Here is a 72,089-nt window from a genome sequence, read left to right as displayed (position 1 = left end):
GACCAATTGGTCTTAACAAAAATCCTCTGGTGTGGACGCGCCGGCTGTCAGTGAGACCAGCCAGGGAAGCTTCAGCGTCCCGACCAGCCTATGGAGAGGTGGTCTGACGTCATTGGAGGCCCGAACCTGTGACACACCCCCGGAAGCGCGGCGCACCAGCTATGGGGAACGGAGCACACATGCTTTTCAACTTCTGGCATAAAAGGTATGCATGTAACTGTATTCTGCTTCTTTTTGCACAATCACTCTTGCACTTTAGATGTCCGTCCTGATGAAAAGGCTGACAAAGCCTTGAAACGTTGATGTAATGTGACAACGATTTGATTTTTTGCACTACTAAAATCTTTGTTTACAACTCCGGAGATTGCCGCTCCTTATTCCCAGGGCAACCTGGGCCTACATATCAAAAATCGGTGGAGGCACCCCGGCAATTGATCATTTATCCAAGAGTCCCAAAAAACAAACCTGGATATATATATATATATATATATATATATATATATATATATATATATATATATATATATATGGAGAAGAGGTAGGTGGACCCTCGGCGCAAGAGAGGGGAATTCACTCCAGCAATAAGACGATCAGCAAAAACCAGCTGATCCCACTAAATCCATAAATAGGATGCAGCCTCCTCCAGAACTCCCAGGACTCACAGGAGAAAGTATGGATGATCTGTTAAAATAAAGTACAGGAGGGGCACTCCATAGTGTATCACACAAAGTTTTAATGAGACAGGTATAAAACATCCAGGTGCGGCAAACAATGTACCCGTACCAAATATAAATCTGCTGTGGGCTGGGTATCACAAGGTTCAATATTGAAATAGCCAGGCAACCTCCTACCGCTGGTCCGGGGTGCTGCTGGAAACCACAACCTCCCGCTGGGCATGCAGCAAACAGCGTGTCGGGAACCACGCAGGAACAGACGCGGTGGGGGAGCTCAGGAAGGAGAGAGATGCCGTCACAAGCCCCGCCCTAACGCGTTTCGTAATGCAACTTCGTCAGACAAAGACAGTGTATTGCCAGCATTGTGCCTGTATTGCCAGCATTGTCCCCGTATTGCCAGCATTGTCCCCGTATTGCCAGCATTATCCCCGTATTGCCAGTATTGTGCCCGTATTGCCAGCATTGTCCCAGTATTGCCAGCATTGTGCCCGCATTGTGCCCACATTTTTTGGACCTCGACCAAAATCATTTCAAACTTCCGGACTCCATCACAAATTACTTGCCACTCCTCCAATGTTTTTTGGATTTCTTTATAAGTTTTGTATTCGACAAACACTAGCCCAGTGGTTCACAGCACCCCTAAGCATCAGAACATGTTTCATGGCACCTCTAGCCCAAACGTTTCTAATTGAGAAAATAAGAAATTAATATTGAAGTAAGGAAATTGTGTTTATATCTATTCATTAGTGTCAATTGTGTGATGGGACAGAATTCACTTCTGTTTGTATACAATTTGCCTATTACATTGGTCATAAAATAATTTTAGTGGGTCATGGACCACCAATCCATGGCACCCCTGCAAGTCCTCCAAGGCACCCCAGGGTACCACGGCACACAGTTTGGGAACCACTGCACTACCACTAATTGGAAGGCTATTGGATTGTTCTATTTTTCTTTGTCTCATTTTTTTGCTTTCTTTTAGGTCTATTTTTCGCCCCCTTCTAAAGTCTGTACACTTTATCGATGTACCATGTAAGCTTTTGCATTATAAATCTTGTTAAATTTTACTCATTGAATGTCCGTGACTTAAACCCACCCCACCTGTTTTCTATAATGCTTGCTATCCCATATTTTTGCAAATTGCCCTAAAAAAAAAAAGTAGCTGTGGTGTAGCTATCTTATGCAACAACTCAGTACACTTTGATTTAGTTGGTACTTGTTTAGTTTCACGGCGGCCAATCCGATGCAATTTTTTACCAGTTCATAACCCCACTATCCATAGAGTTGACTTTATATATTGTGTCGAGCGCAGTGAGCCCTGTGGATTACTGCGCTCGCCACACTATATAACTCCATGCGTAGTAAATTGTATAAGCCCCCTATACGATTTTAAATTGTATAAGCACCCTAATGGGGGCTTACAATGTTAAATGCACCCCCACTATGAATGTCAACCCGAAGCGTGGCGAGCGCAGCAGTATGCGTCCTCCGACCTTTTCATACCCCCACTATCCACGTCGGGGTGGAGTTTATTTTATATAGTGTGGCAAGCCCCGCGAGGGGGCGCGTATTACTTCACATGTGTTACGCACGCGCTCGCCACGCTTCGGGCTCGGTGGCTCGCCACACTATATAAAATCAACTCCACGCTGACGTGGATAGTGGGGGTAATGAAAAAGTCGGCAGACGCGTTCCACCACCCCTCGCGGGCTCGCTACGCTTCGGGTTGGCGTTGATAGTGGGGGTGCTTTTAACATACTAAGCACCCATCACCGTTAATTATGTTATAGGGGGCACTTTTAACATTGAAAAACCCATTAGGGTGCTTATACAATTTTAAATCGCATACCATTGTATATGCGATACAATGGCATACACTGCGATGGTATACCATTTAAAATTGCATACCATCGTATGCCTTATGGTCTGCGATGCGATGGGCGCCGTGCTAGTACACAAGTACCAAAAATTGCATCGGATCGCATTTGCCGATATCACATCCGATATATCAGCCGCCGTGAAACAGGGCATTTGATATTGGTGGGTAAATTGGAAGTCAGACGTCACAATCTTTCTTTATATGCTACTAACACCAATCAAATTGCTTTCTTGAAAAGGCTAAACCTGTCCAGAAATGTCATGTAGTCATTATTGGGAATTTCAATACAGTCCCATATGAGAGATTAGCAGAGTTATCTAAAGTTAGTTTCTTCCAAATGCCCACACTCCCAAGCCCTTTTGAATCACCTGATTGAATTTCACCTTATGTCTGGCGTATAAAATACCCAACTGTTAAAGAATATACCTTTTTCTCCCATGTTAACAACTTACTCATTTATAGATTTGCTTCTAGTAAACATTACAACATACGTGGAACCTACTCCTTGCTTACACCCCACCTCGTCCATGGAGATTGCTGGAGTATAAACTGACCTCATCTGAGGCTCACACTGCTGTTTGAGGCTCTATCCGACTACTTTGCTACAAACTAAATTCTTGACACGTCTATACACCTGTTCATTGGTGCAGATTAAAAGCTGTACTGCGTGGCTTTATTATACAAACAGGGGTGAGGTTAAAAGAACAATTTCAGAAACATCAGGAAGACCTTGAAACTTGCCTACTTCAAGTGGAATCTCTAGAGCACAGCCATCTCATCATTTTCCATTTGAAACCAACATGCATACATTAAATTACAATAGAAATTTTAGACATTGTGGAATAGGTCCGATTTCTTCCGTGCCTATAAACGGAGACAGCACCAGGTGTGCAATAGACTTAAACACATCCACTCACCAGATGGGAAGAAATGGCTTAATCCAGTGGTAGCCAACTCCATGGGTGCCAGATGATGCTCCGACAGGGGAGATCCCAACTCACAGGGGCTATTCTCCCTTGTGGGGGTCCACGACCCCCATAGAGGGAAACAGAACCTGTGGCAAGTGTAGCGAGTTACCGAGTCCGCAAGGGTCTTCTTTGCACCCGCCCCCCCCTGTCAGAGCACCGGCACTCAGGATACTGACTGCCGTGATCCCCACCCCTTGAGCAACCAACATTTCATTTTCCAGACAACCTAGCTACTGCAAAGATGTACTCATTACTCTGACATTTTAAATGATCAACAGGTGGAGCTAAATTACTTTACTTGTGATTCTGTGAAGATATATGGAAAACATTAACTGCTGGTACCTCTTGAGTACTGGAGTTGGCTACCCCAGGCTTAATTCATCTGACATTGCAGAAGCCTTTGCCGATTATAAAATAAAATTTTTTAATCTTTAACGTGACCCTGAAATAATACAACCGATCCCCTCCTTAATTCAATGTTTCCCAGATAACCTCTCATAATTACCATCAGATGCACTACAGTCCCTCAACTCATGTTGGTCGGCGGAAGAAATTGCAAGTATGATTCAATTCTTGCCATTGGAAAGGTCGCTGAGCCTGATGGGTTTACCAGTTCCACTTATTAAAAAAAATTTGCCCCTACTGTAACGGTCCTTACTTTTTTATACCAATATGCCTCAGATAGTTGGTCCCTGCCTGAAGTGTTGCAGGATACAATTATCATTATAAATAAGACAAAGACCCTTCCTTAACTATAAACCAATATACTCAACAAGGACCAAGCTTGTTGCCAATAGTTTCAACCCTTTTTATTCCTAGTACTATTCACCCCGATCAGGTGGGATTAGTCAAAACTAGACAATAACCGACATGTCTTTGATCTTGCTTAATATAAAGCAAACACTGGAAAGGATGCTATATTTATCTCTCAACACTGAAAAGGCGGACAGATTACAATAGGGATTCTTGCAGGAAGAATTGTTAAAAATTGGTTCTAGAGGGGCAATTCTGCCCTCCTCATTGGCATTATACTCCTCTGCGACAGCTTTCAGTAATGGTTTCTAGTCTAGTTCTATTTGAACTTGTAATTAGAGTAGAAAAGTCTTCCCCCTTATGTGCATCTTGGCAATAGAACCCCTAGCGATAGCTTTACGCCAATCAGATAGTTTCTGGGTATATTGGTTGGATAGACTACTCAGTTTATTTGCAGATGACAGATTTCACGTTACGCAACATTATTGCACGTTATGGTGCCATTTCTTTTTACAAACTTAATATGACAAAGATGGAAGCATAACCTTTTAATTGAAACTCCCATAAGGTGTCTTTAGTGAAAGAACTATCACTACAATTGGAAGCCAGACTATTGTATCCCTATGATGTTCCCATCTCCAGTACTCAGAATTTAAATTATAAAACTTAATGGTTAAATTAATACAGCCAAAATGGAATGAAGGTATTAATTTCCCAGACATACTGACTTACAGCCAAGCAGCGGTATTTAGTTACCTCAAAGACTGGTTACTCACAAACCAGACTTAAGCTAATACCACCATAGAACAAAATTTTTTACCCCATATCTCTTTAGTTTCCTTCTTACACCTAGAAGACAGATATTCCCTCAGAAATACAATTCGCCACACTTTCCATTTGGATCCACATCAGACAATACACCTACCCTTCACACAAAATCCACACTTTCAAGATGGCAATGCCCCACCCCTTTTCACAGACTGGAAAAATGAAGGCCTGTAACAAACTTGGGGTACACTACCACTCGGGGATTGGCTAGACCTGACACAGGGGCGCGGAGTCTAACCGTGCCGGGGGTTTTCTGCCAGTGACCCCTCCAAGCGGGATATGGGCTTCTGCGGCACCCGACACGTCGGTCGCGGCCCCCTGGTCAGGTTCCCCGTATGAGTGGTGGTAGCTTGTGGAATATGGAGCGTGGTCGTCAAGCCGGGTCAGTAACAGGTGGACAGAAACGGTACCAATGGATGCAGCAATGATTAGTCAGAGTCAGGCCGGGTCATACACAGGAAGGCACAGGATGCGGTACACAGGGAGCAGGCAGGAGGATGGTCACATCGTACGGCCTGGGGGCTTAGCCCTATATCTGCAGATATATGCAACCAAGATCTCTGTATTATCTGATTATTATATGCATATTTCTCATTCAGTGTGCAATTGGGATACAAACTGTTTTTTTTCCTAACCAGATTTACCCCTCCCTGTTGGCACCTGAATGACAATACCTCTGATTAAGCAGCTTGCCAATAAAAGTGTTTTGCAGTTGAGAGAGGCATAGATGGGTCAGCATTAGGAGGGATTGCTGACACCTGAGTGCCATTAGAGAAGCCAGGGGTATCTCCAGGTAAGCTGGCTCTCAGATGTTGTAAGCCATTATCATGTGGCCTTACACTTGGCTATTAGGCCCAAAAATGTGTTATTGTGCATGGGATGGGTTTGGGAGCGTGATTCCCTCTTTGTTGGTATGGCTGGTCTGCTCCAGGGTAGCACACCCTAACACTTTATTAACATTTATGTTTTTCCCTATCACATTGTATGTATTATTTTAACCACACCTTCACCTCCTTACATAGCACTTATGTGCTTCTTATTTAACACCTACTAATTTTCATTTGTGTGCTGCCCTGGAGTAGTCAGCCTGTGCCGGCATATTGGGGGCCCACACCCCAGACCCATACCCAGTGTTAGGGACCCCCAGTGACAGAGATGCCTTGACGTACGGCCTGGGGGCTTAGCCCTATATCTGCCGATATATGCCACCAAGATCTCTGTATTATCTGATTATTATATGCATATTTCTCATTCAGTGTGCAATTGGGATACAAACTGTTTTTTTTCCTAACCAGATTTACCCCTCCCTGTTGGCACCTGAATGACAATACCTCTGATTGAGCAGCTTGCCAATAAAAGTGTTTTGCAGTTGAGAGAGGCATAGATGGGTCAGCATTAGGAGGGATTGCTGACACCTGAGTGCCATTGGAGAAGCCAGGGGTATCTCCAGGTAAGCTGGCTCTCAGATGTTGTAAGCCATTATCATGTGGCCTTACACTGGGCTATTAGGCCCAAAAATTTGTTATTGTGCATGGGATGGGTTTGGGAGTGTGATTCCCTCTTTGTTGGTATGGCTGGTCTGCTCCAGGGTAGCACACCCTAACACTTTATTAACATTTATGTTTTTCCCTATCACATTGTATGTATTATTTTAACCACACCTTCACCTCCTTACATAGCACTTATGTGCTTCTTATTTAACACCTACTAATTTTCATTTGTGTGCTACCCTGGAGTAGTCAGCCTGTGCCGGCATATTGGGGGCCCACACCCCAGACCCATACCCAGTGTTAGGGACCCCCAGTGACAGAGATGACTTGACGTACGGCCTGGGGGCTTAGCCCTATATCTGCAGATATATGCAACCAAGATCTCTGTATTATCTGATTATTATATGCATATTTCTCATTCAGTGTGCAATTGGGATACAAACTGTTTTTTTTTCTAACCAGATTTACCCCTCCCTGTTGGCACCTGAATGACAATACCTCTGATTGAGCAGCTTGCCAATAAAAGTGTTTTGCAGTTGAGAGAGGCATAGATGGGTCAGCATTAGGAGGGATTGCTGACACCTGAGTGCCATTGGAGAAGCCAGGGGTATCTCCAGGTAAGCTGGCTCTCAGATGTTGTAAGCCATTATCATGTGGCCTTACACTGGGCTATTAGGCCCAAAAATGTGTTATTGTGCATGGAATGGGTTTGGGAGTGTGATTCCCTCTTTGTTGGTATGGCTGGTCTGCTCCAGGGTAGCACACCCTAACACTTTATTAACATTTATGTTTTTCCCTATCACATTGTATGTATTATTTTAACCACACCTTCACCTCCTTACATAGCACTTATGTGCTTCTTATTTAACACCTACTAATTTTCATTTGTGTGCTGCCCTGGAGTAGTCAGCCTGTGCCGGCATATTGGGGGCCCACACCCCAGACCCATACGCAGTGTTAGGGACCCCCAGTGACAGAGATGCCTTGACGTACGGCCTGGGGGCTTAGCCCTATATCTGCAGATATATGCAACCAAGATATCTGTATTATCTGATTATTATATGCATATTTGTCATTCAGTGTGCAATTGGGATACAAACTGTTTTTTTTCCTAACCAGATTTACCCCTCCCTGTTGGCACCTGAATGACAATACCTCTGATTGAGCAGCTTGCCAATAAAAGTGTTTTGCAGTTGAGAGAGGCATAGATGGGTCAGCATTAGGAGGGATTGCTGACACCTGAGTGCCATTGGAGAAGCCAGGGGTATCTCCAGGTAAGCTGGCTCTCAGATGTTGTAAGCCATTATCATGTGGCCTTACACTGGGCTATTAGGCCCAAAAATTTGTTATTGTGCATGGGATGGGTTTGGGAGTGTGATTCCCTCTTTGTTGGTATGGCTGGTCTGCTCCAGGGTAGCACACCCTAACACTTTATTAACATTTATGTTTTTCCCTATCACATTGTATGTATTATTTTAACCACACCTTCACCTCCTTACATAGCACTTATGTGCTTCTTATTTAACACCTACTAATTTTCATTTGTGTTCTGCCCTGGAGTAGTCAGCCTGTGCCGGCATATTGGGGGCCCACACCCCAGACCCATACCCAGTGTTAGGGACCCCCAGTGACAGAGATGCCTTGACGTACGGCCTGGGGGCTTAGCCCTGTATCTGCAGATATATGCAACCAAGATCTCTGTATTATCTGATTATTATATGCATATTTCTCATTCAGTGTGCAATTGGGATACAAACTGTTTTTTTTTCCTAACCAGATTTACCCCTCCCTGTTGGCACCTGAATGACAATACCTCTGATTGAGCAGCTTGCCAATAAAAGTGTTTTGCAGTTGAGAGAGGCATAGATGGGTCAGCATTAGGAGGGATTGCTGACACCTGAGTGCCATTGGAGAAGCCAGGGGTATCTCCAGGTAAGCTGGCTCTCAGATGTTGTAAGCCATTATCATGTGGCCTTACACTGGGCTATTAGGCCCAAAAAATTGTTATTGTGCATGGGATGGGTTTGGGAGTGTGATTCCCTCTTTGTTGGTATGGCTGGTCTGCTCCAGGGTAGCACACCCTAACACTTTATTAACATTTATGTTTTTCCCTATCACATTGTGTGTATTATTTTAACCACACCTTCACCTCCTTACATAGCACTTATGTGCTTCTTATTTAACACCTACTAATTTTCATTTGTGTGCTACCCTGGAGTAGTCAGCCTGTGCCGGCATATTGGGGGCCCACACCCCAGACCCATACCCAGTGTTAGGGACCCCCAGTGACAGAGATGCCTTGACGTACGGCCTGGGGGCTTAGCCCTATATCTGCAGATATATGCAACCAAGATCTCTGTATTATCTCATTATTATATGCATATTTCTCATTCAGTGTGCAATTGGGATACAAACTGTTTTTTTTCCTAACCAGATTTACCCCTCCCTGTTGGCACCTGAATGACAATACCTCTGATTGAGCAGCTTGCCAATAAAAGTGTTTTGCAGTTGAGAGAGGCATAGATGGGTCAGCATTAGGAGGGATTGCTGACACCTGAGTGCCATTGGAGAAGCCAGGGGTATCTCCAGGTAAGCTGGCTCTCAGATGTTGTAAGCCATTATCATGTGGCCTTACACTGGGCTATTAGGCCCAAAAATTTGTTATTGTGCATGGGATGGGTTTGGGAGTTTGATTCCCTCTTTGTTGGTATGGCTGGTCTGCTCCAGGGTAGCACACCCTAACACTTTATTAACATTTATGTTTTTCCCTATCACATTGTATGTATTATTTTAACCACACCTTCACCTCCTTACATAGCACTTATGTGCTTCTTATTTAACACCTACTAATTTTCATTTGTGTGCTGCCCTGGAGTAGTCAGCCTGTGCCGGCATATTGGGGGCCCACACCCCAGACCCATACCCAGTGTTAGGGACCCCCCAGTGACAGAGATGCCTTGACGTACGGCCTGGGGGCTTAGCCCTATATCTGCAGATATATGCAACCAAGATCTCTGTATTATCTGATTATTATATGCATATTTCTCATTCAGTGTGCAATTGGGATACAAACTGTTTTTTTTCCTAACCAGATTTACCCCTCCCTGTTGGCACCTGAATGACAATACCTCTGATTGAGCAGCTTGCCAATAAAAGTGTTTTGCAGTTGAGAGAGGCATAGATGGGTCAGCATTAGGAGGGATTGCTGACACCTGAGTGCCATTGGAGAAGCCAGGGGTATCTCCAGGTAAGCTGGCTCTCAGATGTTGTAAGCCATTATCATGTGGCCTTACACTGGGCTATTAGGCCCAAAAATTTGTTATTGTGCATGGGATGGGTTTGGGAGTGTGATTCCCTCTTTGTTGGTATGGCTGGTCTGCTCCAGGGTAGCACACCCTAACACTTTATTAACATTTATGTTTTTCCCTATCACATTGTATGTATTATTTTAACCACACCTTCACCTCCTTACATAGCACTTATGTGCTTCTTATTTAACACCTACTAATTTTCATTTGTGTGCTGCCCTGGAGTAGTCAGCCTGTGCCGGCATATTGGGGGCCCACACCCCAGACCCATACCCAGTGTTAGGGACCCCCAGTGACAGAGATGCCTTGACGTACGGCCTGGGGGCTTAGCCCTATATCTGCAGATATATGCAACCAAGATCTCTGTATTATCTGATTATTATATGCATATTTCTCATTCAGTGTGCAATTGGGATACAAACTGTTTTTTTTCCTAACCAGATTTACCCCTCCCTGTTGGCACCTGAATGACAATACCTCTGATTGAGCAGCTTGCCAATAAAAGTGTTTTGCAGTTGAGAGAGGCATAGATGGGTCAGCATTAGGAGGGATTGCTGACACCTGAGTGCCATTGGAGAAGCAAGGGGTATCTCCAGGTAAGCTGGCTCTCAGATGTTGTAAGCCATTATCATGTGGCCTTACACTGGGCTATTAGGCCCAAAAATTTGTTATTGTGCATGGGATGGGTTTGGGAGTGTGATTCCCTCTTTGTTGGTATGGCTGGTCTGCTCCAGGGTAGCACACCCTAACACTTTATTAACATTTATGTTTTTCCCTATCACATTGTATGTATTATTTTAACCACACCTTCACCTCCTTACATAGCACTTATGTGCTTCTTATTTAACACCTACTAATTTTCATTTGTGTGCTGCCCTGGAGTAGTCAGCCTGTGCCGGCATATTGGGGGCCCACACCCCAGACCCATACCCAGTGTTAGGGACCCCCCAGTGACAGAGATGCCTTGACGTACGGCCTGGGGGCTTAGCCCTATATCTGCAGATATATGCAACCAAGATCTCTGTATTATCTGATTATTATATGCATATTTCTCATTCAGTGTGCAATTGGGATACAAACTGTTTTTTTTCCTAACCAGATTTACCCCTCCCTGTTGGCACCTGAATGACAATACCTCTGATTGAGCAGCTTGCCAATAAAAGTGTTTTGCAGTTGAGAGAGGCATAGATGGGTCAGCATTAGGAGGGATTTCTGACACCTGAGTGCCATTGGAGAAGCCAGGGGTATCTCCAGGTAAGCTGGCTCTCAGATGATGTAAGCCATTATCATGTGGCCTTACACTGGGCTATTAGGCCCAAAAATTTGTTATTGTGCATGGGATGGGTTTGGGAGTGTGATTCCCTCTTTGTTGGTATGGCTGGTCTGCTCCAGGGTAGCACACCCTAACACTTTATTAACATTTATGTTTTTCCCTATCACATTGTATGTATTATTTTAACCACACCTTCACCTCCTTACATAGCACTTTTGTGCTTCTTATTTAACACCTACTAATTTTCATTTGTGTTCTGCCCTGGAGTAGTCAGCCTGTGCCGGCATATTGGGGGCCCACACCCCAGACCCATACCCAGTGTTAGGGACCCCCAGTGACAGAGATGCCTTGACGTACGGCCTGGGGGCTTAGCCCTGTATCTGCAGATATATGCAACCAAGATCTCTGTATTATCTGATTATTATATGCATATTTCTCATTCAGTGTGCAATTGGGATACAAACTGTTTTTTTTCCTAACCAGATTTACCCCTCCCTGTTGGCACCTGAATGACAATACCTCTGATTGAGCAGCTTGCCAATAAAAGTGTTTTGCAGTTGAGAGAGGCATAGATGGGTCAGCATTAGGAGGGATTGCTGACACCTGAGTGCCATTGGAGAAGCCAGGGGTATCTCCAGGTAAGCTGGCTCTCAGATGTTGTAAGCCATTATCATGTGGCCTTACACTGGGCTATTAGGCCCAAAAATTTGTTATTGTGCATGGGATGGGTTTGGGAGTTTGATTCCCTCTTTGTTGGTATGGCTGGTCTGCTCCAGGGTAGCACACCCTAACACTTTATTAACATTTATGTTTTTCCCTATCACATTGTATGTATTATTTTAACCACACCTTCACCTCCTTACATAGCACTTATGTGCTTCTTATTTAACACCTACTAATTTTCATTTGTGTGCTGCCCTGGAGTAGTCAGCCTGTGCCGGCATATTGGGGGCCCACACCCCAGACCCATACCCAGTGTTAGGGACCCCCCAGTGACAGAGATGCCTTGACGTACGGCCTGGGGGCTTAGCCCTATATCTGCAGATATATGCAACCAAGATCTCTGTATTATCTGATTATTATATGCATATTTCTCATTCAGTGTGCAATTGGGATACAAACTGTTTTTTTTCCTAACCAGATTTACCCCTCCCTGTTGGCACCTGAATGACAATACCTCTGATTGAGCAGCTTGCCAATAAAAGTGTTTTGCAGTTGAGAGAGGCATAGATGGGTCAGCATTAGGAGGGATTGCTGACACCTGAGTGCCATTGGAGAAGCCAGGGGTATCTCCAGGTAAGCTGGCTCTCAGATGTTGTAAGCCATTATCATGTGGCCTTACACTGGGCTATTAGGCCCAAAAATTTGTTATTGTGCATGGGATGGGTTTGGGAGTGTGATTCCCTCTTTGTTGGTATGGCTGGTCTGCTCCAGGGTAGCACACCCTAACACTTTATTAACATTTATGTTTTTCCCTATCACATTGTATGTATTATTTTAACCACACCTTCACCTCCTTACATAGCACTTATGTGCTTCTTATTTAACACCTACTAATTTTCATTTGTGTGCTGCCCTGGAGTAGTCAGCCTGTGCCGGCATATTGGGGGCCCACACCCCAGACCCATACCCAGTGTTAGGGACCCCCAGTGACAGAGATGCCTTGACGTACGGCCTGGGGGCTTAGCCCTATATCTGCAGATATATGCAACCAAGATCTCTGTATTATCTGATTATTATATGCATATTTCTCATTCAGTGTGCAATTGGGATACAAACTGTTTTTTTTTCCTAACCAGATTTACCCCTCCCTGTTGGCACCTGAATGACAATACCTCTGATTGAGCAGCTTGCCAATAAAAGTGTTTTGCAGTTGAGAGAGGCATAGATGGGTCAGCATTAGGAGGGATTGCTGACACCTGAGTGCCATTGGAGAAGCAAGGGGTATCTCCAGGTAAGCTGGCTCTCAGATGTTGTAAGCCATTATCATGTGGCCTTACACTGGGCTATTAGGCCCAAAAATTTGTTATTGTGCATGGGATGGGTTTGGGAGTGTGATTCCCTCTTTGTTGGTATGGCTGGTCTGCTCCAGGGTAGCACACCCTAACACTTTATTAACATTTATGTTTTTCCCTATCACATTGTATGTATTATTTTAACCACACCTTCACCTCCTTACATAGCACTTATGTGCTTCTTATTTAACACCTACTAATTTTCATTTGTGTGCTGCCCTGGAGTAGTCAGCCTGTGCCGGCATATTGGGGGCCCACACCCCAGACCCATACCCAGTGTTAGGGACCCCCCAGTGACAGAGATGCCTTGACGTACGGCCTGGGGGCTTAGCCCTATATCTGCAGATATATGCAACCAAGATCTCTGTATTATCTGATTATTATATGCATATTTCTCATTCAGTGTGCAATTGGGATACAAACTGTTTTTTTTCCTAACCAGATTTACCCCTCCCTGTTGGCACCTGAATGACAATACCTCTGATTGAGCAGCTTGCCAATAAAAGTGTTTTGCAGTTGAGAGAGGCATAGATGGGTCAGCATTAGGAGGGATTTCTGACACCTGAGTGCCATTGGAGAAGCCAGGGGTATCTCCAGGTAAGCTGGCTCTCAGATGATGTAAGCCATTATCATGTGGCCTTACACTGGGCTATTAGGCCCAAAAATTTGTTATTGTGCATGGGATGGGTTTGGGAGTGTGATTCCCTCTTTGTTGGTATGGCTGGTCTGCTCCAGGGTAGCACACCCTAACACTTTATTAACATTTATGTTTTTCCCTATCACATTGTATGTATTATTTTAACCACACCTTCACCTCCTTACATAGCACTTATGTGCTTCTTATTTAACACCTACTAATTTTCATTTGTGTGCTACCCTGGAGTAGTCAGCCTGTGCCGGCATATTGGGGGCCCACACCCCAGACCCATACCCAGTGTTAGGGACCCCCAGTGACAGAGATGCCTTGACGTACGGCCTGGGGGCTTAGCCCTATATCTGCAGATATATGTAACCAAGATCTCTGTATTATCTGATTATTATATGCATATTTCTCATTCAGTGTGCAATTGGGATACAAACTGTTTTTTTTTCCTAACCAGATTTACCCCTCCCTGTTGGCACCTGAATGACAATACCTCTGATTGAGCAGCTTGCCAATAAAAGTGTTTTGCAGTTGAGAGAGGCATAGATGGGTCAGCATTAGGAGGGATTGCTGACACCTGAGTGCCATTGGAGAAGCAAGGGGTATCTCCAGGTAAGCTGGCTCTCAGATGTTGTAAGCCATTATCATGTGGCCTTACACTGGGCTATTAGGCCCAAAAATTTGTTATTGTGCATGGGATGGGTTTGGGAGTGTGATTCCCTCTTTGTTGGTATGGCTGGTCTGCTCCAGGGTAGCACACCCTAACACTTTATTAACATTTATGTTTTTCCCTATCACATTGTATGTATTATTTTAACCACACCTTCACCTCCTTACATAGCACTTATGTGCTTCTTATTTAACACCTACTAATTTTCATTTGTGTGCTGCCCTGGAGTAGTCAGCCTGTGCCGGCATATTGGGGGCCCACACCCCAGACCCATACCCAGTGTTAGGGACCCCCCAGTGACAGAGATGCCTTGACGTACGGCCTGGGGGCTTAGCCCTATATCTGCAGATATATGCAACCAAGATCTCTGTATTATCTGATTATTATATGCATATTTCTCATTCAGTGTGCAATTGGGATACAAACTGTTTTTTTTCCTAACCAGATTTACCCCTCCCTGTTGGCACCTGAATGACAATACCTCTGATTGAGCAGCTTGCCAATAAAAGTGTTTTGCAGTTGAGAGAGGCATAGATGGGTCAGCATTAGGAGGGATTTCTGACACCTGAGTGCCATTGGAGAAGCCAGGGGTATCTCCAGGTAAGCTGGCTCTCAGATGATGTAAGCCATTATCATGTGGCCTTACACTGGGCTATTAGGCCCAAAAATTTGTTATTGTGCATGGGATGGGTTTGGGAGTGTGATTCCCTCTTTGTTGGTATGGCTGGTCTGCTCCAGGGTAGCACACCCTAACACTTTATTAACATTTATGTTTTTCCCTATCACATTGTATGTATTATTTTAACCACACCTTCACCTCCTTACATAGCACTTATGTGCTTCTTATTTAACACCTACTAATTTTCATTTGTGTGCTACCCTGGAGTAGTCAGCCTGTGCCGGCATATTGGGGGCCCACACCCCAGACCCATACCCAGTGTTAGGGACCCCCAGTGACAGAGATGCCTTGACGTACGGCCTGGGGGCTTAGCCCTATATCTGCAGATATATGCAACCAAGATCTCTGTATTATCTGATTATTATATGCATATTTCTCATTCAGTGTGCAATTGGGATACAAACTGTTTTTTTTCCTAACCAGATTTACCCCTCCCTGTTGGCACCTGAATGACAATACCTCTGATTGAGCAGCTTGCCAATAAAAGTGTTTTGCAGTTGAGAGAGGCATAGATGGGTCAGCATTAGGAGGGATTGCTGACACCTGAGTGCCATTGGAGAAGCCAGGGGTATCTCCAGGTAAGCTGGCTCTCAGATGTTGTAAGCCATTATCATGTGGCCTTACACTGGGCTATTAGGCCCAAAAATTTGTTATTGTGCATGGGATGGGTTTGGGAGTGTGATTCCCTCTTTGTTGGTATGGCTGGTCTGCTCCAGGGTAGCACACCCTAACACTTTATTAACATTTATGTTTTTCCCTATCACATTGTATGTATTATTTTAACCACACCTTCACCTCCTTACATAGCACTTATGTGCTTCTTATTTAACACCTACTAATTTTCATTTGTGTTCTGCCCTGGAGTAGTCAGCCTGTGCCGGCATATTGGGGGCCCACACCCCAGACCCATACCCAGTGTTAGGGACCCCCAGTGACAGAGATGCCTTGACGTACGGCCTGGGGGCTTAGCCCTATATCTGCAGATATATGCAACCAAGATCTCTGTATTATCTGATTATTATATGCATATTTCTCATTCAGTGTGCAATTGGGATACAAACTGTTTTTTTTCCTAACCAGATTTACCCCTCCCTGTTGGCACCTGAATGACAATACCTCTGATTGAGCAGCTTGCCAATAAAAGTGTTTTGCAGTTGAGAGAGGCATAGATGGGTCAGCATTAGGAGGGATTGCTGACACCTGAGTGCCATTGGAGAAGCAAGGGGTATCTCCAGGTAAGCTGGCTCTCAGATGTTGTAAGCCATTATCATGTGGCCTTACACTGGGCTATTAGGCCCAAAAATTTGTTATTGTGCATGGGATGGGTTTGGGAGTGTGATTCCCTCTTTGTTGGTATGGCTGGTCTGCTCCAGGGTAGCACACCCTAACACTTTATTAACATTTATGTTTTTCCCTATCACATTGTATGTATTATTTTAACCACACCTTCACCTCCTTACATAGCACTTATGTGCTTCTTATTTAACACCTACTAATTTTCATTTGTGTGCTGCCCTGGAGTAGTCAGCCTGTGCCGGCATATTGGGGGCCCACACCCCAGACCCATACCCAGTGTTAGGGACCCCCCAGTGACAGAGATGCCTTGACGTACGGCCTGGGGGCTTAGCCCTATATCTGCAGATATATGCAACCAAGATCTTTGTATTATCTGATTATTATATGCATATTTCTCATTCAGTGTGCAATTGGGATACAAACTGTTTTTTTTCCTAACCAGATTTACCCCTCCCTGTTGGCACCTGAATGACAATACCTCTGATTGAGCAGCTTGCCAATAAAAGTGTTTTGCAGTTGAGAGAGGCATAGATGGGTCAGCATTAGGAGGGATTGCTGACACCTGAGTGCCATTGGAGAAGCCAGGGGTATCTCCAGGTAAGCTGGCTCTCAGATGATGTAAGCCATTATCATGTGGCCTTACACTGGGCTATTAGGCCCAAAAATTTGTTATTGTGCATGGGATGGGTTTGGGAGTGTGATTCCCTCTTTGTTGGTATGGCTGGTCTGCTCCAGGGTAGCACACCCTAACACTTTATTAACATTTATGTTTTTCCCTATCACATTGTATGTATTATTTTAACCACACCTTCACCTCCTTACATAGCACTTATGTGCTTCTTATTTAACACCTACTAATTTTCATTTGTGTGCTACCCTGGAGTAGTCAGCCTGTGCCGGCATATTGGGGGCCCACACCCCAGACCCATACCCAGTGTTAGGGACCCCCAGTGACAGAGATGCCTTGACGTACGGCCTGGGGGCTTAGCCCTATATCTGCAGATATATGCAACCAAGATCTCTGTATTATCTGATTATTATATGCATATTTCTCATTCAGTGTGCAATTGGGATACAAACTGTTTTTTTCCTAACCAGATTTACCCCTCCCTGTTGGCACCTGAATGACAATACCTCTCATTGAGCAGCTTGCCAATAAAAGTGTTTTGCAGTTGAGAGAGGCATAGATGGGTCAGCATTAGGAGGGATTGCTGACACCTGAGTGCCATTGGAGAAGCCAGGGGTATCTCCAGGTAAGCTGGCTCTCAGATGTTGTAAGCCATTATCATGTGGCCTTACACTGGGCTATTAGGCCCAAAAATTTGTTATTGTGCATGGGATGGGTTTGGGAGTGTGATTCCCTCTTTGTTGGTATGGCTGGTCTGCTCCAGGGTAGCACACCCTAACACTTTATTAACATTTATGTTTTTCCCTATCACATTGTATGTATTATTTTAACCACACCTTCACCTCCTTACATAGCACTTATGTGCTTCTTATTTAACACCTACTAATTTTCATTTGTGTGCTGCCCTGGAGTAGTCAGCCTGTGCCGGCATATTGGGGGCCCACACCCCAGACCCATACCCAGTGTTAGGGACCCCCAGTGACAGAGATGCCTTGACGTACGGCCTGGGGGCTTAGCCCTATATCTGCAGATATATGCAACCAAGATCTCTGTATTATCTGATTATTATATGCATATTTCTCATTCAGTGTGCAATTGGGATAAAAACTGTTTTTTTTTCCTAACCAGATTTACCCCTCCCTGTTGGCACCTGAATGACAATACCTCTGATTGAGCAGCTTGCCAATAAAAGTGTTTTGCTGGTCACAGAACAAGCCAAGGTCATACACAGGAATCACTGGACATGGTACCGGAGGATCAGGCAAGAGAATGGTCAGGAACAAGCCGAGGACAGATGCTATAATCAGAAGTCTGGAATAGAACAAGGCACGGGAACGCTGGAGCTGGTGTGAACCTATACTCTGGCAGCTTCTTTCTGCCAGAGCCTGCCTTTTATAGGAAGCACAGGGAACTCACAGGTGAACTAATCAACGGGCTGAGCATGCTCAGTTTACACTGAACTCTCCTGCAGGAGAGAGTTACCAGGTGTTACTAATTAGCTGAGCTCAGATCTCACAGCACAGTTCAACTATACAGAGCTTGTCAGCAGCATGAGACAAAGCCAGTAGGATTTGACCAGCAGGTAACTGAAATACATGCATATTGTGACATTACCTCCCCCTCTAGGGGTGGGCTCTGAACAACCCACAAGGATTTTTTTTTTAGGGTCGTCTGCGGTGCTTCGTCTTTTTGGAAGATTGTTTGGATTTGGTTGATTGAGATGTGGCCTTTGGCTCTACAAAACGGGCAGTAGAGAATATTGGACGTCCCAACAAAGCAGTGACATCATGATCTGAGCCACACTCTGAACTTGAATCCTTGTCCATGATCAGTGTAGGGGGTTCTTGAGGATCCACCACCAACTTGGAAGAACCTACACATATAACTCCACCTCTTAAATCCAAGGAGTCGGGTCTCAAAAATTTTTTTTGAGATGCTCTGGGAGGCTTAGAATGTAGTCTAGCTGACTCACCACTCTGACTGACCTCAGGTGCAGAAAGGATAGACCTCTCACCAGGAGTCTTTGGTCCAAATCTTTCAACCACAGCCCTGGAAAAAGAAATGAGATCCTTTAGCCTGGGATCATGAGTCTCAATGAGTGGACTAACCCACTCCATGGCTTCTCCCTTGAATGACAACACTAAGTACTTGACAATGTTTGCCAAATTAACCCCAGAGGATGGATCAGAGTTCATAGCATCTAAATAATAGTCTGCTAGGGCTTGGAAATGGGTGAGATCTCCATCAAATTGGACGAACCGAGGCTCTTTAGATGGATCTAATTGAACTGGATTCCCCTGAAGAATGGACTGGGAGGACAGTTTGGGTAGGGTAGGGACTTCCAGCAAGGCAGGTAAATCTTCCTGAATGGCAGGCATTGGAACCTTAGAGACCCTGATGGTACTGGAGACAGGTGCGGAGGCTACGGAGGAAGACCTGGAGTGTTGGAGGCAGGCCCGTAGGCCGTGGAGACTGGCCCGGAGGCTGTGGAGACAGGCCCGGAGGCTGTGGAGACTGGCCCGGGGGCTGTGGAGACTGGCCCGGAGGCCACGGAGACAGGCCCAGAGGCCACAGAGACAGGCCCAGAGGCCACGGAGACAGGCCCGGAGGCCGTGGCATGTAGGTCCTCATGCCCGGAGGCAAGGGCAGATGGGTCCTCATGCCCAAAGGCAAGGGCAGATGGATCTCTACTGGGAGTGAAGGACTCGGAACCCCCATCTGGGGTGATTGGCTCAGAACCCCTACTTGGGGTGCTGGACTTGGAACCTCCTTCTGGGGTGACTGATTCAGAATCCCCTTCTGAGGTGATTAACTCGGAACCCCCATCTGGGGTAATTAACTTGGAACCCCCATCTGGGGCGATTGACTCGGAACCCCCTTCTGGGGCGATTGACTCGGAACCCCCTTCTGGGGCGATATATAGAGCCCCTTCTTGAGGCAAAGTGCTCAGTGGCCTAACCTGGGAAGCCACACTCAGAGACCCTTCCTGGGGTGTGGCGACCAAAGGATCCTTTTGAGGTGCAACTCTCGGAGATTCCTTTTGGTGTAGTGTACTCAGAGGCCCTTTTTGGGGTACCACTTTCAGAGACCCCTCTTGGGGTGCAGTGCTCGGGAAACCCTCCTGGGGCGCAATGCTCAGAGACCCTGTTTGGGGTGTGGTACTCTGAGACCCTGCTTGGAGTCTGACAGTCTGAGACCCCTCCTGGTGCACGACACTCTGAACCCCGTTCTGCGGCTTGAGAATTTGAGAACCCTCCTGGGAAATTACCCTCCGAGACCCCTTCTGAGGAAAAAGACTCTGTACCCCTTCTTGGGGCTCGCCATTCTGAGACCCCTCTCGGAACTCAACACTGTGAGAGTCCACTTGGGGTGAAACACTTTGATCCCCCTCTTTGGGCAAGACACTCGGAAGCTCCTCCTGGAGCACAATACTCGGAAGCCCCTCCTTGGGCTGAACTGACAGGACCACCATCTGGGGCTGGCTAGAAAGAATCCCATCTTTGGGTTTGATACTTGGACTTTCATCTCGGGTCTTGATACTCGGATTCCCCTCCTGGGGCTTGTGACATTCTGAGACGCCCCCTCCTGGGGCTGGAAATGAAGACTGTGGACCCTTACTCGGGGCCTGGATCAAAATTGTACTTGTTTTAGGTAAAAAGATCTTGGTTCTTGGACCCCAGTGATAGCCATGAAACTCTTCCTGAGTGGGCACAGAAGCAATAACCTTATTCCTGGCCTCTCGGAGGGAGCAATCCCCAATCAAATGGTCCTGGCCTTCACAATAAAAACATAAATTTAAGGACCTGCGTCGCTGGCGTTCCTCATCTGACAACTGGGGACGAGGCCGACTCACGTACTTGTCCTTAAAGGGCACAGATGTATTTGCCAATGGGGTACCCGGAGTGGAATCTGAGTGTCTTGCAGGCACCAAGCCCACAGCAGACTCGCCGAGCAGTTTGGTGACAAGGGTGAGGACGTTAGACAGCAGCTCCTGTAACTGCTGTATTAGCAGGCGAGGCACCCTAATGGACTCCGGATCAGAAATTACTGGTGTTGGAGAGGGTGGAGCGAGGTCCAATTGCTGCTGCAGAGTTTGCAAGCTTTGCATAATCAGAGTTTGGTACTGTCCTTGCTTGTCAACCCGGACCAGCAGGTGTTCCAGGAGTTCTTTATGAGACATGCCACTAACAGCATCCATATTCCCGTTGGGCCAGAGTATTCTGTCACAAACTTGGGGTGCACTACCACTCGGGGATTGGTTAGACCTGACACAGGGGCGCGGAGTCTAACCGTGCTGGGGGTTTTCTGCCAGTGACCCCTCCAAGTGGGATATGGGCTTCTGCGGCACCCGACACGTCGGTCGCGGCCCCCTGGTCAGGTTCCCCGTATGAGTGGTGGTAGCTTGTGGAATATGGAGCGTGGTCGTCAAGCCGGGTCAGTAACAGGTGGACAGAAACGGTACCAATGGATGCAGCAATGATTAGTCAGAGTCAGGCCGGGTCATACACAGGAAGGCACAGGATGCGGTACACAGGGAGCAGGCAGGAGGATGGTCACAGAACAAGCCAAGGTCATACACAGGAATCACTGGACACGGTACCAGAGGATCAGGCAAGAGAATGGTCAGGAATAAGCCGAGGACAGATGCTATAATCAGAAGTCTGGAATAGAACAAGGCACTGGAACGCTGGAGCTGGTGTGAACCTATACTCTGGCAGCTTCTTTCTGCCAGAGGCTGCCTTTTATAGGAAGCACAGGGAACTCACAGGTGAACTAATCAACGGGCTGAGCATGCTCAGTTTACACTGAACTCTCCTGCTGGAGAGAGTTACCAGGTGTTACTAATTAGCTGAGCTCAGACCTCACAGCACAGTTCAACTATACAGAGCTTGTCAGCAGCATGAGACAAAGCCAGCAGGATTTGACCAGCAGGTAACTGAAATACATGCATATTGTGACAAGGCCTATGTAGGGTTGGACAGCTGATACTCATACCCGTAAACCACTTACTTTTTTAGAGGCCTCTAAAAGTTTTTCATAACAACCCATAATTAAAATTTTCTCCAAGCCCAATCATACACGGACAAAATCTCCAAACTCATCCTGGAAGCAGACTGGAATAACGACCGACAACGTACTTAAAGGCCCACCTCTGCCTAAAAAAAGCGATCAACCTATTATAATTTTCTTAGAAAAACTAGACTATTCAACACAAAAAACAGGCCTAAACCAATAGTTAGAACATTTTCCATCCTTAACCACAGATATACTATTAAAAACATTACTTTTTCCAATGGTTAAATTTACAGAAATGTATCTAAACATTTTTCATCGGTCATATATATCTCCCTCACGGGGCTTCCAAATGCAAATCTTAGACTCTCCCAAGTGCCCCAAATGTAACCACCCTCAGGCAGACCTATACCACTGTTTTTGGGCTTGTCCATTGGTTAAAAGATTCTGGGTACAAGTTCGAGACTTTGCCATTGAAAACTTGGTAAACTTCACCCTAGAATGGGCCATATACGGCATTCTCTCGGAACTAGAGCCCCCAAGCCTATATAAAGAAAAAAAAAAACACAGATGCTGGCAATATCATCAGCTGCCCGCAAAACAATTCTCCAAGTGTGGATCCAGAACTCCCCTCCAGCCTTGGCAATGTTTAAGGATAAATTGTTTTTTTATTTTCCATATGGATTGGTTGGAGGCATCCCTCCAAAAGGACTCACGTACTAAACAATTCTTTGCTACTTGGAACAGCTACATGGAAACATTACCTTTGTCAACTATTATTATTATTATTATTTATTAACAGTTTCTTATATAGCGCATACATATTCCGCAGCGCTTTACAGAGCATATGTTGAGAATCTGGATTTATTATTCAGTCTGCTTTGGTTTTGTGAAAGAAGGTGTGCCAGCGCTGGCTGCAATCAAATATACCAGTACACGGTTCTCAAAAAGGTATACAATTTATTATTAGCAATAAAACAATATTAAAAAACAACAATTAAAATACTGCAATGAGTCGCTCTAGAACCTAAAAGTCCATAGTGCACAATTAGAAGAATTATCCCAGGGGATATTTAGATAGATTTTTGATAGCTGTTAAGCTGATGTAATAATATGAGTATAGCTGTATATTACCATCCCAAATCTGCCTGGTCGATTGGAAGCCAGGGTCTGTGACTCTGTGTCCTTAGGTTGTCCTATAATTTCAAGGACTCAGGATATCCCAAAAACGAATGTCCTCTTATTATTTGCTGGATAATTAGGGAGCAGGCTGTATCCCAGATATTCTTAGGTCCAGACGATTTTTAGAGGGTCATCGATGGGAGAATGGACTCGTCACTTGGTAGATGGAAGGTGATGGTTTAAAACAGCATTTTTCTCAAAGGCTCAACGCGTTTCCCCGGAATCTCCGGCTTCATCAGGAGCAGATACCCCTTTTTGCTTTGGTTTTGTGTTTGGCATTTGACTCACTGGTGGCATCCAGTGGTAGGTATGTGCCATATCGGCTCAGTATTCTGGCAGCTAATTATTCACTAGGCTGTGAGGTAATTAGCTCATTAAGCACTAGCCTGGGAGCTCCCTGAATCTTCAGGTGTAATTAATCACCTGAGCCCTTTATAGGGCAGGCTCACCTGCAGTACTTTGCCAGTGATAGCTTCCTGTTAACCTATGTTTAGTTCCTGCTTCCTGTGCAGGGAACTCTCTGTCAGCTCTCAGCTTCGCTACCTGGTTCCCTGTTCCGTCTGCTGTTTGGATCTCAGGATATATCATCTGCAGCTCATTGCTCTCTGTGGCATCAGCCTGTATACCCGGTCCCCGGAGCTTTCTAGTTCCTGCTGTTCTCCTGTGGATATTCCAGTGCACTCCTGTCTCCCAGCTTCCGAGTCTGCTTGGTGTGTCATCCAGTCCTGAACCTGAGCCTGCGCTTGATCCACATCCCTCTTCTGCCTGTGGGTCACGTAAGTGCTCCTTTGGAGCCCGGTGGTTCTATATTTTACAATTCATTTGCCAACCGTGGCTGTTCCCCGCTGTGGGCCCGTCATTATTCCTTTGTGTCATTTTTTCAGCTGTTCCTCCTGTTTTGTTATTGTCTGTCGCCCTAGCTTCTGTCAGGCAGGGGTGTTTCCCTTTCCATCTGCACCCGGCTTTGGGGAATCACTAACCTTGGTGTGCCCCTGTTCCGAGATTCCCTATTGTATCTCTTGTGTCTGCGACTGGGTCGCAACCCCCGTCCTTGGCCTGGTGCCGGTAGTCAGGGGTCTTTTTCCAGCTATGTCCTTTAGCCAGACCATCCTTTTGAGCTACCCCCTGGCGATTGCTCACCCCTTGTCATTACCTAACACCTGGCTGCATCGGGGTCAGAGCCGGCCTAACTGGCTCTGTCGAACGCGGCGGCTACAGGCGAAGCCTAGCACTTGCAGGGGTATTCCATCTGCCCGGGGGACTCAACAGAGTCAGTGTAGGTTTCGCTGTGGCCGTCTTAACCGGCGGTCCCGGCTACGGGCTCACGCCTGATCTCCAGCTTCCAGCCTCTGGTAGTTACATCCAGCGCCCAGGCGGCATCCGTAACATTATCACTGGCCATACCGATATATGCATGTGTTCACAGTAGTCATAGGGATACATGCATATATACAATTTTGTTTCATGATATTTTGGATGTTGTGCTTGATTACTGGACCTATAGATTTACCCATATTAAGATTTTTTTTTTTCCCCTTACGTTCCAGTAATTGTCCGGTTCAGGTTTTTCAGCTTGCCCAGCTGGTCTGTCTGTTTTGTGTGGTTGCTTATTTCTGCACGGAGTTAAAGATGCAGGCCTTGCAAGCCTCCTTGATTGCCTTAAATACGGCATTTACTGCCTTAAGACCTGAGCGAGTTAAGGGTTTGCAGCAGTCATTCCTGCAATTGCAAGACCTTTTAACTCAAATTTTCCTGGACCTGTCTGAGGTTCTAGGGACTCAATCAGCTCCTAAGGAAACCCTGACTAAAGAGGGGTTAGTCAGTAACACTTCAGTTCAGGAGGTTCAGAGGGGACATGGAAGTTTTTCACGACCAAGGCTCTCACCTGAGGAGCGGTTAAGGCGTAGAAACTTCAAATTATGTCTCTACTGTGGGGGTTCAGGCCACTTCCTGCTTAATTGGGAATTACGCAGCCCTGGTGGTGGTGCTGGGAAGTATTTTCCTCAACCCAAGTGGAATCAGGAGGTTACATCTGTGCCTGTCTCCACAAAGTCTGAGGTACCTGACCTCACATCCCCTGCACTTAGCACTCCGGCTTACAACTGGGGTCCTAAGACTAGGGCACCCCTGGTTATGTCACGGAATCTGAAAGGGACGGGGAATCCTCCCGCTAGGATTCTGGAAAGAAAGACGTTGGTTGCTAGTATCCCAGTCAGGGAAATCAATGTTCTTTCAATGCTGGACTTGCTAGACCCAGTAGGGGAATCTCAGGTGGTTCCCTCGGAGGGGGTCTCAAGTGGCATAACCCCAGAGGGGGTCTTAGAAGCCATGATCTCTGAGAGGGTCTCAAGGGGCACAATCCCACAGGAAGTCGTGGAGGCCATTGCTCCCAATAGGGTCCGGAGGGACACAACTCAAAAGGAAGTCTCAGGCAATAGTCTGTAGTGACATCCTCCCCGAAGTTGAGATTCCCGGGGTTGCTTCCGAGACTGTGGGTCTAGGAGTAATACGTAATGTCCCAATTCCTATGGGTGAATCCGATGCCGTGAGTCCGTCAAGTGAGAGTGGGGCTTGGGGCTTGTTGGACAACTCTGTAGCTCAAGGTCAGCTGAGCAAGTTTGATGCCCAAGGCCCGTCGGATGGGTCTGATAATACTCCTGACGCTCCATAGTTCGACGGAGATTTGACCCAGCTGCGCTCTATTGCTCGTAAATTCCTCTCCCAGATGGATTCCACACCAAATATGAAGATAACCCCTACTTCTGCTGTCCATTATCTTCTGTCATGCTTTAGAGGTAGAGATTTAGAGTGGGTTAAACTTCTCATGGAGGCTAATGATCCCATTCTAAGGGATCTTCCGGTTTTTCTAAAAACCATACGAAAAGTGTTTGGCCCAAAGGCCGTAGCCCCGAGTGGGGGCCCAAAAGTCTGTTTCGCCCCAGAAGGTGGGCAAGTCTGTTTCGCCCCAGAAGGTGGGCAAGTCTGTTTCGCCCCAGAAGGTGGGCAAGTTTGTTTCGCCCCAGAAGGTGGGCAAGTCTGTTTCGCCCCAGAAGGTGGGCAAGTCTGTTTCGCCCCAGAAGGTGGGCAAGTCTGTTTCGCCCCAGAAGGTGGGCAAGTCTGTCCGGTCCCGGAAAGGGACTCTGTCTGTCCGGTCCCTGAGGGGGGCTCAGTCCATCTAGCCTCAAGTGGTATCATAGAAGCTGTGTCCCCGGAAGGGGTGGCCATATCCTTGTCTGAGGTCCCAAAGACCACCGCCTCAGCAAGGGACTTGAGGGCCACAAATCCAGTGAGCGTTTCTGTCTTGCCAGCTTCTCGGCAGGCTTCAGAAATCTTAGCCCCCAAGGTTATTGTTCCCGTAAAGAATTCCAGTTCTGAGGTCCCAGAGCTGGATGTCTCCACGTCCATAGTATTTGATGGAGATCTTGCCCATTTTATTGCCCTGGTTAAACACTATACTTCCCTTTTTGAATCAGGACCATCTTCAGGGGTCACTTGGGCTAATAATGTAGACCTCATCATTTCTGCCTTTAGGGGTAGACCTCAGACATGGGCTTTCGAGCTGACCAGGTCTGGTAACCCGTGCCTTCAAGATCTCCCTTCTTTCTGTGAGGCAGTTATTAAGAAGTTCAGTCCCAAAAAGAAGGTTGGGGTTCCATCAGCTCCTGGAGACATGGTGTCTGACATAGGCCATAAGTGTGAGGACCTGGCATTGGGAAATCCACAGTTTATTCATTGCTCTTTCGCCTCCCCATGTAGGCCCATATGTAAGACTCTTGTGGCTCGTCCTGCCGTAATGATGGCAGATAAAAGAGTGCTGGCCGAGTTGTTAAGTCACAATTCTGGAATTGAACATTTTGATAAAAGTTCCATCTACGGCCAAGCAATTCATTCCTCCTCATTCCACATCCCGTCTGTGAAAAAGACTTTCATGGTCCCCACAAACCAGACCTCTAGCCCAGACCCTGGCTTGACAGAAAGCACCGTCAAGCCTGATAAATTGTGGGGCCCCAAGCCATTGATTTCTTCAAGATCCAATAGTAGAAAAAAGAAAAAGAAGAAGCATTAATCTTTTTCTGCTTTCCTGGATCATCTTGTTTGTCTTTTTGGTTGTGCCCTGTGGTCACCCTCTAGGGGGGGCACTGAGACAAGCCGTGGTTTCGGCTTGTGTTTGGTTGTGGTTCATCCCTTCTCCAAAATCCAGATTCTCATTATTTTTGGATGTCTGGAATTTTGGGGTCTGTTGACCCCTCCTCAACGGGGGGGGGGGGGGTACTGTTGGGAATCTGGATTTATTATTCAGTCTGCTTTGGTTTTGTGTTTGGCATTTGACTCACTGGTGGCCTCCAGTGGTAGGTATGTGCCATATCGGCTCAGTATTCTGGCAGCTAATTATTCACTAGGCTGTGAGGTAATTAGCTCGTTAAGCACTAGCCTGGGAGCTCCCTGAATCTTCAGGTGTAATTAATCACCTGAGCCCTTTATAGGGCAGGCTTACCTGCAGTACTTTGCCAGTGATAGCTTCCTGTTAACCTATGTTTAGTTCCTGCTTCCTGTGCAGGGAACTCTCTGTCAGCTCTCAGCTTCGCTACCTGGTTCCCTGTTCCGTCTGCTGTTTGGATCTCAGGATATATCCTCTGCAGCTCATTGCTCTCTGTGGCATCAGCCTGTATACCCGGTCCCCGGAGCTTTCTAGTTCCTGCTGTTCTCCTGTGGATATTCCAGTGCACTCCTGTCTCCCAGCTTCTGAGTCTGCTTGGTGTGTCGTCCAGTCCTGACCCTAAGCCTGCGCTTGATCCACATCCCTCTTCTGCCTGTGGGTCACATAAGTGCTCCTTTGGAGCCCGGTGGTTCTATATTTTACTATTCATTTGCCCGCCGTGGCTGTTCCCCGCTGTGGGCCTGTCATTATTCCTTTGTGTCATTTTTTCAGCTGTTCCTCCTGTTTTGTTATTTTCTGTCGCCCTAGCTTCTGTCAGGCAGGGGTGTTTCCCTTTCCATCTGCACCCGGCTATGGGGAATCACTAACCTTGGTGTGCCCCTGTTCCGAGATTCCCTATCGTATCTCTTGTGTCTGCGACTGGGTCGCAACCCCCGTCCTTGGCCTGGCGCTGGTAGTCAGGGGTCTTTTTCCAGCTAGGTCCTTTAGCCAGACCATCCTTTTGAGCTACCCCCTGGCGATTGCTCACCCCTTGTCATTACCTAACACCTGGCTGCATCGGGGTCAGAGCCGGCCTAACTGGCTCTGTCGAACGCGGCGGCTACAGGCGAAGCCTAGCACTTGCAGGGGTATTCCATCTGCCCGGGGGACTCAACAGAGTCAGTGTAGGTTTCGCTGTGGCCGTCCTAACCGGCGGTCCCGGCTACGGGCTCACGCCTGATCTCCAGCTTCCAGCCTCTGGTAGTTACATCCAGCGCCCAGGCGGCATCCGTAACAGCATAGTTATGAGCAAAAACACATAACGAATTACAGCACAAGACAGTTTAGGACAAGTACATGCTTAATACGGATAGTTGCATCAGTGGACAGGACACTGAAGCAATTATCAGGGTGGCAGAGGTTTATATATTCTAAGAAAGGCCCATGAGGAGAGAGGGCCTTGCTCGTAAGAGCTTACATTCTAAAAAGGGAGGGTTCGACAGACAGGGGTGACACAGAAGGAAAAGAGGTGAGCATAAACAGTAGGTTATGATGAGAGATGGTCGGATTTTATGCAGGAGGGTGGGAAGAGGTCACCTTAGTCCTTGATATTTTAAGTCTAAAAAAGAGCTGGGTCATCCAAGAGTAGACAGCAGAGACACAATTGGAAATATGAGTGAGGATAGAGGGAGAGCGGTCAGGAAAGGAGCGGTAGATTTCAGTGTTATCAGCATAGATGTGATAGTGGAAGTCGAGTGAGCAAATATGCTCACCCAGAGAGGACGTATAGAGATAGAGAAAGAGAGCCAAGAATAAAATTATCTATTCATCATTTTTTCCGGAACACACATTGGTACGAAGAACGGACCTTACTTAATGACCCTCCGCTAGTCCTGTAATGATTATTTTTCTTTCATGTCAAGAATTTCATATTGTATGTTTATTACCAAAAAATAATTGACCGTGTGTTACCCCAATTCCTACATATTCTGACTTCTAACTTGACTGTACCTTGATATACAGTAATGTAATAAAATTAATCTGATGCTTTGACTTAATAAAAAGTTGTTAAATCAGTTGTATACCAGCATTCCCTTAACAGATTTACCTTACTTTGGCTGCCAAAACTGTGCATGCCATATCTCATGGGTCTTCAATCTGTGGCCCTCTAGATGTTGTGGAACTACATGTCCCAGCATGCTCTGACAGTTTTGGCATGCTCTTCTAGGGAAAAAAAAGGGATTTTTGTAAGAACTTACAGTTCGAATCCCTTTCTCTGATATGGTCCTGGTGACACAGCTCAACATTGGGATGTAGGAGGGTCCGTAGGAGCCAGGCACCTATCCTAAAGCTTTTGGAGGGTAGGCTCCTCCCTTCTGCATCCCAGACTCCTCAGTTCAATCTTTCAAAGCCACTGGAATACATTAACTCAGTACAAACGCCTGCTCATATTATATGCACAATTTCAAAATAACTTTTAACCATATATAACATGAAACATCATGAACTTGGCATACTTACTGAGCGTAAGGGAGGGATCGCTGTGTCACCAGGACCATATCAGAGAAAGGGATTCGAACGGTAAGTTCTTACAAAAATCCCTTTTTCTCTTTCAATGGTCCTGGTGACACAGCTCAACATTGGGACGTTCCAGAGCCGGTCCTTTGGGTGGGTACGCTCAGGTCTGCAGCTCTCATCACTGCTCGCCCGAATGATGCGTCCTCCGACGCGAACTCATGGAACCTATAGAATTTGGCAAACGTATGAACAGATGACCAAGTGCAAACCTGCTCAGCTGTTGCCCCATGTTGAAGAGGTGGCGACTGACCTGGTGGCATGCGCATTAATCCTGGCCGGCACAGGCCTACCAACTTTAGTATATGCAAAAGCAATTACAGAACGCAACCACCTAGCAATGGACTGCTTAGAAGCAGGCCAACCAATTTTGTGTACATCATACAAAACTAGCAAAGTATCAGTCTTCCTGACACTCTTTACTCTGTCCACATAAATGCGCAAGACGCGCACAACATCCAAATTCCTCAATTTGTCCCTTTTCCTTGAACCCTCTGGGGGTTGAAACACAGGCAGAACTATCTCCTGATTTAGATGAAAAGCAGAGACTACTTTTGGTAAAAATTGGGGTACTGTCCGAAGGACAGCCCTATCATCATGAAATATAAGGAAGGGAGACTTGCAGGACAATGCTCCCAACTCCGATACTCTTTTTGCTGACGCCACCGCCAACAAAAATACCAGTTTCCATGTAAGGAATTTAAGGTCAGCCGACCTTAATGGTTCAAAAGGCGCCTTTTGAAGACACTCCAGAACCAGAGATAAATCCCATGGCGCTACTGGTTGCTTGTAGGGAGGTTTCAATCAAGAAACCAGCTGCAGGAAGGTCTGTACTTCCTTCTTTGGAAATAAATTGACAAGGCCGAGATCTGCACTTTGAGTGACTGAAGGCTTAACCCAGATGAAAAGCCATCCTGCAAGAACTCCAGCAATTTAGCCAATCTAAATCGCGATGTGTGTGACTTCTGCCTTTCACACCACCTAATATAGGTCTTCCAGACCCTATAATAATTTGCAGAAGATACTGACTTTCTAGCTTTAATCATGGTGTTAACCACAGCCTCCGAGAACCTTTTGTTCTTCAAGATGGCGGTTTCAACAGCCAAGCCGTCAAATTTAGCCGAGCTGAATCCAGATGGTTGAAAGGTCCTTGGTTTAGAAGGTCTGACCTCAGAGGTAGACGCCACGAGTCCACAGACAATCTCTGAAGCCTCGAGTACCAGGACCTCCTTGGCCAATCTGGGGCCACTAAGATCACCGGAATTGTCTGGGCCTGGATCTTTTTCAACACTCTTGCCAGCATTGGAACTGGCGGGAAGACATAAAGTAGATTCCCCTCCCAGGGGATGGTCATAGCATCCACTGTTTCTGCCAGTGGATCTCTCGTCCTGGCATAGAACCTGGGCACCTGATGGTTGAACCTTGATGCCATCAGGTCCACATCCGGAGTTCCCCATTTCAGTGTAATCTGAAGAAATATTTGTGGGTTCAGACTCCAGCAGCTCCTCCCTGCTCATGAAGTCAGCCTCTATATTCTCCACCCCTGGGATGAATATCGCTGGAACATTCTGTTCCGCCCACAAAAAGATCCGGGATACCTCCCACATAGTCAACTTGCTGCGTGTGCCTCCCTGGTGATTCAGATACACCACAGCTGTGGCGTTGTCGGTCTGAATCCTTAAAGGGAGCCCCTGTAATCTTTCTCCTGCCAGGAGAATCACCTTCCACACAGCCCTCAGTTCCAGGATGTTGATCGGCAAGGCAGACTCCTCCAAGGTCCATAAGCCATGCAGACGCAGGTCCAAGACTACTGCCCCCCAGCCCCTGAGACTGGCGTCGGTAGTGACTACCAGCCAGCTCCAGGACTGCAGAGACCGACCCCACTGAAGGGAATCCACCTCCATCCACCATTTCAGGGAAGACCGAGTTTCTGGAGACAACACTATGTGTTCTGACTTCATGGTCTGAGTATTCCCCGACCAGGCTGTCAGAATGTTCCACTGGAACACTCGAGAGTGGAACCTGGCGAACTGTAATGTCTCGAAAGACGCCACCATCTTCCCCAGCAGCTTGAGACACCTCCAAACTGATGTGCTCTGAGACCCGAGGATCTCCTGGACCAAAGCAGCCAGGTCCCTGGCTTTTGCCTCTGGCAGGAATACCCGATGTAGATGGGTATCCAGAACAACTCCCAGGAACTGGAGTCTCTGTGACGGTACCAACTGAGACTTTTGTAAATTTAAAAGCCAACCGTGAGCCTGCAAAAACCCGATGGCCTCTTCAAAGTGACTCTAACTTTTCCGCTGTTTCTGCTTTGAACAGCAGGTCGTCCAAATATGGAATGACAGTGATTCCCCTCTGTCGAAGCACTGCCGCCATTACTGACATTATCTTGGTGAATACCCTTTTCGCTGTAGCCAGACCGAAGGGCAACGCCTGGAATTGCAAATGCAGGTCTCCTATCGCAAACCTCAATAGAGTCTGATGTTCCGGATGGATAGGAACATGAAGGTATGCGTCCTGGACATCCATGGACGCCAAAAATTCTCCATGGTCCAGGCTTAGCAGCACTGACCGTAGAGACTCCATTTTGAAATGGTCTACCCACAAATGGATATTTAATGACTTTAAATTGAGAATCGGTCTGAAAGACCCGTCTGGTTTGGGCACCAGAAACAGAGTGGAATAAAAGCCTTTTTTCCACTCCGCTCTGGGGACCGGGATCACCACACCCTTCTCTAAAAGAGAGTGAGCACCTCCCAAGAGAGCTGTACGGAGCCGAGCCTCCTTTGGTAGTGGTGTGGGAATGAATCTTCTCGGAGGAAGACCTTTGAAGGGAATTCTGTAACCCTGGGATAAAGGGGGACATTTACTAAAGGAAATTTGTAAAAAATAGGTGTATTTGTATCCAGAAATACACTTATTTTTGACATTTACTATCCCAAAAATACGGCAATTCGTATTCGTATTGATGTGCTATCAATACCAATACGAATTGCCGTATTTTTGGGATAGTAAATGTCAAAAATAAGTGTATTTATGGATACAAATACACCTATTTTTTTACAAATTTCCTTTAGTAAATTTCCCCCATAATGTCTAATACCCAGGAATCCTGGTCTAACAATGCCCATGCGTCCCTGAACTTTGACAGACGCCCCCCCACCTTGACCAACGCCGGGCAAATCCCCTGGTAGTCATGCGGCGGGTTTGTCCTCTCCTTTGGTGGTTGGTTTCTTATAAAAGGAACCGAATTTAGACTTTGGGGCCTTTCCCCTGGAGGACTGAAACTTTCCCCTAAAGGACTGTCCTCGAAAGGACGCACCTCCTCTAGGGGAGGGCCGAAAGGACGGCCTAAAAGCAGAAAACCTTGATGTCTGCTTGGCTGTAGGGGCCGGCAGGAAGGTACTTTTGCCACCCGTGGCCTGTTTAATAATTTCTTCCAGTTCTGAACCAGCTTTCCTTTAAAAGCGAATGCCTCTAAGGCCTTCTTAGACTCGTTATCCACCTCCCAGGCTTTAAGCCAGAGCACTCTCCTGACATTGACGGACACTGTGGAAACTCTGGCAGCCATTTTGAGAGCTTCCTCCTCAGCCTCAAGCACATACTCTGCAGCAGCTTTAAGCTTCTCCGCAAGTAACACACAAGGATCAGCATGTAATATAGTGTCATGGCCTTAGAGACCCAGGCTGAAGCAATCAGGGGGCGGAGTGTTTAGCCCACCCCTTCAAAAATTGCCTTGAGGTTACCCTCCAGCTTTTTATCTACGGGGTCCTTAGAGGCTGCTCCCCCTGCACTGGCAGCACAGTGGCTTTTGACAAACGTGCCACAGAAGCATCTACCACTGGGACTTTCTCCCAGAGGTCTGCATGAGCCTCAGGCATGGGATATAAACTTAAAAATCTTTGGCATCTGCAGCCTTTTATCGGGCGTTTTCCAAGCCCCTTCCAATAAATCCTGTAAACCTTCATCTGCAGGGAAGGTAACAGCTTCCTTACGCTGCCGTTTAAACACACCTTTTGCAGGAGTTTTATCTTCCACAGACAAATTCAAAGCCTGTTTTACAGCAGTAATCAGATCCTCCACCCCTGCAGCAGAGGAATCCTCAGAATCATCACCCTGCTCCCAGGGAATGTCTGCATATTCTCCTTCCTCTTCAGCAACAAGGCACTGAATAAGACCTTTTAGGGGTCCCCACAGCATCAACATCTATTTTGTCTAGTAATTCACTAAACCTGTTAATCCCTTTTGCAGTATCCTGCATGACCTGAAGGAAGCCAGGATCTGCCTGGGTCAGAGGCAAGGAGCCAGAGGACTGCTGAGATGAACATAGGTCTCTGAGAATCTACCAAGACATCACTCGGTCTGTCCAGCAATTGCACTAAAGCATTCACAGACCTGCCCAGGGTACTGGCCCACGCAGGCTCCAATTGCTCTTCCCTCTGGGGTTCTCTCCCCATGGGTCTCACAGCAGCGCAAGCAATACACAAGCCCCTCTTGGCCATCTGCTCAGGGACAAAATTCAGTGTACAAACACTGCAAGCGCTTAATGTATTAAGGGCTCCCTCCCCCAAAACCACAGACTGATGCTCAGACATGATGTAAAATAACAGTCACAGCGCATTCACTGTACAGGCGTTTATACCGAGCCAATGCACCCAGTCACTTATCTGTCTGATGGTTTCAAATGTGGGGAAAGCGATGCCCAGGAAATCCAAACACTCTGCCAGGATTTGTCAGCCAGCTCAGCTGCAAGCGTTCCGAATGGCGCCAAAACAGAGTGAGGGAAGGTACCAAGTCCCTGCTGCTGCGGGGTCCGTGACTTTTGGCGCCAACCACCCCCAGACAGCCGCTCCCATTGCAGGATCTCCTAGTTTCAGTATCTCCCCCTCAGCTGGGGACCACTTGGAACATGCCTGTAACACACTGCTGTCCTCTCATACAGGAGCTTAGTGTGTAAGCTCCGCGGAAAATGGCACCCGCCATCACGGAGCGCCTGTCCCCCACCTAGCGTGGAGCCAGTTTCAGAGCGCTCCGGAGCCCAGGCAGCTTCTTAAAAGAAGCTGTAAGCGCTGCACAGGGAGGCCAGACAGCGTCTCCCCTGTGCACAGCGAGCTGACAGGACGCGCTTCTGTCAGCTCCTGCTGTGCTGTCAGTGTGAGGATTCTGTGCCTACCTAGCTAGTAGTAAAAGTTAATAAAACCCTATCTAATCCTTCGGCTGCCCTTTAGAATAGCACCCACTCCAGTGGGCACCTAACACGAACTGAGGAGTCTGGGATGCAGAAGGGAGGAGCCTACCTTCCAAAAGCTTTAAGATTGGTGCCTGGCTCCTACATCCCAATGTTGAGCTGTGTCACCAGGATCATTGAAAGAGAAATATGGCAATGCATGTTGGAACATGTAGTTACACAACATCTGGAGGGCCAGTTTGAAAACCCAATGACTATAGTCAACATTGGATCAGAATCGTATGCAGATCGCAAGGGTTTTAACCCTTGCGATCCCGATGCGCGTTAACGTATCGGAAGCCAGAAAGTCTTGGCTGCCTTGTCTATATAGTGCAGGTCTGCACTATACAGTCAAGCTAGGATGCAAAACGGATGTGCCTTAAGATCCTATTGATCCTTACTAGATTGTAAGCTCCTCTGAGCAGGGCCCTCTTCCCTCCTGTTGTCAAATCCCTCTTTTCACGTCACTCACAGCTCTCCTATACTCCAACACTCAGTGACCATCTTTGTCTGCATACTCATCTCCATCATTGGCATCTAGCCTCTAGTTGTATGTTGGAGTCCTCACTACTTATATCCAAGCTGTAATGTGTATTGAACTCTTTATTTGTACTGTATTCTTGTTATTTATTCAATGTTATGCCATGCGTTGTCTCCTTGTATTGTTCCTTTGTACGGCGCTGCAAAACACTTATGGCGCCTTAAATAAAATAATAATGCTATCCACGATCCGATCATGGATAGAATCTTAAGGCACATCTGACCGTGTGTACACACCATTAGTCTCTATAAAACCATATCTTTACCAACACGTGCCCTTTCATTACAGGACATCTCAGGTATCCCAAAAGTAAACCTCCTCAAATGATGTAAAGTAATATGGTTACAATATTCAATATGCTGGATGTTTCTAGTATCAAACAATGTATGAGCTGAGCGCACTAATACACTAAAAGGTGTCGTACAATCTGGCTGGTTGGAACATAACTTGTGATGAGGAAATGACCATTGAAAATGGTCAAAAATGTCAGAGAAGATTAAATTAAACGGATTAACTAATTTATTAAGATGGCCATTTTGTCTGTTTTAGTGTTTGGGAGCAAATCTATTGTCATTTGCACCCATATTACTAGTTTCCTGCCAAACCGGCAGATCTGACACTAGATCTTTAGGTGTCCCTTACAAGCTATGAAACTTCAGAAAATGCATAAAGTGGGTAACCCTTAATATCCAAGACCCATTCATTTAAAATGCTTTCCACTGTATTTCCTTAAGTGGAAACAGAAGATTAAGCAAAGTGGGTTGTGCTGCATATCAAAGTACTGAGGATCATAGCAGAAAAATGCAGTCTATACAGCTTAATTTGAAGCCCCCAAAATACTCATGCCATTTTAGGTGCTATTTATTAGCAAAGTCGTTTGCTTCTTGAGAACTTTGATATTAGCAGAAGTAGATAGAAAGAAACAAGTACCAAATTCAAATCGTATTTTATTTCAATATCCAGTATGACCGTTGAACATAAGCGACATCAATAGCGTTCTAAGACCATTCAGTTGTTGTTCCCACCCACTCAGATGCCTGTGCAGTTGGAGCAGCAGACCAATCATCAGTGCTAGCTGGCTGGGAGCTCCAGTCTTCTGCTATTGGAGGGACAAAAAAGAGCTTTTAGTACAATTACTCAAATTTATGCACATATCTAAAACCCTAGAACTAAAAATTAGAAATGCAATCATTATTTAAAAATTGTATCAAACTTCTGGTGCAAAATAAGAATGGCCTTAGTAAGACTGGTCAAAACAAGCTTGTCTTGGTTAAAGGCCATCATTGAATGATTTGATAAGCTCATTAAACAAAAAGAACCATTAAAAAAAAATTAAGCAACAAGCAGTGAGCACTATTTTTTCCCTTTTGGCAGGCATTGTGATTCTCAAAGGTTTAACAAAGCTCTCCCATGATTTCAAGTTGCAAATATCAGCTTCTGTCACTTTATAGAGCAGTGTTGGCTAACCTTAATACTCCAGCTGTTGAACTACACATCCCAGCTACAGTTTTACTATTTGGCCATGCTAAAAGATGCAGAGCATGCTGGGATGTGTACTTTAACAGCTGGAATGTCAAGGTTAATCACTCTTATAGACTATAAACAGCTAGAAGCCTTTAGCTTAAATGGCAACAGCTTTCTCTTTCGAAGGCTTAATACAATCCCCCTCAAACTGGGGAGAGAGACTGATCTAGTGAATGCCATTGCCAATAGTGCAGATTGCATCAGTGATTCATTCCCTCATTGCTAAACCCATACCAAATCATTACTCCCACGCTAAACTTTGTACCCATTCTGGTTTCATTGAAGTAGTAATTTCATAGTGAATGACAAAAGCAAATTGTTACAACACTGCAGTTAAATGCTAAAAACTTTTCCATTCCTTGAAATATGTAGCATCAAACTCAAGTCACTGGACTAATAAAGCAGTTTAACACTGACAATGTATGACTATATAGGATCAGATCATGGCCCTTGTAAGTTAAGTTGCACTTGGACACAAATCTTTATTCAGCCTTAACTATGTAACCAGCAAAATGTCTGCATAATGTCAGTCAGCAGCGGTCCTGCAGGGCAGATATGTTAAATGTGTGAATATCTGCAGACCTGTACATCACACCTGACCAGGTAAAATCAAATTCCCACCCAGCTGCATGACAGGGACAGACATATCAAGCAGCCAAATGTTAAGGCCCCCATACACTATGAGATTTATCTGACCTGTGAAATTGCATCTGATTTCCCTTGAACTTCCCTGGCAGCTTTCCAGGAGGCCTACATAAAATTTGACACTTGATGTGCCATTTTTTACATCCAATTTGCATCAGATAAATCACATATGATTTATCACGTGATAAATCACTTGTGATTTATCTGAAGCAAATTGGATGTAACATGAGATTTATGTGATGGCCCTATTACCTAGGGGTAATAGCAGACCCCCCCCCCCGGTGATATAGGGAGAATGCAAAAAAAAAAATGCAATATTCAGGAACATTCGTGCTGGGGTGCTACAAGCCCAGGTCACACGTGTCATCTACAATGTGCCAATTTATATCCATACAGCGCACTCACCAGACTTTATATAGTAAAAATCCAATTCTTTATTCTCTCCAATTAAAATTAGACATGACGGTCGACGTTCCGGGTCCTCATGCAACCCTTTTTCAAGACATCCAATCTGTCAGTTTCTCAGCAAGTTGGATGTCTTGAGAAAGGGTCGCATGAGGACCCGAAACGTCGACCGTCATGTCTGATTTTAATTGGAGAGAAGATTTGGATTTTAACTATCCAAAGTCTGGTGAGTGTGCACTATGGATAGAGATATATATATATTTTTTCTCTATCCCCCCCCCCCACCCCCCCCATATCTAAGGGGAGGGGGGAGCTTTGCTGCAGACTGGTCTTCAAGAACATGGCTGACACATTATGAAACTAGTAAAGTGTCACACCATGTGATGAATGCAACACCACTATACAAGGCTGCAGTAGGGACTACATTTCCCATGATCTATACTGCGATGCCAGCATAGGAAGTACACAGAACACTCACCCTCCCCAGTAAACAGTATGCACACAGACCACGGCAGAACTCCAGCAGCAGGGGAGTCGGGCCTGAAACTCCTGCAGCACGAGGAAGGGAAGCTGGCTCAGCTGCCTTTTAGAAGAGGGGGGCCCTGCTGCCCACACCACCACTGACCTCCAGCAGCAGGGGAGATGTACGGGGACTAGGTCTCTATTTTCAGCCTGTGCAGCAGAAGCCCGACTCCCCTACCTCTCCCCTTCTGCTGGGTGTCATGGTCAGCTCCGGCAGCAGCCCGACCCCACCTGCTAAAAATCAGCTAAGCCAGCTTCCTCCCCGTACTGCTGCAGTTTATTTTCAGCCTGTGCAGCAAACTGCAGCAGTACGGGGAGGAAGCTGGCTTAGCTGATTTTTAGCAGGTGGGGTCGGGCTGCTGCCGGAGCTGACCATGACACCCAGCAGAAGGGGAGAGGTAGGGGAGTCGGGCTTCTGCTGCACAGGCTGAAAAACTGCAGCAGGACGGGGTGAAGCTGGCTCAGTGTTGACCATGACACCCAGGAGCAGGGGAGTCTGGCAGTGATGCTCGCGCCGACAGTTCTGCCCACAACCATATTTGGGTCTTCCCTCCTGGTATCCTCTGCCGCTGGCTCTTGAATGTGGGACGGACGCTGCTGCCTCTTCCCCTCTCACTGGCTTTTCTCCCCCTCCAGTGACGTGTGTTCCGGATGTAGCTACTGTGGAAGCACCAGAACAGGTACACAGATATATCGGATCTAAATCATTGTGGGTGCTAAAAATCACCCACGATGTGCCCATGATAGGTCAGATTCCGATATATCTGATGTTCAGCAGGTCAGACGCCCTGATCCGATCTGATGCACATGGGAACACGCATCAGATCAGATGTCAAACACATGCGATTTTCGGCCGATTTCATCTGATTTATCGGCCTAAAATCGGATGAAATCGGCCCGAAAATCGCATCGTGTATGAGGGCCTTTAAGCACATACACCAATTGGCTGCTCTGTTGGCACGATGGAAGGTCAACTGTCAGGTCTGTACCAAGCCTTCAATTTTAGAGGCAGAAGACCGCAACATCTATGACCACAGCGTAACCATTATGAACTAGATAAACAAGCAGAATTGTACAACTACCTGGAACTTTTGCAGCAGCTGGGATATCTGGGCGCTCTGGAAAAAAAAGAAAGGGCCTGGTTAAACAAATACTTTATGATCAGATTCCTCAGAAAACTATTATGACTACAAACCTGTGGCAAACTGTTGAATGGGTACAGATGGTACCTGCACCCCTTCTGACCAGTCAGCAACTTCCGGTTGAGGAAAGTCTGGAACTGGTGCAGTCCATTCACCCTGATATTCCTCCTTTGTTGTAGCCTTCTCAGCAGCAGCCTGTTCTTCTTTCTCAATCTGAAGAAAGCAAATTCAATTCTAAATTAATATGGTACTACATAGTATTGAATCTCTTACCCATCACATTCTGCCAGAGTGTAGTCAATAGGGAGAATTTCTATAGCATGTATTCAGTATCCTCTCCCTGCAAAGAATACACTTCTTGCCCCTTTCCCTTTTTCAATCCGGGCAGCACGCAGGAGTTTTGTACCCGGGTGCAGCCCAGCTTGTACACTATGCCGCTGGGAACCATGCTAACCAGGGACCGGCATGTACTTCCTGCTTTTGGTTTCAGCTGGACTGCTGGTGGCAGGCTGCAGGGGCTCCATCTCTCCAGTACATTGAGTGTGAGGACCCCAGAGAGTGCACCCACAACCAGAAGCCTGGGCTCCAAACCCAACAGGGTGGGACCCGACTCCCCCAGCAGCGCTCTTTGTGCAGGCAGTGGGCAAAACTGTCTGCCTGCTACTGGCAGTGAAAAACTAAATAAAATAAAAATCTTCTTTAGCACATTTCTAAAACTGGGTCTGGGGTGGGGCATAAAGGGGGGAGGAACACTGAAGTGCCCGGCTCCACTAATCACCCGCTATACCCCAATAGTAGATATTAGCAGCGTATCCTGTGTATGATAGAGAAAATACTAATGACAGATTGCAACAAAACCAGCCAGTTATTTGATAGATGTCATACATCAATTGTTGCCAGTTGATATTTCACTACAATAAAGAAAAATTGGTACTCTTTACCTAGAATGGCGCCCGCGATTGGCATCGTGGGCAAAAAATCGCGACCATCGTATGCACATAAAAAACGGGTGCGACACGATGGCCGCGATTTTCCCATAGGGATCAATGTTAAAAAAGTCAGATTGGACGCGATTTTAGTGTTAAATGCCTCAATGCCCGCGATTTTTACATAGGAAACAATGTCAAATGGGCCACAGAGCCCTAGTAGTCCCCCTGAAGTCTTAAATGGCCCCCACAATTTTTAACGCCACCCCACGATCAACGTGAACCCGAAGCGTGGCGAGCCCGCGAGGGGCGGCAGTACGCGTCCTCCAACCTTTTCATACCCCCACTATCCACGTTGGCGTGGAGTTGAGAATAGAATAGTGTGGCGAGCGCAGCGAGCCCAAAGCATGGCAAGCCCCGCGGATACCTGTGAAGCCCGCGTTTACCTGTGAAGGTATCCGCGTCCGCTCGCCACGCTTCGGGCTCGCCACACTATTCTATTCTCAACTCCACGCCGACGTGGATAGTGGGGGTATGAAAAGGTCGGAGGATGCGTACCGCCGCCCCTCGCGGGCTCGCCACGCTTCGGGTTGACGTTGATCGTTGGGTGGCGTTAACAATTGTGGGGGCCATTTCAGACTTTAGGGTGACTATTTGGGCTCTGTGGCCCATTTAACATTGTTTCCTATGCAAAAATCGCGGGCATTGAGGCATTGAACACTAAAATCGCGTCCAATCTGACTTTTAACATTGATCCCTATGGGAAATCGCGGCCATCGCATCCATTTTTTAGTGCATACGATGGTCGCCGTTCTAGGGAAAGAGTACCGAAAAATTGTATCTGCTTTTGCTAAACAGTCCAACTACAGAGTTAAACCACCTACATTTCACTATTCAAAGCAAACCCTTTACATAAAATCACTTTCTTCAAAATGAAAATTCCTTAAGTCTGAACATTTTGAGATTGGATATTTGCTACAGGCATACTAACCTCCTCAGGATCACGGTAGAAATAGAGATCAGGCATGACCTCCCACGGATGCTCACGAGAGATTGTGCCTCTCATACGCAGGACTTCACGAGCCAGCATCCACCACATAAGGCCAACAGAATGTGCACCCTAGGTAAAAAAAAAAAAAAATCCCTTTAACGTCTGCAACATAAGATCATATAGGAAAAAAAAAATGCAATTTGACAATATGCACATAGGTCTTTCTACTGAAGAGATCTGATACCACACTATTCATTCTAAAGGCCCATACACACTGGGGTGACTTTCAGCATGAAAGCCGCCCAGTGCATAAAGGGCAGCGATGAGTGCTGCTGCGCGCTCCCACATAATAGTTGCCAGCCGCCACTAATCTGCGTGTATTACCAGCTTTCCATAGCACTACACTATGGAAAGCTGTCCGCCCACCACTGACAGTGCCGGGCAGGGGGAAAGACTATCATTGCGGTCCATAGAACATGTCTAGAACTGTAAAAAATTACCAATTGTATGATATTTGCCCATGTTGTAATACAATACCAGTTAAAATAGCATGGTTTAAAAAATTATTATAATCCAAGTTCCCAATTCGCTTATGGTTTTTGGTGTTTTTTAGATTTGTTCATTCACTTTGCATTTTGTTCATTGATAGAAATAAACTAGTAACCCTTCTATTTTTGAAAGCATGCTTTTTACAGCATTTTTCACAGTAAGTTACATGTTTTATTCCAATGGATAACATTCTATTTGTGCACAAGGATTTAGAAAGGATATATTGATATAGAACAGCGGTTCTCAAACTGTGGGTCCTGACCCCCAAGTGGGTCCCGATGTTCTCAGTATGGGGTTGCAACTATTCAAAAATCTATTGAATTGTTTATTTTATACTCCTCCCATCATTTTATGCCTCCACAGTGCTGCCATGCAGGTGCTCTGATGATACACAGGTTATGTGATCTTCTGCAGTAACTTTCTGGGTTCCCGTAATTATTTTTATTGTCTGATGGGGTCCCAGAGCAAAATAGTTTGAGGACCCCTGATATAGAATATAGATATATATATCCATATATAAAGGACCTGCACGCTCACCCTCGCATTAGATAGCTGCTTGGGTGCCCTATAGATAGTAGCGCAAAGACCGTTCTATATAGATACAGACTATTCCCATAGGGGAAAACAGCACTCCAGACTTGTATTAAATGTCAACCAGGTAAATGTCCAAGTTTAATGGTACACAGTAAGGCCTGCCGATGTTTCGATCCCTTAGGACCTTTCTCAAGGCAGCAACAGGTGCATAAGGTACCTTATGCACCTGTTGCTGCCTTGAGAAAGGTCCTAAGGGACTGAAACAAAAATGCCTTACTGTGTACCATTAAACTTGGACATTTAATATACGTCTGGTGAGTGCTGGTTTCCCCCAGGTAGGTGAGTGAGTATGTAACTTAGCTGTTCTAAAGTCTCTTAAAATATATATTTTTTTAAATGCATATCAAGAACATTTCTTTCCGCTTGCATCCTTAAGATGACACAGTAGGTATAGTACAGTGTTTTTAAAAACAGACACTATACAACAAAAATGCACTTGTACATAATCTTAAAAAGAAAAAAATATATATATTTTGTTAATGTGGCAAGAAGTACTATCAAACTCCAGTCACTGGAGCCAGCTAGAAGGCTCCTTGTGGTGTTAGCGAAAAACCTGCCATGTTAATGTAGCACACTTTCTACACCTGGAGTTCATTGGCTAGTGACTAACCTCATTTCCAAGCTCTAACAGTGTGCAAGAGAACTCAACACCATCTAATAAAACCAGCACAAAATACAGCTTCTACAGGTTAAGCCAGAAATTTTGCACAGTTTACCTTGTTGTTACAGGGGATTGCTATATCTACATAGTGCAGGGGTGAATCTGTATTGCAGAGGGCAATAGTGGGAATGTTGACATAAGAAGCCTCAGTAAGAGGTTGATGATCAGCTCGTGGATCACTCACAACCAATAAGCGTGGTTCACGGAAAGCAGCCTGGATTTGGTTGGTGAAAGTACCAGGTGTGAAGCGGCCAGCAATTGGGGTGGCTCCACAACCAGAAGCAAACTTCAGAACAGCTCGCTGAAAAAAAAAAAAATTACCTTACAGTGTAAACACTTTATACTGTATGGAACAGTTACATTGAGGTCACATAGTATTGCTTTTGACATGAGTAAAAAACAAAAACTGTAACAGTAATTAGCAGACTTCAGTCACCAAACAAGACTGATTATTAGCAACAACTGTCAGCTACTTTAGCACACCTCCGACACTTGCAAGTTCACAGGACAAACGTCTTAAACTGCAAGCTTTAAAAAGTGTGCATCATGTTCTCAAGTAATTGAAAATAGCAACAGTAGGCAGTTGTCAGGGACATCAGCTTACAGTACAGAATTTAGCATTATAAACCTGGGTAGACCGCTTGTGTGCACCCAGTGCAAAATCGCAGGTGATGGAACCCAAGGGAGACCCCATTAGCAAGTGCATACAGTCTCGATGATTATGGCAATGACCTGCTGCATTTGTCAGCATTGCCCTCGCTACCTGTTTTCCAATTGCGCTGCATTTAACACCAACGGAGGATGTGGGCATGTATCCAGTCAGCAACAGTGGTGTACTGGCCGATTCTAACATTTACTCGCTCATGATTGGAAAAAGCAAAATCCCCCCTCCCCCCCAAAAAAACCACACACTAGGCAATTTTGTCCAGCAAGAATGCTAACTGATGAAAAAAAATGGGCTGATAAATACACACTTTAGCAGGATGCTATGGAAAGCAGTCCACCCCATTGTTAAGCCCATACACACTTGACGATTTTCAGCTGAAAATCTCCTAGTGTGTATGGACCACAGATCCGACTAGCGATGATGTGTGCTCCTGCATCATTGCCAGCGAGGTGGGCAGTCTGCTGGCTTTACCAGCACATCCAACATTGATGGCTAGTTTTTCAGCCATCGTCGCTAAATGTGTACGGCAGCCGGGCTGAAAGATCAGACTTTCAGCCCAGCTGACTGCCCGCTCACCGCGCCCAGCTTCACTCCTGAGTCCTGTCTCCTGCACGCTGCAGACTCCTCTCCGCTGCCCAGCCACACAGCACGGCGCAACGCCCCACGGCTATCTGGACACTCCCTCCCCTGCTCCACACGCAGCCTCTGCCCACCAATGTATATATTACTTGCATCACTGGGCACCAATGTTATTAATAAGCCAGGAATATACATTAGTATATATTAATGGCACCACTGGCCACCAATGATATTTATAATGCAGTAATATATACATTGCTGGCACATGCCAGCAATGTATATATTACTGGAACCACTGGGCACCAATGTTATTAATAAGCCAGCAATATATACATTGCTAGCACATGCCAGCAATGTATATTACTGGGCATCAATGAATATTTATGGCAGCAATGTACACTCTCGGCTGCCCTTGTCGACTCTTAAACTCCCCTGTTGCAACGCGCACTTCCACCCACCGGCGTCGAACATGCAGCCCCTGGCATTATGGTATGTGCCTTAATGAGCATTATGGTGTGTAGCATAATGTGTACTGGGCATCATGATGTGTGGCATAACATGTAATGGGCAATACGTGGCCAAAATCAATAGAATTTTATCAAAGGTTAAGAAAAACATAAGGCGGGGCAAGGAGTAGGCCATTATCCGGGAATCTCAACACAAAGGTGGTAATGATGTTATTATGGCAGTAGCAAATACTTTGCTGGTGCATGGATTTCTCCCTACGGGCAAATACAATCGTAGCTATGCACATGGGCGGGATTTCCTTGGGAAGAGCGGAATTTACCTGATCGCTGGGCTCCAAATAAACACAGCCCAGCGATCAGTTCTGAATCAGGCCCCAAGAAAAGAAATGCAATGAATAAAATGGTCCCTGCTCCCACCCCGCCCATTATGTAAATAGCCTTATAATGAAATATTTTCAGCAAAGTCTTTCACCTCCTGAAAATCTCTTGCCCTTTTGGGAAAAAAGCTCAGTGTGTACACACTACTTTCAGGAAAGATATATCTTTCATAGATTTTGGCAAAGTCTTTGGGAATTAAAATCTTCTAGTGTGTATGGGCCTTTAGTCTGCTTTGTAATACCAGCAGATGAGCAGCCAGTCCAGCGATTATGCAAGAACACATCAGCACTCACCACTGCCCCATAAAACTGGGTGGCTTTTGAGGTGAAGGCAGCTCCAAAGATTAGAAAACTGCTTTCAGCTCAAAGTCGCCCAGTGTGTATGGGCCTTAAGGCCCACACACACTAGGTGATTTGGAACTCAAAGTAGCTCAGTTCTCCCATTATGAGCTTCTTTTGGTTCAAAACAGACTAGTGTGCATGGGCAGATGCTGAGCAATGAATGCTAATCATCGCCGGCCGTCTGTTTTACAGGCCAAGTTAAACCATTTCCGCCACAGTCCTACAGTGGAAAGTGGTTCACCCACGATGAAAAGTTGCTGGGTGTAAAAAAAACTATTTTTTTGGTCAATGGTTCACATGATCACTTAGCATGCACACTGGGCAAAAACTGCTAGTAATAAGCACCTTTAGAGTATTACAAAAGTCTGACAAATGGCTTTTCTTTTAATCAAATCTGAGTTTGGTGAGCAGCAACTAATAACCCCATCAATTCAGGGGGCATGTATTCGGATAGCAGGACCATCCTAAAATTGGGAGACCTGCCAATGTCATTTTTAAGTGGCCTGCCACCTAAGAATGTAATGGTCACTGAAGGTTTTTTTTTTAAATTTAAATAAGATATGATTTAGTACAAAAATTAATACAGCTTATAAAAATTACTCTTAAGTATATTACTGCAGAAAAGTTTATATCTTTTACCTGGCCAGTATTCCTGGAGGAAATCACACAAACATCAGCTGGGTTTTCAATGGCTACAATGGCACGTGCGGCCAGCAGAAGTTTCTCCCAGGTTCGCTTCAGGTTTATAATATAAATTCCTAAAAGTATAGGATGTTTGACAAGCTACCATTTTAATCCCCAATATTACAAGTCAGGTTATTGTACTTTTTAATATATATCATAAGCCATAGTGTGGACAGTTACATAATACTATGAAGTCCAATACAAAAAAACACCATTTTGCTTATTGCATTAAATACAGGCGTGACAAACTTTTTTAAAAAGATAAATACCCCACAAGCATCGTTAGCAGGGCCATGAATTAATTTAAGTAAAATAAGCACACATACACAATAGCAATATTAGTAAGAATGTCAAAGCTGTATTTGTATCTATTCAATCAATAAAACAGGTCTACTGGATTAAATTTAACAAACCTGTATTGTGCATGAACATTTCCAAAGAGCAATTCCCATCCCTACACTTTCATTATTGGAGAACTGAGTCTGGCTGTGCAAACATGAGTACCTTCATTAACAAAGCCACCAGACAAATATCATTACCACCTAGAGCAGCCCTGGATTGGTGATCCATTATCAGATTTAAGTTTATGGCCAAGTAATAACCAAATTGTGGACAAACAGAGGTGAATCCTGATAATTACCACATTAACTTAATATTTTTTCTACCCTTTGGTCTAGGGGTGCCGTGACTCCACAACGTTTTGGAACACCTGACCTAGAGGATTTTCAGGGCTAGCAGCTGGTACCTGAAAAAGCTATATTTTAAGTCCTTGTAGATACGGTTTATGCAGAAACCCTCCAACAAAATCTAATTTAGCAATGCTTACCGTCACTTTTCCGCTTATAAATATACTGTTCCATTTGGAAATCAAGGTTTGTGCCACCCAAATGGGTTCCTGCTGCCAGGAACTTGAGGACATCTTCCTCCTTCATTTGCAGGACATCTATACCTCCGGACATTGTGACCCCTTTAAAGTTACGATAGGGGTAATCTAGAAGAAAAAAAAAATGTCAACAGTGTTTAACTAGCAATAAGAAATTCCAACTGTTGTCTTCAAACCATAAGTGTCCACTATTAAAAGCGTTAAGTTCGTTAAGTTAGGGGGTATTCCAATGTTTGTGAGGTATCCATAAACATTGTGCAAAAACATTCAGTAAAACCTTTTTCCACCTCCGCAACCCCAAAAAGATGCTGCATATCTGAACTGGATGAGATCACAAACACTATTGCTCAGAAGGGTGAAAAAAAAGAGCAAGTGTTTGTAATCTTGTTTAGTGTATAAGGCTTACATTTAAGGGTTTATTTATCAAATGGACTTCAAACCCTCATTAGAAAGGCTGTATTTGAAGCCACCCCCTAACTGTAGATTTTGTTCCTCTCAACTGGAAGTGAAGTATAAAGCCCCATGCGCAAATCTAGTCTACTGTGGGTATGTGTTCTCTGATAAACAGTATCCAACTAAGAAAAGGGGCTGTTTTTTTTTTTTTAATGAAAAGACAGTTCTCTATGGGTCCTCCTACATCTTCACACTGGGGAGGGAGGGATGACATTTAATACAAGTCTGGTGAGTGGTGTTTTTCCCCCATAGGGGGGTACACATTTGCATAACAAGCTTTGGACTTTCCTGCATTGAATCTATTTTTGCTCAATGTTACTGTATTTGAGCTTTTTAAATTGTGTTCCAATTTAAAAAAAAAAAAATATCAAGAACATTTCCTGCTTGCACCCTTACAAGTACAGTGTTTTTAAAAACAGACAATATACAAAAATGCACTTTTGTACATAAGTCTTAAAAGGAAAAAAAAATTATATTCTGTTAATGTGGCAAGAAGTACTATCAAACTCCAGTCACTGGAGCCAGCGAGAAGGCTCCTTGTGGTGTTAGCGAAAAACCTGCCATGTTAATGTAGCACACTTTCTACACCTGGAGTTCATTGGCTAGTGACTAACCTCACCTCCAAGCTCTAACAGTGCGCAAGAGAACTCAACACCATCTAATAAAACCAGCAAAAAATACAGCTTCTACAGTTTAAGCCAGACATTTTACACATAGTTTACCTTGTTACAGGGGATGTGCAGCACGATTTGAACAACTGGAATGCACATCATGTCAGGTGTCACATGCAATATCTTACAAGTGCAAGGAAATCATAAAGGACTAAATACAATGGTATCATACACGATCCAGTCATAGGGGGAGTGGCGAGCAGATGCCAAAGTATCAAATGCACAGCATGCAATACCTCGGATAGCTGTATGGGGGCCTTTACAGCAGTGATGGGGAACCTTTAGCCCTGCAGCTGTTGAACTACACATCCCAGCATGCCCTGCTACAGCTTTGCTATTTGGCCTCCGTAAAACTGTTACAGAGCATGCTGGGATGCGTAGTTTAACAACAGCTACAGAGTCAAAGGTTCCCCATCCATGCTTTACAGAGACAAGAAAATAATTATTATGACCAGTCTTTAAAACTCACCCTCCAAGCAGCCCGGACACAAACGTACAGTAGATCTGTAGTCAGGCTAGATCACGAGCTCAATTCTAGAGCCATCTCAGACATTCACCCCATGCCAGCGTGCCTTACACACAGACTACGTAGACCTATAGGAAGGCCGGGCCCAGCAGCACACAGCGAGCTGTGCGGTCCCCTCCCAATGTTCACCATCAATCCACCACTTTATCTGAACCCTCATAAATGTCGTCCGATAGTTGCGCTGTTAACTTCTTTAGGAACGTCACACACTTACCAGCGACAAAGCCGTATAGAGGTACTCCTGTTGAAGCCGGAGTAAAAGAGACCGCGTGAGGGGCTGTAACGTCCTTAAATAGTCAAATGACTGTCCAATCAGGCTTACGTATAAATGTCTGTCGTGAATATTATCCAATCGGAACTGAGCTTACTTTTCGGCCATATTGGTACTCTAAATAATAAATATGTGAATCTCGCGGTTGCCATCTTTGTAGAGTAAACAGGTTCTCAGATGATTATAATTTTTTTTATAACGTTCAAGTTGTCTGTACAGTTTGTGTCCTTATCTATAAGGACACAAACTGTACAGACAACTTGAACGTTACGGGCGGGACGGTGAGATGATTTTTGTTGAAAGATTTTTCAATGAGGATCTAGTGCAGGCCGCTCAACGTGGCCCCGGCATGCTCTGAAAGATTACACAGGGTATATTGGATTCGGAATTTATAGGTCAGACACAACAAATAACAAATAAGGGCAGAAATCGGCACATTTTGAAGGTGGGCGTGGCCATGGATAAAGAGGGCGTGGCATCGCCCATTCACTATACTTGTTTCAATTGACTTTTCCTATACTTCAATGGACAGGGTAGGAGACCCAGAAAGTCATCCGGCTGCGTGGTGCCTAACCTGGGGAAACAACACAGCCACTGCCCATTAATGGGTCCCGGGACACCATGCAGTTTCCCTTTAGGGGGATGCTATACAGTCAGCTGGAGGGGAGGGGAGGGAGGGGGAGAGGAGTGAGAGGAGGAGGAGAATATGACTACTGTCACATAGATTACCTGTCATAGAGTGTGCAGGTGCTGGGGAGAGACACTGGGACTGGGTAGACGATCAAATGTCAACAACTACTGGTCGACAGTCAACCGGTCAACATGGCCAAGCAGTCGAATGAAAAGGGTTGACGTGACTTTTTTAAGGTCGAAAAATGTTGACATACGTTTTACATTTTTTTTTTTATTCGACTTGTTCATATTTTACCATCCACATAGGCATAGAGTTAAATCATAATAGTGTGCCGATCGCAGCAAGGCACCGTGCTTCGATGCATGGTGAGCACAGCAAGCCATGCACGGAATGCAGTACATTTATACGGTGTCCATGCCAACATAAAAAACTCATGTTGACCAAAACATAAATAATTAAAAGCTTCAGCTGACCTTTGTCGACCTTTTCAATGTCGACCTTTTTGACTGTCGACCTTTTGACCCTGTTGATCATTTGTTGTCGACCTTTTGATTGTAGAACTTGACATTGTAGATCTAAAAGAACCAACCCCATCGGGAGGGGGGGCACACAAGTAGGCACTGAATACCTGGCTGGACACCACGCAGACACTCGATGCCACCTCTGCACTGAGTTCTACATGCCTCTGGCCGGGCTGTGCGTGTGTCTCCGGAGAGATGATGCAAAGTTATGCTGATCTCAATGTAATTTGATTATAAAACCACATTTTTGTTCAGTATAGTCAACAGGGTATCCAAAAGGCTGACACACAATGTCAACAACATATCGTCAAGGGGTCGACATGGAAATGTCGCTGTGAGTTTTTCATTATATTTTTGGGTCTTTTTCATACTTTACCATCCAGATGGACACTATTTGGGAACGATAAAGTGTGTGTGGGGGGGTACGGTGGGCAGCAGCAGATGGGAAGCGGCGTGGGGCAAGCAGCGGCATCCCTGCAGCGCTGGTCAGCGGGTCCGTGCGGCGGTTGGGAAATGAGTGAGTAGCGATATTAACAGGGCTGCGTGGGAAGCGCTGCTGAAATTGAAAACATTGGCTGAATCTCACAGACCCCCCTGCCCGCCCCACGCCGCTACAAGCTCCCCAGGGATATACATGCAATAAATCGCATCAAGTGCCAAATCATAAGCAGCCTCCCGGGTAGCTGCCGAGGGTCTTTCAAGGGCAAACTGGTCCGACTTGTCCTAAGGACAAGTTGGACCCAGTGTATTTCATCGTATGACTATTGTTGCCCCTTATAGAATTTCTGCATCTCAGCTGATTTACTCCAGAGGTGGAAACCACTTTGATTATTGGTTTGATACTGAGTGAATTGTAGTTTTGCAAATCCTTGCAAAAACTACAATCCGTATCGGCAGGCTGCTGTGGCACAATTTGCTACACAGTGAAGCACTCAAACACTACCGGCTGCTCCCTAGCTTATAAAGCCAAGAGCAGGCCGACCATGTTTTGGGTCGCAGTGGTTCTTCCTCTGAATGGTCCGGACATGCTGCTGGCTCTGAAACTGCAATTGCCTGGGATCACAGTTTCAGGGTTTCATCAATCAGGTCAATCGTTGCCTTTATACCGGCAAGGTCTTTTTCTACTGGAGACAAAGACAAGGGCGCCTATATAAGAGCTGATACGCTAAAAGAGGCTGCTGAGGGGCGTAACTAACTATTTAGTGCCCCCCCGCCGCACGTGGGGGGGTGCCCCCCCGCCGCACCTAACCTGCCCCCCCTTCTTACCCGCGGTCTGCGTCTCGCCCGGCTCTCTGTCGGGACCTTCCTGACGTCACGGTCCCGGCCGGCTCCTGCTGCTACAATGAAAACGGACTCTTAGAAAATGGCTGCCCCCATACTGCAGACAGAAAACTGTCTGCAGTATGGGGGCAGCCATTTTCTAATTGTCAGTTTTCATTGCAGCAGGAGCCGGCCGGGACGTGAGGTCAGGAAGGTCCCGACAGAGAGCCGGGCGAGACGCAGACTGCGGGTAACTATAGCCCCACAGCCCCCCCGGCGGCGCCCCCCCCCCCCCCCCCGCCACCGCGAGGGCTGCGGAGCTATAGTTACGCCACTGGTAGACAGACCCTAATAATGTTATACCAAGAAAAAGATAAAGAATTCACTACAATGAAATATACACAACAATGGTAAAAAGTATTGTTTATATTAAAATAAATAGCACATAAATACAATTGTACATCAACTATAATACAAATGATTGATATGCTCACTCTTGGAAGAACTAAATATGTGTAACACTGGCTCAGTAATTAAACAAGGGGTGCATGCACATTACCAACGGACTGGATGGTGGGTCACTGTCCATGAATGGGGGAGGAGGGAATGGTTACACAGGTCGTCTCTAGTGGTGCGGTCTTCAGATGTTAAACCGCTGGAGGAAACTGTAAACTGGTCTGGAAATTGAATCCCAAGTAGCCAATGGTCCTCTCTGGTGATGCTCCCCAGGTCGCTGGAGGAAATGTCCTTGCTTATGATGCCCAATTTCACCTCAGGGATTCCCGCTCAGCACTCTCCAGCCTCCTCGGAGGAGTCAAGGTTTGTCGCCTAAAGGTGAGCCTTAGAGCGACACGCTTTTTTCCAGGGTGCCGCTTACCCTTCCTAACCTTGGTGAGGTTCATATACTCATGGACGCAGGAGCTGACATCGATCTACTATTGTCAGAAACAGCTGGATATGTCCAAAAAAACAGCTGTACTCTACAATAAGTGGATGCGGGAGGCTTGCTTGATGGACCTCATGGCGCAGCCACAGCGCCGTATCGGTGGACCAGATCGCATAGTGGAGGTGGATGAAAGCTTATTCGTGAGGAGAAAAAGCAATGTAGGCCGGATGTTACCCCAGCAGTGGGTTTTTGGGGGAAATATGCAGGGAAACAGGGCAGTCTTTCCTGACGATGGTCGCCACCCGCTATGCCAGCATGTTGTTGATCGCTATCATTGACAGCGTAGAGCCTGGATCTACAATCCACACAGACTGCTGGAGGGCGTATAGCACTGATCAGCTCCAATTGGCAGGATATGAGCACGCCCAGGTTAACCACTGGTACAATTTCATTGACCCATCAACAGGGGTCCATACTCAGAACATAGAAAGAATGTGGGGCGCATGTAAATGGTGCAATAAACGCCATTGGGGCACCGCAAGACACATGCTCCAATCATACCTGGAGGAGTTTATGTGGCGAAAAACATTGGGTGGGGATAACCCATTTCATCGTATCCTGCACGCCCTGACACTTCTCCCTAAGGACAACTAAATAATTTGTTCACTAATTGATTACATGTTCTTAAATAATCTTTACTGTTTTAAAAGTATTAATTGTTCGTATTACCAGTTATTTTATGGTTTATGAGTTATATAAGTAAATTATAGTTTTTAGTCAACACATGTTGTCATTACTGTGTCAGTTGCATGATTTTACAGGGGTGAATGTGTTCATAAAACACCACCACTATCACCAGCGCAGCGCGCCCCACGAGGGGCGGCGGAACGCGTTCTCTGACCTTTTCATACTCCCACTATCCACGTTGGCACGGAATCGAATTTATAAAATGTGCCGAGCCCCGCGAGGGGACGTGGAATACATGTAAAGTAATCCGCGTGCGCTCGCCACGCTTCGGGCTTGACACACTATATAAAATCAACTCCACGCTGACGTGGATAGTGGGGATATGAAAAGGTCTGAGGACGCGTTCCGCCACCCCTCACAGAGCTCGCTGTTCTCGCCACGCTTCGGGGTGGCGTGGATACTGGGGGTGACGCAAAACAATGCCAGAGGTGCTTACAATTGTAAGCACCCATCACATGTACAATTGTAAGCACCCATCACATGTAATACTATGCACAAATCACATCTCATTGCATCACATGGCATAGTAAGCACCCATCACTTCTCATGGCATGGGTGCTTGTACAATGAAATATTGCATTGCATCGCATTGCATTTGGTGCAATGCGATCCTATGCGATATTTCATTGTATAAGCACTCCTCTGCACTTAATATGGACATCGCATTGCATCACATCGCACAGCACTATACACGGTACGCGATGCGATTTTCCTATGCAGAATAGCCCACTAAGCTATTTGCTTAGTGGGCGCCGTGCTAGGAAACAAGTACCGAAACTTGCAACTGACTCTATAACATCTACTTCAAAAAACATTCTTTTGGGGAGAGGGGGTGTGGGTTGATCAAATGTCAGCACGACGACAGCCAGCAGATGATGCCCAACAGAGCTATTCAATTATTGCTTTATTGGAGCACGATCGGATGCTATTGCCTGGACTTCAGCTCACACCTTCCAGGAGTAGCATGTGAAAGTGAACAAAAAGCAATCTGTTTAAGCGCTCAAATAGGACTTTTTGGTTGAGTTTAGCATACATGCACTGCTAAACCCAACCACAATTACTGTAGCACAATCTAAAAAAAAACAATTGAATACTGCCCTGCGATGTCCGGGGACCAGAGATCAGGGGTGGGTTGATAAACACCAGAACGATATTATTCCAACTAGTTGGTTGGTTGAAATGATAATCTGGCAATAGGTCTAATTCATCATGGATTGCTAATTACTGAATTTACAAATCATGCAATTATCAACTACACATGCGTATTGTCTGCATTGCGTGTGCATGAGGGGATTTAGGGGCCAATTCCGGTTCCAAAACCAAATTCTGCCCCTGCCTCCAGGGTCAGGGTTTGTGGCGCAAACCCTGGCCACAGTGATTTACAATGCCTCTGGCCATTTGCAGAGTGGTGTGGGCCAGGGACGTGTGGCAACGGGCTCGGGTGCCACCCAAGGGAACGCCCAGCCATCCGCCCTGTATTTGTCCCGCAGCCCACAAATATAAGTCAGTCTCCACTGATTTATATGCAAAGGTAAGAGAAATCATTCAATGGTTGGCGACCATCTAATGATTTTTCCTGCTGCGGGCACATGCGAGGGGATATGTCTTCGCAACACATCCTCTCCATGGTTGTGAGTGGAAATGGCGGCGGGGGGATTGCATCTGCCTGGGCCACGTAACAAGGACTCGTTAAGCTGCGATCTTCACAGCTTACGGAGTCAACTAGAATCATCCTCTTAGCAACTGAAAATGCAAAGTGATTGTAATCGCAAGCAGCAGTTTCACTGACAGGAAGCTGGCCTTTGGGGGTGGAAACAAGCCGTTTTCTGGGTGTGGTAGGAAAAACTCCCAGGCGTATTGTGGGTAGGTCTCTGATATAATCGATGACCACTTCTAGCCTGTCTCAGTCACAGATTAGAGCACAGGTCGGGGAACAGGGGTAAATTACCCCAAATGGGGTAAAACTGAAAGCTCTGGGGTGTAATGGACGGTCACACTGTGTCTCAGCAGCGCGACCGTCTCTGCCTGTTCCCTGCGCGGCTTCCCTCCTTATAGAGTACAGTACATGTTTTCCATGTCACCCAGCAGGTGCACAGATTATTCAGGCACAATTTAAAAGATCCACAGGTGGAGATAATTATTTCACTGATTCTGTATGGAGACCTGCAAAACGTGCACTGTTGGGGGTACTTGAGGACCAGGGTTGGGAACTCACTGTTATATGAGTGAAATGGATCTTTTGAATGGTTCCTTTAAAAGAGACGGTGAGCCATTGCTCACTAAAAAGTGAATGGTCATTCTTCAGTTCAGTTACGGCTTTGTTTTCGAATGATGCAGATCTGTGTTTGCTGTGCTGTGTAGTACTTTTAACTTTCTTTTTACAGCACCAGATTCATGAAGTATAGATCCAGAGAGATGGGAACCCTAATCTGTCTGTGTCTCCCACATGCTTTACTTCCTGGTGTATCACACCTCTATTACAAGTGGCGTAACAACAAATGATGCGCCTCCCCACCCCTGTGGCTGGGAGATATACAGGCGGGGAAGGCGAGGTGGTACCCCTTACCTGGGCAGCATGAAGTGCCAGCACCTGGGTGCTGTAGGTGTAGCGGCGGCAGAAACTGAAGGGTTCTGTGGGTGCGGCATCCGCAGTGTCCGGGAACTGAAGTGCTGAGAGCGGACACTGTGGTTGACAGCAACAGAGAGTTTGAAAATTCAAAAGATAGGCTGCTAGTGCATTCTCTAGCCTGTCTCAGTCACAGATTAGAGCACAGGTCGGGGAACAGGGGTAAATTACCCCAAATGGGGTAAAACTGAAAGCTCTGGGGTGTAATGGACGGTCACACTGTGTCTCAGCAGCGCGACCGTCTCTGCCTGTTCCCTGCGCGGCTTCCCTCCTTATAGAGTACAGTACATGTTTTCCATGTCACCCAGCAGGTGCACAGATTATTCAGGCACAATTTAAAAGATCCACAGGTGGAGATAATTATTTCACTGATTCTGTATGGAGACCTGCAAAACGTGCACTGTTGGGGGTACTTGAGGACCAGGGTTGGGAACTCACTGTTATATGAGTGAAATGGATCTTTTGAATGGTTCCTTTAAAAGAGACGGTGAGCCATTGCTCACTAAAAAGTGAATGGTCATTCTTCAGTTCAGTTACGGCTTTGTTTTCGAATGATGCAGATCTGTGTTTGCTGTGCTGTGTAGTACTTTTAACTTTCTTTTTACAGCACCAGATTCATGAAGTATAGATCCATAGAGATGGGAACCCTAATCTGTCTGTGTCTCCCACATGCTTTACTTCCTGGTGTATCACACCTCTATTACAAGTGGCGTAACAACAAATGATGCGCCTCCCCACCCCTGTGGCTGGGAGATATACAGGCGGGGAAGGCGAGGTGGTACCCCTTACCTGGGCAGCATGAAGTGCCAGCACCTGGGTGCTGTAGGTGTAGCAGCGGCAGAAACTGAAGGGTTCTGTGGGTGCGGCATCCGCAGTGTCCGGGAACTGAAGTGCTGAGAGCGGACACTGTGGTTGACAGCAACAGAGAGTTTGAAAATTCAAAAGATAGGCTGCTAGTGCGTTCTCTCTCAGCCAATCAGCGGCCTTGGCCGCCGCTGTCCATCCACAGTGTCCGCTCTCAGCGTTTCAGTTCCCGGACATTGCAGCACTGGCGCTTCACACTGCCCAGGTACGGGTTACCGCCTCTCCTGCGAAGCTGAACCCACACTTACCCAGTGCCTCCCCCCCATCGTGGGACATATAGTTAAGCCACTGTCTATTATACCAGTGGACCACTAACAGCCATGTGCTACATCATTGTCTGGTATCAAACGGTCCCCTCTGTCTGGCTTAATTTACACACATGTGTGTGTGGTGTTGAACACATTGAGGCTTGGCGCTGTGGAGCAGTGGCGTAACCACCATGCGGCAGACCCACGGTGGCTTGGAGGAGCGATCACCAGCTGGGTCTGGGTAGGAGCCGGTGGGACAGGCAGTGCACTGTGGCATTGTGCTGCGCTATGCAGTGCTCCGGGTTCCCGGGCGCCGTATAGGACAGCGATGGCTCAGCTGTCCAATCGTGACTGACACAGCAGTCTGCGACTCAGTGATTGGCTGAGCATGCAGGCTGCAGGGAGAAAGAGGGTGGACCTTGAGGCATGCTGCAGACCGACAGGAAAATTAATTCCCATATCTGCTTTTAGCAAGAGTTAAGATGAAAAAAGGGAATTTCATTGGAAGATTAAGAGTTTTTATTTTTACCTTTTGTATAAAAACAGTGACAAACCTCAATGTGTATTATAGTCAGTGGTTACTTTACTCTCCATGTAACAAGAAAGGTACATTGCTGCACGGGGGGCACAGGCAACTGTACATTGCTGCATGGGGGTTGAGGGGGGACTTTTTTGGCTTAGGGGAGCAAATTTTTTAGTTATGCCACTGCTGCGGACATTTTAGCGGCTTTATCAGACGAGTGGGTCGGGCAGCATATGGGATCTTATGGGTGTTCAGCTGATCTGCTGACTGTTGTGCTGCTTTCATACCGCAAAAACCCCTTTAACTCCTCATATCTTTAAACGGTATTTCAATGCAGTTTTTGTCCCTTCACTACATTGAACCCATTTAAACCCATAGAAAACAGTGGATGAAAAAACGGGTCTGAAACGGGTAAAACACTGCTTTATTACCATTTAGAAATACCAGTTTTATAGAACCGGTAAATTCACTCTGCACCTTTCAGACTGCACATACTGTATTACCGTTTTGTAAAAAAAACCTGCGAAATACCAGGTAAAAAGTGCCGTCTGAAAGGGGCATTGGTTACTAGCTGAATTGAAATATTCGGCTTACCAAATTAACGGATATGGTTCGTTTTATCGAATGACATTAGGTCGAATGTCATTTGGTCGACACCACTAGGTCGAATGTGTAAAAAGGTCGACATGGGTTTATGTCGAACTTCCGACTATGTCGACTGCCATTAGGTCGACTGGGGTTAGGTCGAATTGCTCTTTTTTGGGTTTTTTTTGGCCGAAATGTCAACAGTGTCGACATGGACACTGTTGACATAGTGAATCGGACCCTCGCTTCGCTCGCGATGCTTCGGGCACGGTGGCTCGCTTCGCTCGCCACAGCTTTAATAACCTCCTCCACGCCCTAGTGGATGGTAGGGCATGAACCACCGCCTGTCGGCACATGTCGGCACCAAAAAAAACCCCAAAAGAGCAATTCGACCTAACCCCAGTCTACCTAATGGCAGTCGACATAGTGGGAAGTTCGACATAAACCCATGTCGACCTTTTTACACATTCGACCTAGTGGGGTCGACCAAATGACATTCGACCTAATGTCATTCGATAAAACGACCGTATCCCCAAATTAACATATTGTGGAAAATTCACTAAGATGAAAGCTGTATTTCAAATGGGATGTTTTTTTTTTTCAAAGTGAGCCAGTGAGGCGTCCAAAAGAACAGGTACTTTTAACTGAGAGATCAATTGATCACTGCGCTCTTTAGTGAGTCACTTTGCCCATCACTACTCCTAACTATTTAAAGCCATCAATTTTGCAGTTTACTTGTCTGCTATTACTCTATACTGCCTGAGCTACTTTGCATTGAAAGTTTCATAGGGCATCTCTTTGAAATATAAGTAGCCAATATAAGCTGCAAGAGAACAAATGGTACTACAAACGGTTTCACGGCGCCACTTCCATGCAGATCGTATGTAAATCGTATGCAAATCGCATGCAATATATGCATACGATTCGATCCGCGATGCAATTTAGCACACCCCCCTGTCCACTTCAGCCCGAAGCGTGGCGAGCACAGTGTGCGCTGCGAGGGGACGCGGTACGCGTACCCCCGAACTGTTCATAACCCCACTATCCACGTCGGCGTGTAGATGATTTTATAAAGTGTGGCGAGCGCAGCGAGCCCGAAGCTGGGCGAGCGCAGCGAGCCCGAAGCTGGGTGAGCGCGCTCTTAAAACAAGCCCAAAGCGTGGCGAGCTCAGCGAGCCCCGCGAGGGGACGTGGAATACACGTCAAGTAATCCATGGCCGCTCGCCACTCTTCGGGCTTGTTTTCCGCATCCGCTCGCCACACATTATAAAATCAACTTCGCGCCAATGTGGAGAGTGGGGGTATGAACAGGTCGGGAGGACACTTACTGCATCCGCTCGCCACGCTTCGGGCTGACGTGGATAGTGGGGGTGTGCTAAATCGCATCGCTGATCGCATGGTATGCAACTCGCATGCAAATCCCATGCGATACTTGCATGCGCTTTGCACACAATGCGATCTGCAGGGAAGTGGCGCCATGAAACTACACAAGTAACGAACTACTGTTACAAAAAGGAGAAACAGATGCTTTTAACTAATGCTGCTTTCCCACTGCCTACACGGGTAATGACCCGGAATTTGTAAACGGGTCTTTAAATGGGTAAGAGCCATAAAGACCCTTTCCCACTGCAGCTCTTAAATGGTAAATTGCTGATTAAATGCAGTTTTTGTCACATTCACATTGTACCCATTTAAACCGCAAAGCAACCCGTTTGAAGCCATTGTAAACATGGGCTGTCATATAAATGGACTTTTCTTGCCCCACTGTACAGTCATCACATGCAGGAAGCCAATCATGTTCTTAAACTTTATTATTATTACTAAATACCGTTTAAGAGCCTTTCCCACTGGCAAAAAAATGGCTCTTAAACGGGTAAAACACTGCTTTTTACCCATTTAACAAATACCGGTATTTGTAAAACGGGTAAAGCAACCTGGAGCTTTCCCACTGCAGCTCTACCCATTTAAAAAAATGCCAATTTACAGTTTAAGAGCTGCAGTGGGAAAGGGGTATTTCACAAGTTAACACTTGACAACATACTAACAATAGTCTCTCGCATTTACTTATTTATGCAAACAGTACCAGAAACCAATCAGGATCTGTAAGATTTTATGATTGCAAATCATGAAAAGGTGTTGAGTATGTTTTTAAGTCAATGTTGTTACTAAATATGTGATTTTAAATTATACTGGCCAGTTTATTTTTGTTATTTAAATGAATATAACATCAAATAACCTTTTCCAAAAGCGTTATTTTATTGTTTTTTTGGATATACCTTTAAGGGCTGCATATCCCTTAAACAGCTGCAGATTGGATAGATAATTTAAAACACCATGTAAAGCGCAACGGAATCTGCTGCGCTATATAAGAAACTGTAAAAAAATAACACTAGATCAAGGTGCTTAGTCATTTTGTGTTGTTGATTCTTCCATTCATTGTCACCAATACTAAGGACACTGCACAGCGAATATGTACACAACAATAACTGCTGTAAACATCTGGTATAAGTAACCTTACAGGCTTTTGTTAAAGCATGCATCGGCTAATGTAACAGACTTATGCTAGCCACACATCAGACCAACTTTCCTCCAACCATCCAACTAGTTGATTGGTTGGACTGAAAATCTGGTACTGTATGGCGGTAAAAGCAATTTGCTCACAAACTCAGGAGAATGGACAAAAACATTCAGTGAAATTGTTTAAATCAAATAGGTCCAACTACAGTACATTGTCTTATTGACAGTTGTTGTCCATTTTTTGATTTGAGAAACAAAAGACTTCATTACAAACTACATTTGCTCCTATCCAGCACCAGGTTTTTATTCCATCCAACCAACTAGTTAAATAGTTGGAGGAAAGTTGGTCTGATGTGTGACCAGCATTAGAGTGCGTTCTAATTGTGTTCACTAATGTTTGGGTACGCTGCTGAACTCACTCCATAGCTAGGCCCTTTCCCCAGACATTCATCTCTATGCTTTATCACTCAGCTGTATTGGACAATAAACTGCTTTTGACATTGCAGTGTACCATACTGTAGAAAGATGCAAACTGCAACACTGAACTCACAGTGTAAAATGCTGTGCATGTACCTATGCTCCTTAGCCAGATCAGTACTTTAACTGTTCATTTCTACTGTGTACTACATTAAAGTATAGCTTCCATCAGGTTCAACTTCCAGCAGGAGTTGTTACAGGTTCAGCTTCCAACAGGAGTTATTACAGAGTGACTTCTTTTGAAATTTGATGCATGCGCAGTGCATGCATCTCATGTACAAAACAATGTTATTATACTCTCAAGCTTTTCAGGTGCTATGTTACGACTTAATAAAAGCATCTCTGTAAAGTGCTGCAGAATATGTGTGCGCTTTATAAATAACGATTAATAAATAGATCACACAACTTAAGGGCCCCATACATCAGCAATTAATTGTGACAATTTTCAGATATGGAGATGATTGCCACAATTAATTTTAGATGTGTGGTCTCCCCCTTTTGGCAATCCCAATCAAAATCGCCAATCGATTGCTTAATCAGGTTTTTAAACATGTTTAATAATCTGGTACTATCTGCAGATCTTTTTTATATGTGTGGGCATTCCCAATTCGTCTTCTTCATCTATTTACATTATGAAATGCTGAAATGACAATCGATTGGGCAATTTCCAGATATGAAGATGCAATCTTTAGATGGAAAAATCTGCCGATCACTGAAATAAATCTGTAATGTGTGGGCAAAGTCAGATAGATTGTAAAATCCATTTATCTGGCCAAAAAATCCCTGGATCTGGAAATCCACTAATTGTGATTGCTGATTTTTGGGTTCCATTAGGTGAGCTCCCTGCTCGCGGCCCACCCCCCCCCCCCTATTACCTCCCACAATGCAACCCACAACAGGGGATAAGTGCTGGCAAGTGTTCGAGGCAAGGACCGGCTTCGGCAGAAAACCCCCGCACCGGAATCATGCCCTGAAGCACAGAGGCGCAGCCGCCATTTTTTTCACACAGCCTAGCACAAACACCATGGCTGCAGACACCCCAGGCCACCCGGGACAGAGACAGTGTCCATCACAGACCAGGGCAATTCTGGGGAGACAGAGACCCTAGTCCAGCACCCAAAGAGGGGGCTGAGGACAGGGAGCACATCAGATTTTCAGGACATGGCGTGGGGCCCAAAGTGGGGACAGTGCCTGCCTCCTCATACAGCCAGAGTGAACCTGATCGGGGGAAACATAGCTGCGGGTTGAGATGGATGGCGTAGTCCGCAAGGGCAGAGCTGTGGTCTCTTGGCAGTGAGTTCAACTGTCACACGCTGAAACATGCAGCCCCTGCCTGCCTTCCCCCTGCATTCTCACACCAGTCAATGGGCACCAGCAATAAAATCAGCGGACTGACGTTATTATTTGTCACGCTCCAGACGGAGATATTACCCCACCGGTGGCCTTATTGTAATCTCTGCACCCCATACAACTTTCCTCTTTAGCCTCAGAAGCCTCCATTTTGTAGAGACTGTTTTGTGCATATTGTAGCAAACGCCCTTTATACCTCTCCTAAGCCTACATTGACAGAGGCCAACTTCATCAACCTTTGCCCTGGATATCCTGCTGTAATCACAAGATCTGCCAACTTTACAGCCTCTTAATCACTACAGTCCTTTTCGAAAATATTCTACAGCTCATTTCAATTTGTTGAAACTATCAAACTTTCCAGTAATTCCCGGGACACCCCCTGGACCATAGGCGAATCTAGGGGGTGGTCCGGGGGTGCACAGGACCACCCATTAGCCCATGTTGTAGCTGAGGACCAGGGCTTTACAACGAGCCCAGCCCCGTGTCTCTAGCCCCCTGGGAATCGGAGATACGGCCAGGCAAAGCTGGAACGTTTTCCCTATAGGATAACATGGGACACGCTAATTCCGACCCCCACCCAGTTCAACGGCTACCTGTTCCCCCTTCGGCATCACTAAAGTTCGAGGTTAATCTCAGTCGAACCCAAATCGCTGGGCCTTCAATCTGATACCAGGCTGGGTTAATTGGTTCCAGGGATATTGAGGTTAAACCGTTTTTTTCATTTCTTAAATGTAATTTCATGGCTGTTTATGTTCTTTGAGGGCAGATTTCTCTGGAACCAAACAGCCCAGTTTCACGGGACCAAAATCATTCGAAGCCAACTCAAAAGTTCTTCAATATGATACTGGTCTCATGTAAATGGGTCAGTTGGTTCCGAAGATATAGCTGGTTGGTTAAAGGGGGGTAGGGAGAGGGGAGTGGTTGTCTCTCCCCCTCACACCAGAAAATGCAGGGACTAGGCTGGTGTATAAGGGGTCAGCCTGGGAATGTCCCTGCATGATCCTGGGACCATATTCCCGGGTAAATCCCTGCATTTTCTGTTGTGAAAGGGGTATTATTTCAAACAGCCGTGACCTGCAGTGCTCTGAATACAGCCGGGCAGCCCCCTGCTCTCTGCCCAACTGTCAATGACTGTCACCCCTGCAGCTTCACGCACAACAACAGCGCGCACAATATTTAAAATGTCCTCTCGGCTAGAGGGGACACCAGGAGAGGAGTGGGAGCGTGCTCTGCGCTGCGCTTTGCTCCTCTCCCCATAGAAGCAGCTGCACCGCTCTCCATCTCTCCCTGCAGCAGCAGTGAAGGCTCATATAAAAATGTACAGTAAGTGGCACTTTTGGGGGCATTGCTTAAGGGACGCTACAAGTGGCATTATGTGGGGGCATTACGCATAATGTGTGGCTTAATGTGTAAGGGGCATTACGGTGTGCAGCATCATGTGTAAGCGGCATTATGTGTGCAGCATCATGTGTAAGGGACATTATGTGTGCAGCATCATGTGTAATGGGTACTATTGTGCGCGGCATCATGTTTAATGGGTACTATGGTGTGTGTCATCATGTATAATGGGTACTATGGTGTGCGGCATCATGTGTAATGGGTACTATGGTGTGCGGCATCATGTGTAATGGGTACTATGGTGTGCGGCATCATGTGTAATGGGTACTATGGTGTGCGGCATCATGTGTAATGGGTACTATAGTGCCATCAAGCAAGAACCCCCTAGCAATGAGCACGTAGGTAAGCAGCACTTATGTGGCAAATATGTAATGGGCATTAAGGTTTGTTATATAGTATGTAATGGGCATTATGGTGTGTGGCCTTATGTGTAATGGGTATTACAGAGTTTGCTAAAATGTGTAATGGGCATTACTGTGTATGGTCTAAAGTGTAATACCACACCCCTTTTTGTGATGCCACGCCTCATTCCCATGAGGCCACGCCCATTTTTGGCGCGCAGCTACGCCGCGCAAAGGTCCCCCTTCTGTTATATCTAGATCTGGGACCACCCATTACCATAATTCTAGATTCGCCTATGCCCTGGACGTGCATACATACGGCACTGGCATACCCAATGCACCCTTTTTTTAATGAGCCCAATGCTAAGGAGCCACCTACTATGATTCCGCATATCCTGCTATCTCTTTTGAATGGTCCTGGGACTAGCTTAACTAATACGGACTCTAATCGTTAAGCCGTTAATTCTGAAACATAACAACGATTAAAATCACACCAAGGGAGGCTTCATCCTGAAAATCTCTCTCTACTCACACCCAATGGGACTAACTGTCAATAGTGGGGGGGTGCTAAATCGCATCGCTGATCGCATCGTATGCAACTCGCATGCAAATCCCATGCGATACTTGCATGCGCTTTGCATACAATGCGATCTGCAGGGAAGTGGCGCGTGAAACTACACAAGTAACGAACTACTGTTACAAAAAGGAGAAACAGATGCTTTTAACTAATGCTGCTTTCCCACTGCCTACACGGGTAATGACCCGGAATTTGTAAACTGGTCTTTAAATGGGTAAGAGCCATAAAGACCCTTTCCCACTGCAGCTCTTAAACGGTAAATTGCCGAGAAATGCAGTTTTTGTCACATTCACATTGTACCCGTTTAAACCGCAAAGCAACCCGTTTAAAGCCATTGTAAACATGGGCTGTCATATAAATGGACTTTTCTTGCCCCACTGTACAGTCATCACATGCAGGAAACCAATCATGTTCTTAACCTTTATTATTATTACTAAATATCGTTTAAGAGCCTTTCCCACTGGCAAAAAAATGGCTCTTAAACGGGTAAAACACTGCTTTTTACCCATTTAACAAATACCGGTATTTGTAAAACGGGTAAAGCAACCTGGAGCTTTCCCACTGCAGCTCTACCCATTTAAAAAAATGCCAATTTACAGTTTAAGAGCTGCAGTGGGAAAGGGGTATTACACAAGTTAACACTTGACAACATACTAACAATAGTCTCTCACATTTACTTATTTATGCAAACAGTACCAGAAACCAATCAGGATCTGTAAGATTTTATGATTGCAAATCATGAAAAGGTGTTGAGTATGTTTTTAAGTCAATGTTGTTACTAAATATGTGATTTTAAATTATACTGGCCAGTTTATTTTTGTTATTTAAATGAATATAACATCAAATAACCTTTTCCAAAAGCGTTATTTTATTGTTTTTTTGGATATACCTTTAAGGGCTGCATATCCCTTAAACAGCTGCAGATTGGATAGATAATTTAAAACACCATGTAAAGCGCAACGGAATCTGCTGCGCTATATAAGAAACTGTAAAAAAATAACACTAGATCAAGGTGCTTAGTCATTTTGTGTTGTTGATTCTTCCATTCATTGTCACCAATACTAAGGGCACTGAACAGCGAATATGTACACAACAATAACTGCTGTAAACATCTGGTATAAGTAACCTTACAGGCTTTTGTTAAAGCATGCATCGGCTAATGTAACAGACTTATGCTAGCCACACATCAGACCAACTTTCCTCCAACCATCCAACTAGTTGATTGGTTGGACTGAAAATCTGGTACTGTATGGCGGTAAATGCCAACAAGCAATTTGCTCACAAACTCAGGAGAATGGACAAAAACATTCAGTGAAATTGTTTAAATCAAATAGGTCCAACTACAGTACATTGTCTTATTGACAGTTGTTGTCCATTTTTTGATTTGAGAAACAGAAGACTTCATTACAAACTAAATTTGCTCCTATCCAGCACCAGGTTTTTATTCCATCCGACCAACTAGTTAAATAGTTGGAGGAAAGTTGGTCTGATGTGTGACCAGCATTAGAGTGCGTTCTAATTGTGTTCACTAATGTTTGGGTACGCTGCTGAACTCACTCCATAGCTAAGCCCTTCCCCCAGACATTCATTTCTATGCTTTATCACTCAGCTGTATTGGACAATAAACTGCTTTTGACATTGCAGTGTACCATACTGTAGAAAGATGCAAACTGCAACACTGAACTCACAGTGTAAAATGCTGTGCATGTACCCAGTGGCGGATTCAGGGAGGGGCACCCCGGCACGTGCCCCCCCTGTCATTCATTTTGTAGATGAGGACCAGAGCTTTCCAACGAGCCCAGCCCCATGTTTCTAGCCCCCCCGGGAACCGGAGATATCGCCTGGCAAATCTGTAACATTTTTTCCCCATAGGATAATATGGGACCCGTCAATTCCGACCCCCACCCGGTTCCGACAGCTGCCCGTTCCCCCCCTGGCATCACAGGAGCTTGTGATTGATGTTATTCAATTCCAAATCGCTGGGCCTTCAATAGGATACCAGGATGGTCCATATCGGTCATTCGGTTCCAGAGATATAGCGTGTAAATCGATTTTTTTTATTTTTGAAATGTAATTTCATGGCTGTTCATGTTCTTTGAGGGCAGATTACTCTGGAACCAAACGTTCCAGTTTTACTGGACCAAAATCATTCAAAGCCCACTCAAAAGTTCTTCAATATGATACTTGTCTCATGTAAATGGGTCAGTTAGTTCCGAAGATATAGCCGGTTAAATGAGATAACTGGTTAAAGGGGGGGAGGGGTGGTTTTCTCTCCCCCTCACTCCAGAAAATGCAGGGACTAGGCTGGTGTAAAAGGGGCCAACCTGGGAATGCATTTTCTGGTGTGAAATGGGTATTATTTCAAATAGCTGGGACCTGCAGTGCTCGGAATACAGCCAGGCTCTGCCACTGTTAGTGGCTATCACTTCTGCCTGGCGGCGGCTGTCCCCATTTACCACGAGCATGTATTCCCCGTTGGCAATGAGCATGTAATCCCACATGGCAACGAGCATGGAACCTCTGGCAATGAGCATGGAACCCTTGGCAATGAGCATGTAGATAAGTAGCACTTACTGTATGTAGCATAATTTTTAATAGGCATTATGGTGTTTGATGTCATTATGGACGTGCAATGGACATTATGGTGTAAATGTTTAATGCGCGCCTTTGGTGGACAATGTCCCTGTTTATGAAGCGTATTGTGAATTTTGTCTTAATCTGTGTGGCATTATGTGAATTCTGGCTCAATCCGTGTGGCATTATGTGAATTTTGTCTCAATCCGTGTGGCATTATGTGAATTTTGGCTCAATCCATATGGCATCTTATGAATTTGGCTCAATCCGTGAGGCATTATGTGAATTTTGGCTCAATCCATTTGGCATTATGTGAATTTTGACACAATCCATGTGGCATTATGTGAATTTTGACACAATCCATTTGGCATTATGTGAATTTTGACACAATCCATTTGGCATTATGTGAATTTTGGCTCAATCCATTTGGCATTATGTGAATTTTGGCTCAATCCGTGTGGCATTATGTGAATTTTGACACAATCCATGTGGCATTATGTGAATTTTGACACAATCCATGTGGCATTATGTGAATTTTGGCTCAATCCATTTGGCATTATGTGAATTTTGGCTCAATCCGTGTGGCATTATGTGAATTTTGGCTCATTCCATTTGGCATCATGTGTAAGGGGCAAGTATAACGGGGTCTAGTATTTTGTTGCATAATGTGTAGAAGTTGGATATGGTGTGGTACACTACACTCAAGGACATGCCCCCTGTTGAGTGGCCCCACCCCCTTTTCCAGAGCGCGCCTTCGGCGCGCGCACAACTACATCCTTCACTTTTGTTGACATGGTGGGCCTGCGTACTTTAAATGCCAGGGCCTATTTTTAATTCCCTCTCTCTGCCGCTCTCTTAGCATGTACACTGGCACCACTAACACTGGCCCTCCCCCACCTAAACCCTCTTTTATCATGGTGCCCCCCCTGTCATTTTATCCTGGATCCGCCCCTGCATGTACCTATGCTCCTTAGCCAGATCAGTACTTTAACTGTTCATTTCTACTGTGTACTACATTACAGTACAGCTTCCATCAGGTTCAACTTCCAGCAGGAGTTGTTACAGGTTCAGCTTCCAACAGGAGTTATTACAGAGTGACTTCTTTTGAAATTTGATGCATGCGCAGTGCATGCATCTCATGTACAAAACATGTTATTATACTCTCAAGCTTTTCAGGTGCTATGTTACGACTTAATAAAAGCATCTCTGTAAAGTGCTGCAGAATATGTGTGCGCTTTATAAATAACGATTAATAAATAGATCACACAACTTAAGGGCCCCATACATCAGCAATTAATTGTGACAATTTTCAGATATGGAGATGATTGCCACAATTAATTTTAGATGTGTGGTCTCCCCCTTTTGGCAATCCCAATCAAAATCGCCAATCGATTGCTTAATCAGGTTTTTAAACATGTTTAATAATCTGGTACTATCTGCAGATTTTTTTTATATGTGTGGGCATTCCCAATTGTCTTCTTCATCTATTTACATTATGAAATGCTGAAATGACAATCGATTGGCCAATTTCCAGATATGAAGATGCACTCTTTAGATGGAAAAATCTGCCGATCACTGAAATAAATCTGTAATGTGTGGGCAAAGTCAGATAGATTGTAAAATCCATTTATCTGGCCAAAAAATCCCTGGATCTGGAAATCCACTAATTGTGATTGCTGATTTTTGGGTTCCATTAGGTGAGCTCCCTGCTCGCGGCCCACGCCCCCCCCCCCATTACCTCCCACAATGCAACCCACAACAGGGGATAAGTGCTGGCAAGTGTTCGAGGCATGGACCGGCTTCGGCAGACAACCCCCACACCGGAATCATGCCCTGAAGCACAGAGGCGCAGCCGCCATTTTTTTCACACAGCCTAGCACAGACACAATGGCTGCAGACACCCCAGGCCACCCGGGACAGAGACAGTGTCCATCACAGACCAGGGCAGCTCCGGGGAGACAGAGACCCTAGTCCAGCACCCGAGGAGGGGGCTGAGGACAGGGAGCACATCAGATTTTCAGGACATGGCGTGGGGCCCAAAAGTGGGGACAGTGCCTGCCTCCTCATACAGCCAGAGTGAACCTGACCGGGGGACACATAGCTGCGGGTCGAGATGGATGGCGTAGTCCGCAAGGGGAGAGCTGTGGTCTCTTGGCAGTGAGTTCAACTGTCACACGCTGAAACATTCAGCCCCTGCCTGCCTTCCCCCTGCATTCTCACACCAGTCAAAGGGCACCAGCAATAAAATCAGCGGACTGACGTTATTATTTGTCACGCTCCAGACGGAGATATTACCCCACCGGTGGCCTTATTGTAATCTCTGCACCCCATACAACTTTCCTCTTTAGCCTCAGAAGCCTCCATTTTGTAGAGACTGTTTTGTGCATATTGTAGCAAACGCCCTTTATACCTCACCTAAGCCTACATTGACAGAGGCCAACTTCATCAGCCTCTGCCCTGGATATCCTGCTGTAATCAGAAGATCTGCCAACTTTACAGCCTCTTAATCACTACAGTCCTTTTCGAAAATATTCTACAGCTCATTTCAATTTGTTGAAACTATCAAACTTTCCAGTAATTCCCGGGACACCCCCTGGACGTGCATACATACGGCACTGGCATACCCAATGCACCCTTTTTTTAATGAGCCCAACGCTAAGGAGCCACCTACTATGATTCCGCATATCCTGCTATCTCTTTTGAATGGTCCTGGGACTAGCTTAACTAATACGGACTCTAATCGTTAAGCCGTTAATTCTGAAATATAACAACGATTGAAATCACACCAAGGGAGGCTTCATCCTGAAAATCTCTCTCTACTCACACCCTATGGGACTAACTGTCAACATCCTTAGAATAAATCTCGACCATCAGCGTGACTAGATATCTTATGTTTCTCTGAAATATAATATCACAGGTTACCAATTCTTGTGAGTTATTCTAGTGAATTATAGTCTGATTAATCTTACTTGTTTTTCAGATAAGGTTAACTATTGTTCCTTGTATCTCTTAGTGTTACTTATAAGCTCTTAGAAATTGTAATAGGGGACACTTGAAGCGCTGACTATGTTTTGAATTAGAAATGATATGTATCACTCTACAATCTGGGTGTTGCACGCCGCCGTCCGGGTATCCCTGCACCCGGACGGACGGCGAGTGCAGCGTCATCTGACGCGGCGGGGGACGTTGCCGGGCAGTGTCCCAAGCCTCACTCTGAGGCTAAGCGTCGGGGCGTTGCTAGGCAACGTCCCCGAGCTTCCGCCCAGCGGCCAGAGACGCACTCGCCTGACGTTAGTCAGGCGGCGCGAAGTTTAAATAAATAGCCGGCGTCTGCTGGGCACAGACGCCGGTTATAGCTTTATGCACCCTGTGCTATTTGCTGTCACTCTCCGGTCCCCTGGGTCCTTGGTCCCAGTTCTCCTGGCTGCCGATCTCCATTGCAGCCTGTCTTGTCTCCCAGCCTGTCAGCTGTGTGTTCCTGTGGATCCCTTGTTTCCAGCACTTCACCGGACTCCTCTGCTGTATTCCTCCATCAGCCTGTGAGCCTGCAGCGGACCCACTGTCTCCATCTTTCGTGGGTCACGTAAGTGCTCCAGTGGAGCTCTGGTCTTTATCTTCCTTGGTTCTCCGGCCCTCCGTGGCTAGCCCCTCCGTGGGACTGTCCTTTGTCATCTTCTTTGTTTCCTTGTCCCCGTCCTGTTGTATGTGTTCCCTGGCCCCCCTCTGCCATTAGTGTTCCGTTTAGGCAGGAGTGTCACCGTTCTTCCAGATCCCTGCTTTGGGAGTCACGGTCCCTTTGGAGTATTCTTGGGGACTCCCTTCTATCCGCCTGGTGCCGGCAGTTAGGGGCCAGTTTCCAGTTAGGTCCAGTAGTCAGCTTATCCTCTTGAGTGTTCCCCGTGGCGGTCGCTTACCCCTTGTCACCACATAAGACCTGGCTGCATCGGGGTCGGAGCGGGCTTAACTCGCTCCTTCGAACGCGGCGGCCACAGGTGAAGCCTAGCTCCGCAGGGGTTTGCCACCTGCCTCGGGGACTCAACAGAGAGAGTGTAGGACCCGCTGTGGCCGTCCTAACCGGCGGTCCCGGCTGTGGGCTCACGCCTTATCATCCCTCCGTCTGGAACCCGTACTGTCCCTGGTGCCCAGGCCCGGGCAGCGTAACATTATAACCGGCCAGAATAAAGACAGGTCTCCCCTGTCAAATACCTGGAGGGGTAGTTATTTGTGTCGTTTGTTATTATGAGTACCCCGTCTCAGACGTTTTCTGATCAGCTTCAAGGGCTAACTCAGATGGTCCGGG

At 45.8% G+C, this 72,089-nt stretch overlaps 1 protein-coding gene and 2 non-coding genes across 5 annotated transcripts; all 3 read right to left on the bottom strand.

Annotated features, from left to right (window-relative positions):
* Nucleotides 1-36,711: 36,711 nt before the first annotated feature.
* Nucleotides 36,712-49,756, bottom strand: LOC146026233 (small ribosomal subunit protein uS2). Of its 3 annotated transcripts, none has more exons than XM_083156704.1 (8): nucleotides 49,605-49,756; nucleotides 47,684-47,848; nucleotides 46,813-46,931; nucleotides 43,797-44,042; nucleotides 41,938-42,066; nucleotides 40,074-40,233; nucleotides 39,961-39,996; nucleotides 36,712-36,881 (listed from the first exon to the last, which is right to left on the bottom strand). In XM_083156704.1, exons 2-8 carry the CDS (start codon nucleotides 47,814-47,816, stop codon nucleotides 36,781-36,783), a joined length of 924 nt encoding a protein of 307 aa, XP_083012830.1. In that variant the 5' UTR covers nucleotides 47,817-47,848; nucleotides 49,605-49,756; the 3' UTR covers nucleotides 36,712-36,780. The 3 variants fall into 3 exon arrangements, with proteins under 3 accessions (XP_083012830.1, XP_083012831.1, XP_083012832.1); XM_083156705.1 differs by having other exon boundaries at nucleotides 36,712-36,878; XM_083156706.1 differs by having other exon boundaries at nucleotides 43,926-44,042.
* Nucleotides 43,558-43,719, bottom strand: LOC146030052 (small nucleolar RNA SNORA62/SNORA6 family). The gene has a single exon (XR_014455565.1). It is a non-coding gene; the product is annotated as a small nucleolar RNA SNORA62/SNORA6 family (small nucleolar RNA).
* LOC146030053 (small nucleolar RNA SNORA62/SNORA6 family) lies at nucleotides 48,675-48,836 on the bottom strand. The gene has a single exon (XR_014455566.1). It is a non-coding gene; the product is annotated as a small nucleolar RNA SNORA62/SNORA6 family (small nucleolar RNA).
* Nucleotides 49,757-72,089: the final 22,333 nt, after the last annotated feature.

Source organism: Crinia signifera, chromosome 8, assembly GCF_055691185.1.
Source record: "Crinia signifera chromosome 8, ASM5569118v1, whole genome shotgun sequence".
NCBI lineage: Eukaryota > Metazoa > Chordata > Amphibia > Anura > Myobatrachidae > Crinia > Crinia signifera.
The sequence above is the reverse complement of the archived record's forward strand: the minus strand, read 5'-3'. Positions and strand labels throughout refer to the sequence as shown.

Bases quoted from the DNA above. Each gene is read 5' to 3' on its own strand.
- LOC146026233 (XM_083156704.1), bottom strand. From the start codon at position 47,816: ATGTCCGGAGGTATAGATGTCCTGCAAATGAAGGAGGAAGATGTCCTC. The intron at 46,932-47,683 runs GTAAGCATTGCT...CTATACTTTTAG, and splicing joins TTATAAGCGGAAAAGTGACG to GAATTTATATTATAAACCTG. The intron at 36,882-39,960 runs GTAGTTGTACAA...TCCCTCCAATAG, and splicing joins AGCTGCTGCAAAAGTTCCAG to CAGAAGACTGGAGCTCCCAG.